Raw genomic sequence first — 64,893 nt, 5'->3', positions numbered from 1 at the left:
CATCTTAACATTCCTATATGTGTGGCAAATACAAACACTAATCACATAGAATTCATATTAAAATCCTATCAAAGGAGAATCCATTTTATCTTATTTAAAGTATGCTCAGCTTTTCTAAGTAAAATATTGAATTCGATTAGTCTTCCTTTTCTTTGAGCCTAGTCTATGAAAAAAAAAAATGTACTAGAGAATTATTAGTTCGTGTACACTAGTTCCTATACACTATTATTTTATGTTCTTATAGGTAAAGAAGTCTTTTCCAACTAAGGATATACTACTAACATTTTTAGCATATATTACCATTATATAAAAGTTAAAAAAGAAAATTGAACGCTTTTTTAAAAGGATACGGGTATAAATTTTTCGTCATCTTTTCTCATTCAGATTCTATGTTTGAGTGGGATATTGGGTGGTTGATGATGATAATATAAAAGTTAAAAATGAATAGATACTTTAATTACCACAATAATAAAATAGTATCTATCAATTTATTTTGCTTGGGTTATGATTTTTTTTTCTAATTTTAAAATTATACATAAATGCCAATTAGATTCGTAGAAAGATTTACATAAAAGCGAGTTCCTTCGTTCTTTTTTGTTCTTCTCATTTATTTTTCCCATAGTTTTCAAAGTAATTTTCGAATCTTAATATATTTAAATGCGCATCATAAAAACTTATAAAAAAATATATGATAAAAAATATACAATAAGATCGAATATAACGAGATATATTTTATTTTGTGTACATCTTTTAAAAACCTTAGTTTAATTTTTTCTCTCACTTAAAGTAAATAAAAAATACGTAATGAGAAGACATTAATAAAAAATAAAGGGAGTATTATTTATGATTTTTGAGATTTAACACATTAATAAGTAATAATCTCCCCTCGAGCCATGACCCATGATGCCTCACAGTGACAACAAAACTCTTGTAAGCGATTGCGTAATTTTAAAATAAAGAATTTATATTCTCATTATTTGTATTAAAAAGATTATTTAAACATATATAAAATACTTCTGACGATAAAACTGTCTTATACAATAATCTCTCTTACATAGTGGTCATAATCTACCGGAAAGTGTATATACATATGTATTTATCATATCATGGCCAACGAAAGACCTATAAGGATGTTGACCCGGTCCAACAATGGAGATGGCTACTCTCTATTTATAACGAGAATCCATAATTTGAAGTCCACTAAGTGCTCTTTCGTATCCTCTACACAATTGTCCTCACTAATTCTCTATTAAGGTCGTCGTAATGTGAGACGACTTTAACTGGGTTAGTCCAAATTATTAAAAAATTGTTAACTGTACAAACGGGAATTCAGTTTTCATTGTTTTTTTATATATTTTTTATCAGCAAATTTCTTGTGAGATGGCCGCATACGTGCGACTACTCACAGGTCCAACCCATAATTTTGAAGTTGCCATTTTAAAGCTTGAATTGAACATTTTAGACTTTAAAATGTGCATTTTAAGTCTTCGATTTGACAAACTTTAAACCATTGAAATAGAAATTATAAGTCTTGAAATGAATATTTTACAAATAAATTAAGTAAGTAAAATATAAAATTAAGGTTGGAGTAGAGGTTTTAAGAGTTAGAAGACGCATTTTAAGTGGTGGAATGCGTGTTTTAAGGGTTGAAGTTGATAGCCAAAAAATTAAATTAAGCCTCTGGAGAAGAAAGATTGAGGCTTGGAGTAGGGGTTTTAAGTGTTAGATTTGACATTTTAAGTCTTAAAATGGGTTTTTTAAGGCTTGAATTCGGCAAGAATAAATTTTTTTTTGAGCACGCGTAAGGCGGCGCATACAAGTATTTGTATTTTTTATTAATGGATTTTTTATATAGAGTTATGTCACGATGAGACAGTTTCATATAAGACTGATAATATCTTCTTTTGTTTATAAAGACTTGTTTTAATATTCCACACACAGAAATAATATAATTATTTTTGTAAGATGTTAATGAATAAACCTATTGTTTCTATTATTCAATTAAAGCGGGCTCAAGAGATATGTTCTTTTAAGGCCATGCTTGATTTGAGTAATTTCCCTTGTTTTTCCTAACGTCACAATCATATTTTTCTATTTGTCACCTTTTCGATTCTTTCATATGTATATCTACTCATTTTCTTTTCTTTAATTGGACTTAATTTTACTTTTAATCTAGACATGACTTAAAAATCTCTTGATGTTCTTTTTGAGAAGATTTTCTATACGTGGATTTAATAGCTTGAGCTATAATTGAGACCTCAGTATATATATATATACTAGGATAGAACTCATTGCAATTAAAAAATTTTTAAATACGTTAATATTTTAATAAATTTTTAGACTAATAAAAATATTAAACTTTAGACTATTTATTTTGTAATTTCTGTTATTAAAGTGTTAATGCATTTTTAAAAAGGAATAATTACATTACAGAAAATTAGCCAATCTTTTAAATTGATTGATTTTTATTGCATTATATTTGATAGTTGAGATAATCTGATTACATACAGACTGATTACAATTGACTACTTTTTTGCATTAATTTATTTGTTGCCAAAATGACATTCAATTCAATATTTTTAACATTTTTCTTAAAATTTAAAATTGTAATTATGGTAGTCTAACAATGTAAATGATTGATTTTAATGATCTATTAAATAAATTTTATGTCATTTCAGTTTTAAAGAACAATTGATGGAAAAAGGGCAATTATGTACTTTCAGTAATTTCCTAAATTGCAGTATAATTGGAATAAATGTAATTTATTATGCAGTATAATTTTCTACATAGTACATATATCATACATTTTGTAATATACTTTTTTAAACAATACATCATATATATTACAGTGTAATTCCAATAATTTATCAGATAATATATAATTTTCTACACTGTACATCATATAATTGCTAGTATAACTTTTTAAATAATACATTTATATATAATAGCGTTATTGAAATAATTGTAATTTATTGCATCCATTAATGTATAAATTTTTCCAAAAACGTAAATTCGTAAATATGGCAAATCTAAGAATAAATGTCAATTAGTCAAGTTCCATTAATAGTCTTGAATGAAAAAAAGACAAATGACATGCTCACAATCAAACTGTCTTATGCTATTATGCAATAAAATTAATGGAATAGTTGTAATTTATTGCATCCACTAATGTATAAATTTCACAAAAATGCAAATTCATAAATATGGTAAATCCAAAAATAAATGTTAATCAGTCAAATTCCATTAATTGTCTTGAATGAAAAAAAGACAAATAACATGCTCACAATCAAACTGCTTTATGCTATTATACAATAAAATTATTAGAATGTATGATACTCTATTAGGACTTTTCTTCTCGATCATTTTAGCGATTTTAATTCCATCGTTAGCTTACTTCTCAAGGCCCAAAGAAAGGCCCAAGGATAAGGTTACCATTAAGGGCGCTACAAGTCTCGTATGAGACTATGTCACCATAAAACAGGTTCATACAATCAATTCTTTTCTTTAATTGATCATTTCAAGATTGTAATTGATCATTTTAAGATTATAAGTAAAAACTTTGATATTATAGATAATGATCAAGTTAAAACTGTACGTGATCACATTAAGGTTATAATCAGTCACTTTAAGATTGTAAATGATCACTTTATTACTATATGTACATATAGTGGCAGCTCATATAAATAATTTCACCATAAAACTGCCTTATTTGAGAATTTGTTTTTAGAAACAGGAAGACAGATTATGTGAAGAATGGAGGAGAAGGCTCAATCACATAAATCAGTCTCGAACTATTGGCCAGCATATTAGTTATGAATAGTGTGACTTGAGTGCAAAATTGATGTGTGCATTGATATGTGTAAGTGATGGGATGGAATCCTATGGATTGGAATTAATTTAGTAACTTAATGATAGTGGTGTTTAAGTGTGATTTATTTGTTGAAGTAATCATGGGAGTTATTGGTTTTAATGGTGTTTAATGAAGAAGTGCAAAAGTTTTCTTGAAGATGCTTTGCTATTTAGTCGAGCAGAATCTGTTCAGAAGGCACCTGAAGGTCGCTCGACCTAGGCGCTCGACCGAGCAAGCTTCTATGTTGGGTCGAGCGGACAGTCAGAATGCTTCCAGTAGCCTCTTGTATCTCACTCGACCAGGTCGCTCGATCGAGCAAGCTCTCTGTTCTGGTCGAGCAGTTTCTCTGATGCGCCTAGGATGCTGTTTTTGTCTCTTTAAGTCCTTGGAGCTGTTACAACTCATTCATTATACAACATTAAGCATGTATTAAGTGAGCAATTATCATTGAATGTACTTAGTACTATAAATAGAGAGCTTTCATACTCATCCAAGACAACATCAAAAAACCCTAAGCCAAATACATAGTCATTTGTTTTATCTCTTACTCAATTGTAATACTTCATTTGTAAGAGTATTTTACTCCATTGAAATAATATAAACAAGAAACTACGCACTACGGAGGACATAGCCATCATTGGGTGAACCTCCTTAAATCATTGTGTTATTTTGCAAATCTTATTTTTTCAAACGTTTGTTTGTTCATTAAAATTGTTATCGTTCATCAAAATTCTTAATATCGTACCGATATGGCAAATTATTACAATATTATTATGTCAATCAATAATATTTGTACGTGTTAAGGAAATATATACATGTATGATAACCTATCGATGATAAAAAAAGGAGGTCATGCACCAATATAGCTTTATAGATCACTCCACGTACCAAAAATTAATTTTAAGATAAAATCTCATTTGGACTATGTATGAGCTTTTAATGATAAACATTTTTGGGTGAAAGTGTACGAGAGTATCCTTACTCTATCTTGTCATTAAATTACTAATTGAATAAACTAATTAAAATGAAAATCAATGAAAATAAGATTAATAAATATGTTTAAAAATAAACTTCCTATATTATTTAACCTCTAGGGATTTGAAAATTTATATTATTAGGAACAAATGAATAATTTTATTTCATCAATCAAATCAATAAAATATAACAAATAGATACATAAATTTTAAAACATCTTAAAATAATATTATAATATCTAGAAACCCTGAAAAAACCTCCTAAATGGGGTTCATGATGACATAAAATTAATACATACTACAAAGTAGTAAGTACTAGCTAGTCTGTCTCTAAATTTGCACCATACTAACTCAAAAAGTTCTCCCATTTATAAGTCATATGGTACTTTTTCATATGAATAATTGCATCAATCATAATAATAACAAAGTATTTTATAAATTATTACACCTTTGTAACATGCCTAGGGGTACGTATAGCATGAAGAACCTTTACATCATCAAGAACAGGCCCACACATAGACCCATCAATAGTCATGGTATAAAATGAGCTCAAAAACCTAATGCTTGTTGTACGTTCCTCGGCCTTAAACACAAGCTTGCCTTTCGTAAACCCGCCTCTGCCTTTCGAGTTGTAGGTGACCTTTGTGGTCGCCTTGGCTGCGAAAACCTCGATAGCCAAGGGACCCACACACCCGTTTTTGGCGTCACCAACAAGGAAAGTTAGGGCATATAATTTTCCTGGTTGGGTTCTAATGGTTTGTGCAATCACACTTTCTTTGCCACCAACAAGCTCAACTGCCCTTTGGCCTTCGGGTACATAGAAATGAAGGGAGTCTATGTATTTGACGGCTTTAAGGGACTCAATCCTCCATGCGGGTAATGGGGAGTGACTATCCTCAATGTTTGGAGGGATTAAGACACCCCATGATGAGGTGTGGAATACATAGGGCCCTTGTCCAAAATCTCCGTTCTTTACCAAATTACCTAAATATATCATCCATACAATCAAAATCAATAAATAATAATATTAATTATTATTATTATATGAACCATGTAACGATTATATTTATAAAGTTTAACTGTTAATTTATGTTTTTATCTAACACATAAGCTTTATGATCTGTTGTAAATGTATTTTGTTTATTTTCGCAAGATATAACATTTATACTTCACACAAAACATTAAAAGTGATAATTTTAAATTAAAATAGATGTATTATGAAGTACTATTTTTTTTTAAAAGAAGTATAAGGTTTTTTTTCTAATAATTTTTTGTATAAGTTGTTTGTAAAATATTTCATTTGATCGAGATATGTATGAGGAAGTTTCCTTCTCACTTGTAGGATGCGCCATGTTCCGGTATATGCATGCATGTGGTTACTATCATCATATCACATTGAAGCTAAGCACATTATAACATGTTTTTGTTAGCTAACTAGCTTTTCATTATTTTCTCTCCTATTAGGAATCACAAGTATTATTTTAGTGCTTTAGAGATGTGGCTAAAAGACGTACGTTCATAGAAGGAGAGTAATATTAATTATGGTCGTCTTTTAGCAAGGACATAATAAGCTTTTGCCTAAAGATTCTAATTTTTTAGAGTCTAAAAAATTAATTTTATGTACAAGGTAAATATTAACATGAATTGAATTTAAATATAATTTATATTTTTTACTAAGTAATATGAGTTACTCGTAATTTAAAACATAAAAAAACAAAAAAAAATATTATGGAGTATTAATTATTACATTTTAAGTTCTTTTTCATCTTTCGCTTTAAGGCCTCAAAATAAACTAGCGGCCCATACCACTTAAATAAATTAACCCATCATGTACAGCGCCAATTGAATTGCATTATTATGAATTAAGACAATAATAATATCCCAACAAAATATCAATTAGTATGCAATATGCATTAAGGGAGAAAACAAAGTACCTCCAGTAGGCTTAACTGATTCCAAAATAGTAAGAGCAATGGTATCAATAAGAGGTCCACAAGCCGGGTCTTCACCGGGCTGGCCCGGGTTGTGGAGGGTAATCTCGACAACATTGGCCTCAGCCCGAAAACCCCAGGCGTACGCATCGAACCCAACACTGGTGTACACAGTCTGTAAGGGTAAAATCCCAGTGTGACCCTTAGAACTAGGGGTGATAATAACATTAAGGACCTCTTCTTGGGCACATGTCCTTGCAAAACTGAAGGTTAGGGCATAAAATTTGCCAGGTTGAGTAGCTACTTTTTGTTTAATTGAAGCATTACTGCCTAGTCTTACTGCATGTTTGCCTTCAGGGACTACTAAAACCATGTCTTGTTGTTTTGTTCCTGTTGTTATGTACTCAACAAATCCAAAGGTTTCCCAATTTGGAATTGCATATTTTCCCTCTACCTTGGTCCCACTCAGTTGTGTTGAGCTTGGACTTTTCTCAAAGTTTCCATTTGGAAGTAATCCTGATCAAAACAAAAGGTTTTATGAATTTTTTGCTTAGAAACATCTTAACATAGGAGCACAATCATTGGGAATAGGGTCGTTTCTCTCCTAAGAAAAGATAGATATTTGTCTATGGTCCAGAGCTAAAAAAAAGTTTAATATCTCAATTTAACAATGTTGTCATGCCGGATATAGAATATTGCTTGTCAAACACTACCCATTAAAAAATCGAAATTGATCCTTTATAGAAAGGGACATGTTCCTTTCATAAAGCTTATAACCTATAAAATGTCAGAAATGACACTAATTAGGGACATCTACAAATAAAAATAGATCTATGTAGGGGCTTGGCCGGTGATCCTAGATCACACAATAGAATGTACATTTTATTTAATTTCTTTTAAAAAATATGTAAATTGTTGAATATCTTAATTAATAGATGTCATTGCCAGTCATAACTTTTAAAAAAATTAAATTATTATAATAAAAATTTCAATTACTCCATAATTAAAATTTAAAAATCAGCAACCGCCATAAAAAAAATTTAAAATTTATACTTGTCTCGTCCACAAACGAATCTTTATTTTTATGTTATAAACACATAATTTTTTATTTACTTATTTTTTCAATCTACTTCATAGATATTTCTATATATAGGAATATGATTGAATATATAGACTAAAGTAAAAGCTTTTTAAATACTCTATAATATAACATATTCAAAAGAACAAAAAGAGTAAAACCTCTTAATAAATAAAAGCCTTGAAATGGGTAAATTGGTGAAAAAATAGAAAAGGATATCCAAAGTACGTAAGTAAGCATGTGAGCATGTGAGTTAAGGTTTAATTCGTCCAGCAAGATCTAAATCTCTGACATCTAACTTCATATAACATGGCCTCAATTAAAATTTCCACCTAATAAGATACATGCCCCAACCACGTTTGTTGGGTTGTTTGCAAGCAAGCATTGCCACAATTTTTATTTTAATTTATCATTTTAATATAATATCTTTATCTTAAGTACTATTTTTATTGTTTTTTTTAGTTTTAATCAACAAATCTTTTTTTTTTTTATCTTTTTCATTTTTACTTGTAAATAGTGATTTATATTATTTTCTTAATATTTGTGTTAATTGTTAAAATTATAACTAAAAAACAGAGAAAGTGCATTATAAAAAGTTTGGGTATTATAATTATAATTTTAAAAGTAGTATAATATCATGTACTCAAAATAGCAAGAAATTATTCATTTTTATAATGATTGAAAATCTCTTAAATAAAGTATACATGAAAAACAATTTTCGTGTCAACCACCTTATTTATATTTATGGGTCAATAGGTGAGCATATATTATTTTAAATTAATGTAGTGAAATTTTTTTTAGAATTAGTTAATATTCAAATGTATTCAAATTTCTACTATTTCTACAAGACAATAGTTTCATTTTTGAAAGAAGCTACTATTACATAAAATTGTTGCATACATACAACAAATTTTTGTCTTCTTTATTGGCATCTTTTACTTATCAACTTTTTATTATTATTATTATTATTATTATTATTATTATTATTATTATTATTATTAATGATAATATACAAGTTATAATCGAAGATATAAAGGTTATATTAAATTTGTAAAAAAATCAAATAGTACAAATAAAAAAACTAAATTGTCTAGATCATCACTATGTTAGGAAAATTACTGGTATTGGGATCAGGATAGGACTATCAAGAAACCGAAAAATAAATAAATTAAAAGCTAAGCAAGTTCTTGTACATAATAGCTCAACAAATAAAATGGTTATCTTGATCAACCACTTTTTTTTTATTACAAGTAGGTTTAAAATCGAACTCATTTACCTTAAAAAAAATGATACTTACTTATGGATTTTCATCTTCAAATAAAAAAGGATTAACAACATTACATATATATATTCTTATGAATTGTAAAGTAAAAATTTTATACTTATATACGAATGCACTTAAATAATAAACGCTTTTTTATATAAAAACTTGTATACTATTTCGATATATAAAATTGTCACCATCATAATCTCAAATTCATAAAAGTTATGAACAGAATTTGAGTAGGGATGAAAAACGAATAGACCCATATCACCATACAGCCCGTTTTGTATGAGACCGTGAGAAGTTCATAAGCTAAAAATTTCTATTAATGGGATATTTAATTCAAGTATGATGCATATCTCACGGTGAGACCGTTTCATACAAGAATTTGTGATCACCATATTCTTATTAAAGGAGAATAAAAGGGATTGCGGCCAAATAAGACACTCAGCTCGAAAAAGATGTGCAAGCAAATGAAGTGATAACAAATTAAACAACATAGAGATTAAGACATGAACAACTTAATTACCTCCGAACGAAAGAGTGAAGCTTGAAGCTAAAAGTAGCACTAAGTATCCAGTGATCTTCAACATAATTATGTAAAGAATAAAAGATTAAAGAAGAAAACGAATAAGTGAAAAATAGAAGTGGAGTGTGGGAAAGAAGAGGGGTGGCAAAGAGTTTTTATGTGTTTGTATTTATAAAACTAACCTTACTTTTCATGGGTATTTACATTCAATGCCATTCATTTTGGACTGACTCATTTCTCAGTTTTCTTAATAAAATATTAGTAATTATTCGTTATGATTATAGATTAAGATTAACTGGTTAATAATCACTGCTGATTAAATCACAATATTGACAGTTACTGTTAGTTGAATGTTAGGGTAACAAATCATTAAACGACATGATCTGGTCAAGTTCCAAGGTTGCTTATTTTAACTTATTCATAATACGTACAGATCCGGTGGATTAAGAAAAAAAAAAAAAAGCGATCTCACAAATAATTCAAAATTATTCTTTCTTTTTTTTAATTGCACCCAAATTAAGTTTTGTACTGTTTATCATGCTATGATATTTTGCATATGTGGCTATTATACAAAAAAAAAATATAGTAATATTATTGTAAGATCTTGTTTTATTCGTCTCGTCACATATTTTTACAATATTAATTTTTTATAATTTTAGCTATGTTAAGTCTAAATATCAACAATTTGATAAACGCAATAGTCTGCTTAGAAAGGTGTTTGAATGTAAGTTTAAATATCAAGGGAGTATTATAAGTCGGATGTAAATTATTACTAATGGTAAGATTGATCACCAGCAGTGTGTGGTTTGATCCCTACCCAAGCAACTCAACAAAAATCATTTTTTTACTCTGTAATATAGTACTATTAGATTTTTAACATCTTTTTAAGTATTATCACTTACTTATTTAGACTATTTATTAAATTCGCCCATATATAGGTCAGACATGGGCGAACCAAAATTTAAAGAAAGAATGGTCTAGAAGACTATATTATAGTTGTTAGAAGGTTTGAAATTCATTTAAAGTTCCTTGTAGCGATTACCATAAAAGGGAAAATTCAATATTAAAGGGCTTTGATTGACATTAACACCCTTAGTTTGGCCTATGATACGCATCAATTATTTGGACTTTTCTTATGGTTTTTTTTACGAGTCCTGTTCCAATTAAAAGACATTTTTTTGTTAATAAGTAATTAGATCATAATTTGCAATATCAACTTTTAGTGACTAATAATTAAAATATTTCTAAATACTACTTCTACATCAAAACTTTTAATACAAATTTCTTAGACAAATGACATATTGGTTGAAATATTAGTTGATTTGACTAGTTAAAAATTTTGAGTTAGCTTATAAGTAATTGCTTAATGAAGTTGTTATATATTCTATTTGTCCATTTTAATTCACCTCATATTATGATTTTACCATTTTAATTCACCCAATCTTACTTTTTAATTTTCGTATTATTTTCGCTTGAGACAAAATTAAAGAGACAGAGAAAAAAATATTTAGTAAAAAGTAAGTGTTTATTATTGAAGGTTTCTTAAAAATAAATATGTTGAAAAGCCAAAAATCAGAATATTTTAAAAAAGGTTTGTTAAAACAGTAGGGGATAGGAATGGCGGTACGAGGAACGAGGAATATAGAGAGCGAAAAACAAGGGTGATATAATGTGGTGATGGACAAAGGCATTAAAAAGAAGCACATGTTAGGTTATTATCCTTATCGATTACTTCATCATGCACCTCACCCGGGCATATCTGTCTCAAGTCTTCTAATTTTGACCTCTGCTCGTTATTTTTTTAAAAAATAAGGTAATATATTATAAAGAAAAGCAGTTAGGATACATCGTAAGTGAAAATATAGTCTTTTACGGCGGAGGAGTAGAGGCTACAGTAATGAATAAAAAGTTTAATATTAAAAAAGCAAACATTAGTTATATACTTATTGTAATACTCCAGATTTAGCTTGAAAACGGATTGATAGACTACTCATACCAACAAGGTATATTTTTTTTTCTAGGGAGCCCATTTGCTAAGAACTCCACAGTTAAGCGTGCTTGGTGGAGAGCAATCTTAGGATGGGTGACCTCCTGGGAAGTTTTCCCGGGTGCGCACGAGTGAGGCCAAAGTGCGCTGGAAAGACTTGTGTTGGTTTGTGGGGCTAGTCTACAGTCTCCAAAAGTAGTCACCAGCAGTCCGAGGGGCCGGGGTGTTACGCTTATATTTAGAAGGTTGTTTATTTTAAAATAAATAATAAGATTTATTTTCAACAGATCAAACATTAGTAAAAAAAGCAAATTAGAAAAAAAGGTAATAAACTCATAGAGAGAAATGGAGTATCTAATTAAAACGAAGGTGACCATGTGAAGTATATAATCTTAGAAAGACTATTGTTTCGTTATGATTTCTTGGCAAACGTTACTTGGATAAATTTAGTTCATTTATGCCTTTTAGTTTATAACTTGTTTTTCAATTCAAAATAAATGAACATAAATTTGTGTTTGATTGATTAAGCCATATATATTTTTTATAATCGAGAATATTAAATTGAATTATAATAGCAAAAAATATATTGAGTCAAATTGAATGGAACTCATTAAAAGTCCTGTAATAAGCCTTATCACTCGTGATTTATCATATTTGAATTTATTTTGAAAAATGAGATGATAAGTTCACCTAGTAAATGATATACGTACACTAATAAGTTATACTTCTTCCGACTATTTCATACTGTTTGTCACAAAATTTTGAGAATTTTTTGGTCAAATATAACAAACAATATAAATTGGAAAATCTAAAGATGTTCAAAACAGACATAATGACTTGATATTGTAAACAAACTTAATATGTACTGGCATAGAAAATGAATTATCAATTATGTAATAACCATTAAACCAAAATGAACACAAAATTCGACTTTAAATCAATCTACAATATCTGACCCAAAATCCACCCAATAATCCGACTGTTATCTATTTGTGTCAAGTTAACGATCTAATATAATTGACGATAAAATAATGAAGATGATCTCTTGGAGTAATATCTAATTAAGTTGCGGCTACTAGTTGGTAAACTTCACCTTTTTGGTTTTTCTCACTGACAATCATATTAAAAATATTTCATTAATAGAAACATTAATTAACCAACTAAATTTGAAGCGATAATGAGATGTCTAAGTAACTAAACAAAAACAAATACATTATAAATCAATGTAATAAATAAATAATCCAATTTGGACTGTTTCACGTGGATGAAGCACATGGAAGTTTAGATTTGCAGAAAGTTCAGATTTTTTTTAAAACATCTCATAAACTCTCAATGATTCAAAACAAGACGGGTGTTCATAAATTTGGATAACTGATAGCTAATTAGAGTGATTAATTTGATTATTTAATTTTGAATATGCTGCTGAGAGCAGTATGTTACAAAGTAATTGTTATATTACTACAAATTGTTTCAATCAGTTAATATGTTAAACACTAACATTAAATGATCTACCAACCAATTATCTTAGTGTACCTAAATAAACTAAAATTATCCAACGAGTTATTTTGCTATTCACCTCTTAACAATTTTTTATTTATTTTTTGTATAATGGTGTCCTTGTTACAAATGAAAATATTACTATTATTGAAACAATTCAAAAAATTTATTGAATTGTATTAAATATTAAAAAATGAGAACTTATATCATTAAAAAAATGAGAATTTATATTAATAACTTCAAAACATTTATTTTAAAGGGATTAAGTGAAAATCAAACTTAAATTTTTACTTGAGAAAAGTGATAAATCCTCCAAATTAAAAAAAAACCAACGTAGAGGAATGAGGTGGTATAATTTATCGTAAAAATAAATTTAAAAAATACAAATATATAGCATAATCATAGGAACCATATAATTAAGAATTTTCATATAATTTGAGTAAATAATGGAGAAATATCAAAATGGGTCAACAAACAGCAGATACGAACGAAACATAAAGCAGGTATTATCTAATATTCAACTCTAAAGTCTAAGAGATCAAATGAAACAATTAAGACCTTAATTATTTAGGCATTCCATGTGCATTGGAGAGCCATTAGATCATGGTTGTATGTAAATCTGTATGCATTGAAGTTTCGTGCAAGTTATGTGTATTATTTATTCAAGTAAAAAGGATTGATCAGGTCTTGTTACAGTTAAAGTAAGTATAATTTTCTTGAGATGAAATTCTGAAGTTAAATTCTCACCTAGTATATATTCTACTTTCCTCGGTCTATTCTTATAATAAAAAAAATTCAAATCTTAAGTTAAATGTCTTTCTTGGTATAATTTAGTTTTTCAAAGATCAATGTTATTATGCTTAATTCATAATTCATATCCTTTCCTGCCGTTTGGTCGGCAATAATGGCTGACCAATAACATGTTATTGAGGTGTGAAGAAACCAGTATTGCTTCATCTTAGTGGCTAGTGGTTGGACAATTGATCATATATTAGATAATAAGACAAATTCAATAGACACCGTAACTGTTTGAGAATATAACATATAATAATAAACTTTAATCATCAGCTTAAGCTTTTGGTTGAGTTAATTCATTCACATGACATCAGAAAATAGCCTGACAAGAGTTCACGAATTCGAATCTCAAATTCAAGTGGAATATTTCACACTAGATATGAGGAGGGTCTATACTGTATTTACACTTCTAGCCCAAAAGCTCTTGTATGAAAGGGCATATTAAAGTATGTATAACATATCCTGAGACCTCCATTATCAGTTTAAACATCCAAAAAATTGTGTAAATAGTCACTATCAATACAGATTTGTATATGTTCTCCCAAATCAATTACCTCCAATGTATTAATTGAGTTTTTCCATGTATTATCTTGCACATCCTAAGACTACTATAAGACACATTCATCATATAGTTTTTTTATAAAATAAGCTTTCTAGAAAAGAAAATAAACTTTGTTGATACTTAATTTGTTACTTGCGATTCAATTATCTTTTTGTTACTTATGTAGTTATGTTTCATTTGAACGGGAGCATTGGCACAATGGTTCACATGTGGTCGTCTGATTGAAATATCACAAATTTGAATCTTCAAAACGACATCTAGCAGAAATGAAAAATTTGAAATTTTTAAGTTAAAAAATTTGAAAAATAAACCAAATAATCTAACTTTCAAACTTATTCTAAATGTAAGCATCAAATTCCCAAACCTGAGGTTTGAGGCTGTTTGCAGTTAGTAACTGCGAACAACTATTTGACCTGTTTTGACTTGTTCGCAGTTACTAACTGCGAACAACATGCTCCACAAAAACAGGTCAAAATAGTTGTTCGCAGTTACTAACTGCGAACAGCCCCAAACTTCAGATTTGAAAATTTCACGCTTACTTTTGGAATAAGTTTGAAAGTTGAATTATTTAATTCATTTTTTTGATTTTTTGACTTAAAAGATTTCAAATTTTTGCAGAAATGCTAGGTAAGACTTACCTTCACGACACCTATGTGAACATGTGATGTAACTCTCTCCTTGCTCTAAAGTGATATTGAGGTGCACCAATTTTTTTTTTTAATGTGTTCACTGAAGAATTAGACGAGAGACGGAAATTAGAGAGAACCAATTCGAATTTATGTAGGAATATCAACCACCGAGGCAATTCATCTTTTGAAGAGACTGATGAAAAAGTATAGAGAGCGAAAGAAGGATTTGCATCTGGTGTTCATTGACCAAGAGAAAACATACGATAGCATACCACAAAGCATTGTTTGGGATAGCCACAAGAATAGAAGTATTTCACGAAGGTACATTGAGGTAATACAGGACATGTATGACAGAGTGTCGACTACATACATACACCGGTGGGTATGACAAAGTCTTTCCCAATTAAAATGGAACTACATCAGGGATCAGCACTAAGTCCTTTTATTTTTACGGTCAGTATGAAAGAAATCTCTAAATCCATCTGAAAAACCGTACCATTGTGCATGCTTTTCGCCGACGATATAGTTTTGGTCTCAGAAACCAAGGAGGAAGCTAATAGTAAATTGGAAGAGCGGAGGAAAGCCTTAGAGGGTAAGGGGTTGCGCATAAGCCGTACGAAGACAGAATACTTACGATATAATTTCAGTGGGACAGAATCAATAGGAGGTGACCGGAGAAGTTGTTGCATGCACGTTCAAATTCAAGTATTTGGGATCGGTGATTCAGAGCAATGGGGAGATTGATGGAGACGTTACTAATCGTATACAAGTGGGTTGGCTTAAGTGGCGAGCAGCAACTGGGGTACTTTGTGATAAAATGCTTCAGAGGAGATTAAAAGGTAAATTTTACCGCGTTGCAATTAGGCCGCCGTTGTTATATGGAACAGAATGTTGGCCCGTAAAGAAGATTTTCGAACAAAGGATGGAAGTAACAGAAATGCGTATGTTGAGGTGGATGTGTAGTAATACTATGATGGATAGGATAAGAAACTAGGAATTCAGGGAGAAGTTAGGAGTTGCACCTTTCTCTACAAAGATGCGGGAGAACAGGTTGAGATGGTTTGAACACGTGCAGAGAAAGACACATGACGTCCTAGTAAGAAGGATCGAATGCATCATAGTGGAGGGCAAGAAAAGTCGAGGAAAACCTAAGAAAACGTGGGAAGAACAGATTAAAAGTGACATGCATGAACTTGTCAAACGTTGAATTTCAAATATAGAAAACATATTTTTTACTATAATAATTAACATATAACCTTTTAGGTCACACAATGACAACTAGGTTGGTACACCAAGGTTCCCTTCATTCATCAAAAAACAGAGAACACAAAATTTGCATCCTACCATCTTCATATATTCCAGTAAAAAATTGTACATTCCGTAATAAATTATAAATCATAACATTGAACTATGATAGAATACATACTTTTCTGCATTTTGCATTCATAAGATAAAGGTGTGTATTCCTATAGGTCTCGCTCGATTTCGGACAAGCATCATAAATAAAGATCAAAATTGTGTACGACTTGTTTAGAGAACAAAAACTAAAGAAGAGATTAAAGATCAAAATTTTGTAGCAACCAACCTTTCCTGGGCATGAACTAAACTTAAAGATGTAGATTAGCAGCTTTAAGAATCATCTATGAGAGAACGCACTTTTTGCCGGAATACTGGCACCTTATCTGCCTCAACAACCATCACCAGTCCCATTAACCGGTAATTTTTTAACTGCAGTGAGCAAATGACGGATAAGAAAGAACAGTCAGCATCATTATCGGATTATCCTACAGACAGACATCTTTCAAGACTAATTATTGATTATCGCAAATCTTGATTGGCCAAGTACGTAAGGATGAAAAAGAGTTATTGACCTGGAATGAATATGAAGAATAAAAAAACAATATTGAGAAAGAGGGAATCATCAAACTGACCTCTTGAGTTGTTGGTGGCTGATTGTGCAAAGGGAAAGTAAAGGACCATGAACAAAGCTGAAAACACATACAGGTAAAGTCAAAACCAGTTTCGAGATAAAAAATTTATACTATCCTCCATTTTTTTGTTCGATAACAACACCTCTCCCTTTTCTGTAACAACTTTTTGACCGAAAAGTAGCTATTAAAAAGAAACAGAGGATAGTATTAACCAAAGGCCAAAGATTGATTGAAACCTCGTAGAAGAGTTCATCTTCTGGTTTTACATAAATTATGTCTTCGTCATTGCTACTAGTGGATCCCTTCTTATTCTGATGAATCTTCTGCGAAAAGAAGTATAGCAAGAGAGCACAAAAAATCAATGAGCACGAAAACAGTGCACTAAAATGAATGCAGAGATGCCAAAGTTACCTTGTATATTCTAGTGATCAGTAAGAAATACTTGAAGCGAAATGATTTGCGGAGATCTTCAGTTGGCTATAATCACAGAAAAACAGTAGTTTTACCAGGATCACCACCCATTTTAAAACAGAAACAAACACAAGGATGTGGTAAGCTACTGAATAGAAATCATAGGTCATCTAACCTCGTCTTCTGTAGCCCATGAAATTTCATCAAAAAGGGCATCATAAAGATGTGGCAAAAGTTGTGGAGGAAGATTCATGACACGCTGAGAAACCATCAGACCGACGTGCTCAGCATGTTCGTTTAGAAGTCTTTTTAGCTGACCGATGAAACTCTTCTGCTCACATACTTTAAGCAAGTAGCCTTTAATTTCAGTGATACATTTATTTTCCTGACATCACAAGAACCAAGGATCACAAATTTGGTCTTTGTTTTTTCACTTGAAAACCTCCCTTTATTTTAACTTAATAATCCTCATTTCACTTATTGTTGTAGTGAATTAAATTTGGATAGCACTTTTATAGAAAAACGTTTTTCATGATATATGATTCCTTACAGGCTCACCTGAACTTTTATCAATGACTAAATCATATCCTGAAAATTTTAAACGGAGAAAGATACAGTTTTAATTAATTCATAGAGTATAATTAGTTTAAATTGGTATCAACTATCAACCATTGAACACAAAGATACAAGTGTAGAAACAATTTGATTGTTATGCAAATCAAATGACACCCTCAATGATATTCTACTGGCATCGTCATCATCATCACCATACCCAGTATATCCAACTCATAGGATATGAGCAATGATAGGGTTTGGGAGGGATGGAAGAATGAATACCATACCCCTATCAAAAAAAGGTACGGAGGTTGCGGCTAATTACACCCTCGGCTCAAGACAGACCTACAAATGAGAACAAAAAACCCAAAACAATAATCATGACAAAGATAACTAACGATGGTCTAAAGGCACAAAGCACAATTAGTTACCTCATATCTTCCCAAGTTCAAAGCCGTTAGAAGCGCAAACAATCCTTCGTCCTCATCATCCTCTATCTTAACCACAGAGCCAACTGTTGTTTGGGCTAATATTAAATCAACAAAACCACTCAAGTCCCATTCCTTGTCATCAAGATAGCTCTGTAGTAATATCTTCACTCCATGAAAATCATCAGGCTTTGGATCAAAAAAGGCAAAATCTGCCTGGATAACTTCCTTCACGAAAAATTTTACATGGGAAACTTAGTTTGTGCAAATACAGCCAATACAAATGTACAATCAAGACTTACACACAGCTATAACAGGAATATAAACATCACACGTGTTTCCTTACTTCAGAAATTTCTTCTTCAGAAGATCCAGACTCAGGATCTTTCTCTTTCAAACAGTGCCTGCTAGTCCCGCTGGCTGAAAATAACAGTAGTAAAGGCATTCATAACACAATAAGACAAGCACGTGAACAGAAAAACAAAGGTTGACAAAATATCATTCTTTCTCTAATAGTAGTATATAACAGAGTTTATACTAAAGAAACACCTAATAATTTTGAAGAAGGCATTCCATCAGATTTTGAATTGGAAACAATGCGCTTTGATGAGCAAGCATTTGCAAATCTGGCAACCGAACGAGCAAATGGAGAGAATGCTAAAGGTCGAGGAAGTAACTGGCCACTTCGGCGTGGTTTTCGAGGCATCACACCAAGTACTGCATCAAACCTAAAACTTGGTTAATTCGCATCCTTCGAAACCATAATTCTCATCCCTTCTTTTCATTCACCAAAAGCAAATTAAATAGCCAAAACATAATTTCATAAATTAAATAGAAAATTAAATAGCAAAGTAACAAAAGTCATTTTATAAGTTAATCTAATACATGTATCTACACATCAAGGAAACACCAAACATGTTATACCTGGCACACCAGGTATCATTGTACTAAACCCATTTTCTATTTGAGATCTATAGTTTAAAAATTCTTACACACACGCACACAGTAAATCCGTCGTCACAAAATTGCTTCCAAAATCAAGATTTCTTAGTTAGTGTCGTGTTGGACATTTCAAAGGCAGGCACTGAGCAAAACCTAAAACTTGGGCTTTCATCAAATTCAATTAAGTTAATATTTGTGAGTAAATATTGATAAAGTTTACTCAGATCGGACGAACCAAATTATGCAAAAAATTAGGTTTTCTTAATGGCTTTGAATTTTACAAAAAACACTTTCTAGCAGTAAATAATTGATTTTACTTTACTAATTCACTATACCACAATACACTTTCTAGCAATACTACTCTACCAATATGCTGCTCCACAATACATTTTACAAATTAAATTTCTAAAAATCCTTTTCTAGCAGTACTTTATAGTTTCTACTAATTCACTACTCCAAAGTAGAAATTAAGAAATACTAGAAGATAAATCAATGATTGTCATTACACTTTTTTTGCGATTAAAAGATAGGTTGATGGATGGGGAAACCCCCAGGACCTTGCAAGGAGAATGCGGTACTTGCTTCAAATGAGATTAGACTCGATTCCAATCCTCCAATTCCCCAGTACACTCTAGAAGATTAAACAATATACAACAGAAGCCAAGCAATAGAAATCCACTCTCATTATTTTACAACCAATGTTTAAAAACATAGGTCTCTGATTAAAGTATAATAACTGAGCTCACCATAGTATTTGGGAAATCAAACAAGAATTCAAATTTAAATTGAGCCACATTATACATACAATAGCTAATCAAAATTCTCAAATTCCACAAAATTTCTAAATTTTATTTTCAAAAAATATAATTAATATAGCAATTAAGAAAACTTAATACCAAACAGAGAAAATAGACGTGTGTTGTGACAAGTTCCAAATCTCACGATGTTGGAGGTGACTTTGATCACCTAGTAGCTTACTCAATGGTATGCACACTTGAGAATGAAGATGTGAATGCAATGGAGTATGGGAGGATTAATTTTGGATCACTTGATGAAGTGATTAAGGTTGATGATTTAGATAGCTTTTATAAAGGCTATAGAGCACTAAGGAAAGGTGTTGAGGTGTGCATCGATCAAGGGAAGGCTCGAGGGAACAAAGTGCAACCAAGACAACACCACAGAATGAGGCAGCAGGCTGCTGGAGGAAGAACAGCAAGTCCATCATTCGTCAGTTTCTGTTTTTTGTTGCGGAAATGTTTGGGCTTCAAGCCCTTTGGTCCAAGGGTTTCTAATATGTCTTAGGCTATATATAAGGGTCTTAGAACATACTTGGAACATATGAGAGAGTTTATTCTAATACAAAATTTGTGGGAGATTGACATCGTTCAACCTTTGCTCATATCTTAATACAAAAAAACCATGCCAAACATTACAAAATCTACTTAATTACCGTTTAAAATGATGATATACTAATAAATATATAGGTCTTTTGTGAAAAATGAAATTAATTTCTGATAAATATCCATTAAGTCAAAAACCAACAAAAATTATAGTTAGTCCTTCTTCCTTAAGCTTAATCAGTCTTCTTTCTATCAGTTTTTCTCATCTTATTTATGTCAGAATTCAAAGCAAAGTTAACTTAGTTATAATCGACAAACAGCAAGTAAAAACATACAGTAACAGAAGTACAAAAAATTGAAAATCACTAAATTATATCCAAAAAGTACATTTAAACATCTAATAATTTACCTGATTAAAATGACCAATCAAATACACTCCAACAATTCTAACCTTATGCAAAGGACAATATTATTAAGAATTCCATTTTCCCTCATTATGCCCTAATTTCATTGAAGAGAACTTCAGGAAATTAAACAGAAGAAACTGAATCAAGAGCGAAATACTGAAAGTATAAGTTATTCTTCAATAATTTCAAATCCCAAATTTCGAGTTCAATTCAATTGTTAGCAAAAATTAAAATTTTCAATCCTAAATTTCTCAATTAATGAGTTACTGGAATTTCTGCATTTGTGAAGAACATGAGATGAAAAGAAATACTTCAAAAGAACACTAACCTCAAACATGGACAAAGTAGGGTTGAATAAAGAGAAAGATTGGCGGCGCTCAGGTGTTCGAAATAGGTGGCAGAACGATGGGGAAGATCGGCGTTCTGAATTCCTGATTAAGGAAACGTTGGATTTGGAAATTATTAGTCACTTTTAAACATTGACTCAAATTTATTATAGGTAAATTGTCAATACTTTCTCCTTTTAAATTAATTGCAACCTTAGAAAAATAACACTATTTATTTATTACTTTTATTTTGTAATTAAATTTTAATATATAGGTTAAAATATAATCAATTAAAATCTTATTTGATTCTTCTTATTGTAAAGATTATTAATATTAAATTTTTATAATTTTTTTTTATATATAATTCGAGATATTAAGGATTGAATTAGTGTATTAGACTGCATGAAATAGCAAACGTTGCAAATAAATTGGAACGGAGGAAGTAATAAACTAATATTTGCTTGATTCCCGGAAAATAAATCCATATGTTATTTATTATTAAATAAACTCACCTATTAGGTAACGTTAAAATTAAACAGACCTATTATTTATAATAATTTTCAAGGCTTCTTTGTAAGTTAAACATTATGAATAAAATATAATTGAATTTATTTTCAGCAATTATAACAATAAATGAGTTTCTTTATTTTCAGTAGATTGAGATGTTGGTTTATTTTTCCCCTTTAAAATATCTAATAAATCAATTCAATAAAAATAATCTTATCGTAAAATTATTTCATTTTAAAATTTGTGTTTAACCATATTATTCCAATATTTGTAAAAATGGGGCCAAATAGAATTATAATTTCTATAGTTCCTCTAACATATGATTTGGGTGGATTCTAGAATTCTGGAATTTTAATCGACCAGTTATTTATTGAATTGTAAAATTCAGTTTTGTTTTATTTTAAATTTTTTATTTGCTTTTTAACCGTTTGTTAATATACTAATTCAAAACTTAATAGTGATAATTGCATATAATTAAAAATTATAAAAATTAGATATTAATAAAACTTATGTTGAAACGAATCAAACAAGCTCCTTTGACTATGTTTTAATGCATAAATTAAGAATAAAATAAAAATTAAGAGTGATTGATGAATAGTAACCAAAAGTAAATAGAACATTTGAAAAGAATGGAGGGAGTATAAAAGTAATTGGATATTGACATATGAATTTTGAATATATAGTACTCAATTACTCATATTTAAATAAGATTGTAGAGTATACAATTAAATTTAAATTTCAATAATTTTTGTGTGACAATCATCAAAAATTTTAATATGACTATTGATATGTAAAAAATAACTAATTAACTATATGAAAACGACAATGCTGAATTCTTTTTAATTCATAATACGGACTTTATTGATAATTGAAACGACAATATTAACTATTACACAAAATAAATATATGAATTTCATCGTCTAATCGTAATTTAATGGAACACCCTACTAAAATGCTAATTACAATGAATAGTAACACATGTATAATCCCTAGATGGCTAAGCAATTAGCCTCTAAAATACTTATATATCGAATTTAAAAATATTACAGAGAGGAAAATGTCATATATTATTAGTTTGAAGATTAAATTATAATTTTATTGTTCGCCTAAGTGTTTAGTAGTGTGAAATACTGAAAAGTCAATAGGTTATGTCTCTTAAGTAAAATTAGTCAAAATATATCATAAATATAATTTATAATATATTTTAATCTAGGTTTTTTTTTTCTTACCATTCTTTTGCGCTCTCGAATTGCATTTAGTTGTATAAAATTAGTTTTACATAACTTTATGATTTGTGACCTTACACTAAAATGAACAGATAAATATCAACGCGTCAAAATTGATTCATCGCTAATTGTTCGTTGCAATATATATATTTTATAGATAATAAATAATTTATTTTACATGAATAAATAAATGAAACAAATGATATATGTGCAAGTATTCATGCGTATTATGTACCAATATATCTACACAGATGATATGTATGTACATGTACATCTAGTCATCTATAACATTAAACAAATGAAATTTAAGATTCTGATCTCGAATTGCATCTTCAACTATGACCATCATATGATTCCATGATTTGTCATCATCATCAGGTTTTCAACTCCATCAATCGCAGATATTGAGCTAAACTATGTCCTCCGGATGGACCTACCCACAATTTTATTGAACAATTTAATTAGTTATACGGAGATTATTTTAAATTGCTATATTTTCATGTTAGCTTTTTAATAAAAATATGTCAATTTGATTAAGTTGAATGGTACGTGAAATATGATACGTACCTTGAAATGTGGTTCGTGTCGAAAGCTCCAAGTTCTAGGGTTCACCTCTTTGGTAGCAGTTGAAGCCCATCTTTCGCTACGAAAGCTCACAGTTCTAATTTTTAATTCTCCTCTATTGGTTGTTAACTTGTCTAACATTTCTGAATCAGAAAATTTGTCTTCCGTCTCTTCTTCTTTTTGAGTAATGTTGAGATAAGGAGTTGCATTTTCCTATATTATAATATATTTAGCTACGTTAATTATATATAAAATGATGTCACGTATGTGTTTTTTACTTTTCATAGTTGTCATCAATAGGTATTAGATGTTATAAATTATTAAGATACTCTATATAGTTGAAATTTTTAAATAAAAACAAAGAGTTGAGATTTTTATAATTGGAGAAATTAAAATTCAAAGTTCTAAATTATTAATTCCTAAAACTTTAATGACGACAAGTTTGAAAAAGAATATAAAGTGACAAAATGTTTAGACTTGTTGTAGAAAATTACTTACTAATATTTTTATTAAAATTTGACATCAAAATTGTTTTTAAATTGTGGTGGGCCCTATAAAAAAGGACCTTGACTCTTGAGTATGGACTCAAAGTGCTCATGTAGGAGAGTTAGCTCTGATGCCATATTATACTACTATTATAATATATGTTGGAGTCTAAAACATCAGTCGATGGTTAATGAAGTTACTAAGTTTCGGAAGATTGATTTATACTAATAAAAAGACAATGAAGGATGAGGCTAAGATACCTTGAAAGAGAAAGACACGCGACGCAAAGAAGGGGTTGAAGCTAGGACTTCTTCATACTCGTGTGCATCGAGTTCATGCAAGTGAAGTGGTTCAAAGAACTTTGGTAGTACAACATGTCTTATGACTATTAGAAGAAAGAATGGCATGGGAAATATTATTCCAACTAAGGGTATCCAAGTCATGCCATAACAAATCAGCAAGTATGTTAGTTGAAATATTGTAAATGCTACTATGCTTTTAAATGGGACTGTTTCAACATATGAAGCATGGTTCCTCTTCAATACCCTGTACATTTACATAAATAATTGCATCAATTTGATAGTAATCTACTTAATATGTGATACATCAATGTCATGAGCTTAATCTTTGAACATTATAAGGGTCGACTATATAAACTAGGGAGGTAAGGAATATATTCAAAACTTTATTGGACTTGTTCTAAATCCAATCCTAATTTTAGGATTTAGGTTCAATATTTTACGTCCGATGGGTTTGGTTCGAATCCAAAAAGGGAGATATGGGTATAGGTCTTTAGACGCATAAACAACCCAGATATAATCAATTGAGATCTTTATGAAATTGCCGAGATCCTACTTACAATCCAACCAATGATCAACTTATACTTATTTTATATTTAGTTGGATCGATTTTACACCTATATGACCTATAGAGCAATTAATTAGACCTATTTCTAATACCGTAAAATGTAAAATGATCAATTGAAAATAATTAGATTAAGATGCATTTAAAATCCATTTAAAACCCTAGATCATTTTGACCTGATGTGTCTGAGATTGGATCCAACATTTTTAGACCTTAAGAGTCTACAAAAGATCCAACATTGGTTACCAAAATAATTAGATCCAACAAATTTAAATGGAGGACTTACTTGTGTAATCTACTCTTATTGACAAGAAGAAGTTGAATTCTTTCCCAAAATTGGTTACCAGGAAGACTATCAATGGCCATGTAAGCAAAATAACCCCAAAGAAGTGAAGATGGCATTCTTTTTAGGGCAGGCATGGCAAAAATTGAGAATGCAAGGAAAAGGGATTGCAAAAGATTGCTCAATCTTTGCTCGTTGACTCGGACTGGTAAGTAGCTTTCAATGTGCTTCTCAGGATCAAATGTTACATTCCCATTTTTTTCATCACTTTCTCCTTTCATCACTACTTGCTTTAAATCTTCTAGCTCCTTAACTAATGCATTTGTCTGCAAAATGAATGTCTTACTATGACTTATCAAGTTATAAAATCAATCCAATTTCAAATCACGAGTTTGAATCTCATTCAACACTGATTTTATGAGGAATATTTAATTAACACCATATATAAACAATCAAAGTTCGTTAATTACATGTGCTGGTCGTGATGGAATATAAAAATAATTTTGCAGCTCAACTATAAGCTTAATCCTTTGCATATCATTTTTCCATCAATTTTAATTTGTGTTTTAGTGAGAGAAAAAATAACTTGCCTTAGGAAGGCCAAAAATCAAATCCCCATCTCTCTTACTTACTCCAAGAGGGTGTATATTGTATATATAGAGAGGTTTTCAGGTTTAACCTAGTGGGCTTTTGTAAGTAAATTTAGCCCATATTCATATTTTTCATCAAACAATATTCAGGCTCATATTTTTCATCAAACAATATTCAGGTAGTCTCTAGAGAGACGATATTCTTAATAACTACTTGTATTGTTTTTAATGCCTACTTACCGTATCCTTAATGCCTACTTTTAATATCTTAAATGTCTACTTACATCATTCTTAATACCCACTTACAATATTTTAAAAAATTTATAATGGGCCGGCCCAAAAGAGATGGTCTCTCAAAGAGACCGTCTCTCACAAGAATTTATGAACAATATTTTATAGTTAGGTGGAATTTCGTTTGATACGTCACATTGTAAATTTCACTATTAACTTTCTATAATTTTCTATTATTATGCACGATTTGAGATGTTAAACATTAAATTTATGCATTATTGGATAATATTGGATTGGATTGTTCCACATCACAAAACCTTTTAAGTCATTGGAGTCTTTCCTCCAATTGCAATATGATTTTGAGATGGTATCTTATTGAGTTATGAAGTGTGCGCATTTCGTATTTGGTCGATTATTATATGCTTACATTGATAATAAGTTTAGTTCAATTTAACAGATAGGGTGCACAACTAAATAAGACATTTATAGAGAAATGGAACTTAATTAATAGTGTAATGTAGCTGAAAAACATACCAATTTGTTCATGTCCATTTCAAGGAAAATAGCTTGCATATTGCCATAAATTTCAGAGTTGCTCGCCCTTTCACGTATACTTGCTTTAGCACTTTCCACCATTTTTCTTCTAAGCAACTCTCTCTTGAGGACAGCAAGGCTCTTGGTGTGCATGGGAGAATGAGGAAGAAGAGCATAAGAAGGAGGAAGTCCAAGCAATCCACAAACCAAAGTCTGTTACATATATTTAAATTATTAAATTTTATCAGTTAGAAATGTTAATTTGATCCTTAATAATAAGATTAAGATTATATATATCCCATCACTTTAAACCTTACTTTAGGTGGAAGCCAGTTAAAGTTATTTGGGTAATAGAATTAATATTGTTGTAATAGTATTAAGCATCAAGACTTTGATATGTTTAACTAGTGTAACATAATTTGAAAGTTAATTTACTTTTAAATTAGTAATTTACTAATAAAGATGTTAGAGTATATAATATATCCCTGTGTTTTAACCATTAACTTAAGTTTTTGTTGAGTTAGTTTTTTAATATGGTATCAGAGCCAGATTAGAATTGCGGGACATGTTGGTTCCTTGAAAAATTACCTAAAAATAGCCCAAAATTGATAATGATTTGTTTTTTCACTTGGTGAATTGTGAGGAGATTAATGAATCAGGTAACATATATCGTGTTGAAAAGTTGAACTAGAAGTAAGAATAATTAGGAAGAGTGACAAACCATAAAGGCAAGAAGAAATATATCATAGTGATAAGCAGAAGGATTCTTGAGATTAAAATCTTTTTGTTGTGCCATTTTTGAAGCCACGTTATGCTCGAAAAAGAATAGTCCTGCTACCATTATTCCTGGTATTAAGCCCCCTAGGATGTATCTTCCTGGCACTTCTCCCATTTTCTGCAATTTTTCATCAATTTTTTTATACTTATTTGACGAATTTCAAATGTAATTATACAAAGTATATACTCAAATTTTATAATAATGATAAGATTCATACTTCTAATCCTTTTAAATTTCACAAGCCACACAAATTAATGGCATTGGGTAATGCAGGAATATTATAATAACTGGTATTTTAGTTTTAACTAGTATATTTAGTACTTGGCTTAAATTTGTTACTTGAGAAAAATTTTATTTGCAATATTATTTAGGAAAAATTACCATGAATAATATAAATTTTGCTTATTACCCAATATTATTACCAACTTTTGATTAATCATGAATAATACCAACTTAAAGAGGTATTTTCCAAGAAAATTTCTAACATGTTATTAATCAAACTATAGGTGATTATGTGACAAAAATTAAATTTATAAATTAGTTAATAAACTAAAATTGGTATTATTCTAGGAAAATGCTCTCCTAAGTTGGTATTATTGATGATTAATTAATAGTTGGTATTATTATAGGGTAATTAACAAAATGTTGTATTATTCATGGTAACTTTTCTTATTATTTAACTTTGTAACTTTCTTATTTTGAAGATAATATTTGTTATCAATGATCAGTTGTAAACAACTTCATTATTATTATTATAAGGATAATATGTATATGACATTTTATTTGATTCGCCTCGATGTTATTATTTACTAACACTCATTGTATCACGCCATATTCGAGATGCTAAATGTTGGTTTTAACTAGGGTATTAATATATACTTCCTCCGTTTTCTAATATTTTTTTGTTTGGAATATTAATAAGAGTATTGTTTTTATTAGGATAAAATCTTTAAATATAATTATTATTCTTATTTAGATTCTTTCATTTCCTCGACTTACCTCATAAACAAAAAAACCAATAAAAAAGATAAGATAAATTACCTTGGCAATAGTCCAAGGATGCAAAGAATCAGAATCCCAAGGATGAGGACTAAATAATCTTCTAGGAACTCCAGAAGGAACTTTGCTTGGTACACCATACGACAACGCTGTCCACACTACTATCATCAATGGAACCCCGAAATTCGCAACAAAATTTCTTATATAGCCTACACACCAAAATATATATTGATTTGATAATAAGGCCTATGAAATGGGTGATAATTAGTCATATTTGTTCATATTAGTTCATTTTTAAAATTTTGAATTGAAAAAAGAGATTTATTTGAATTTATCTTTTAATTAATAAAAAATATACTTTAAATATATATTTATGAGCAACGAATAAGTATATGAGTTTTCATAATTAAACTGATGAGGAAACTTGAAAGTGGGAACTAAGAAATGAGGAAAGTGTGAATCAAGGAATGAAAAAAAGGTAGATTGCTAAAGAATTTTCAATTACTTTAAATAATTATTTATGAGTTGCAAATAAGTAAGTATATGAGTTTTCATAATTATACTAACTATATATTTTAAATTTATATTTATATTTATATGTAAGTAAAAGCCAAAATATATTTACATTAATTTGATAAAAATTAATGTTCAAGTGATTTTATAGGACTACTATTAGGCTATGACAATTTGTCACATGATCACCCCATGAGTCTACTTGTGTGGAAACACCTAAGGGGCACCCGTGAGTTCGGGCCTACAAACCATGAATTATAAGCATGGACTTGGATACAACACTTGATGAGTTTCACTATTTTCCAAAACCATATGGCATTCAAATATTATATTCAAATATACCGATCACTCTTTTTAGCAATGTGAAATCTTCAATGTGAAATCTTCCTCACAGGTGAAACATATCCAACACTAACCTGTTGCATACCACCATGATCTTGCTTTTCTAGTTTTGAAGGCAGTATAGAGAAAGCCTAGACAAAATAGGATGGCAAGCAATCCATTTGAGTAAAGCCACTCGAACTCGTACGCCTTAATGTCTGGATCTTTCCCTTTGGGCACTTGAAACTCACTTAAAATCCCCTATTATTCAAACAACATAATTTTTCTGGATAATTTATGATAGTCACATTAATTATGAGTATGTACGAGCAGTGCTATATTTATATAGGGCACCATAAATAGAAATCATACTAAATCTTTTAAGAAAAACGGTATAAAATTATGATTAAGCATGTGCTATTGCTAGAGTCTTAATTTTTTAGGGTTCAAAAAATTTATTATATATATAAGATAAATAAAAAGCAAAACCTTTAAAAAATAACCACTTTAAAATTATACATTATAAATTGAATTTTCCAAAAAAATGTCAAGCTGAACTGAACTAAAAGAATAACAAAAATATATTGGATAATAATTGAGTTCTTTGATTTAATTGTCTTCAATGTCCCTCTCTCTTTCACTGATTTATTAACTTTGTTGTGATTTTTTTTTTTTTTTTTTTTGATTTGTGGACGTTGTTAATACTTATGATTTTCTATTTTGTTTATCATTAAATTATTGAATAAAAAATAATTACCATTTTATATCTACATACCTTGATACTCTCTTGGATAAAGAGCAGAGCAATTAACATTTCAATAAGTTCTTCTACTATTCTTGTGAACCGATCAATGACTGCACAGGCATTAAAAATCGCTAATAACAGCAGCAAAACAGCTGTCCACACACAAACCCTGCAATATATAATAATAAAAAGAAATTCCAAATCGTGATTTAAATCACTATAAAACGATAAAATAAATATCAATAGAAAAAATAAAATTAAAAAAATAAAATAAAATTCTAAAAAGCCCCATCTTATGAAATTCTTCCACATAAGGGTAATTTACCAATATTATAAAGAAAAACTTACCTAGAATAATCCAATCATTTACTGATTTTTTACAATAATCCAAATTTTTGATTAACCATGAATAATCGCAACAATAAGGTGTGCTTGCTAAGAATGCACCAAGGTAACCTTTTGCCTATACAACAAGTCATTTTTCTTAAAAAAAATAAAAAAATGAATAGAAAATTAAATTAAAAAAATTAAAAAATTAAAAAATTAAAAAAAAAATAATGTAATTTTATTTTTTGATTTTAACTTTTAATTTCTAATATTTTTGATTTTTTTTTTGTCTGGCAATTAACATGCAAAAGCAGGTTATCATTTGGATAACAATGTTTTGGGTAAATGACCCTAAGTTGTGATTATTGTAGGAAAATCAATAAAAAATTAAATTATTCTAAATATATTTTCCTATTATAAATAACTGTTATTTACTTAGACTACCTACAAGACTACAATACAATCCAACACATATAATTATTATTATTATACCCATCTTTATTACTCATGCATACCCATCTTTCGTTTCTTTTTAATAAGTACGCTATTAAAAATAGAATAAAATAGCTATTAAAAACATAGCTATTAAAAACATAAAACTTATATTTCATCATACGCTATTATTATTATTATTATACCCATCTCGATAAGCTTTCACATATAAGGAAAAAAAATAGCTATTAAAAACATAGAATAAAATTCAAATCGACCTCATTGGCTTAATGGCTTAAAATCTTCACCAGAATCATTACCGGAAGCAGTAAGTGTTATCAGTATATAAGTAACGTAAAACTTATATTTCATCATACTCATCACTTTGAGTCTTTGACATACATGTGGCGGCTATAGAATGAACTTAGAAGAATATAATATACTTCCTCGCTCTTATTTGATTTCTATCAAAGAGAAAATTGATTTTTTTTAGAAAAAGATGAATAATAGTAATAAATAAAAAGAGAGAATGAATTTTGTAAATAAAATTCAAAGAGAGTTAAAATGCATGGATGAAACTAAAAGGAAGTGGTAGGCCAGTCCAAAAATAGAAATGATGCAAATTAAATAGAACGGACAAAAATAACAAATGCTGCAAATTCAGTGGGAGAGAAGAAATACTAATTGAGAAACTACTTTGACATGTGGTGGCTGTAAAATGAAAGTTGAGGAATTCTAAGTATTTCTTAATTAAATGTTGTTTTCTTATTTGCTCAATTATCATTTACTCTAGAGTGTGAATGTTGTTTTCTTTTTTGCTTCTACTTTTGTTTAAAGAGCTTTTATTTCAACCTCTATTATTATTTACTCTAGAATTTTCAATACTGATCTCTAAGTTTAGTTAAATTATTATCATTATAAAAAGGCCTTACCTTTACCCCATATTCAACTCATTCTCATCATTTATCATTAAAACATATATAAATATTGATCAATACTAAATGTCTTCAAATCTAAAAAGTAAAATTATAATCTTCATACAAATTTCTACTCATATTTTCTATTCTTTAATAATTTAAGGAATTACCATGCTGTCCAAGCCAAGTAGTGATGCTTTAAATCCTCCCTTTGTTTAGCAAAAGCAAACAAAAAGGTATACATAAGAACAGTTGGTTCAGCAACTCCTTGTATTAGAAGTGGTTGTCCTCCAAATAGTGAGTGCAGCAGCCCACAAATCGCTGCCGAAGATAATGTTTGCACTGAGCTCAGACTCCCACCTATAATTAAGCCCGAAATTTTGTAATGCAAATTAATAAATAGAATTATATGAAAACTTTTAAGAAACAATTTAATTAAAAATTTAAATCGATAAAATTGAAACTAGCTGAAATAGATAAGATTTTAATTTATAACGTTGAGAAAAGATTTTCTGATACTATTTTATAAAACCAACTTAATTAAATAATTATATTTATAGCTAAAGTCCGTGTTAAGTGTTGTAATTGATTTTTGTTGGGTATTATTAGTCGTAGGACAGAACTCAAACCTGTTTTTTTACTTAACAGTTCACCAAATGCTATAGCAGGAAGAGCAGATGCAAAACTGATGGAGGTCGCAGGAGTAAGTATCCTGTAATAACACTATTATTATTCACAATGTCACACATATGCCTAATAGATATGTTATGCACATGCTAGATTCACGTCACATGAAAACCAATTAAATTAATAAAATCTAAAAATTAATTTTAAATACATATTTTCAGTGAAGTTTTGGAAAATATATGCAATTATTTTGAAATATGGGTATATACTAGTCTTGGTACAATTATACGGGACATTAAATGTTGAACTCAAAAAATTGTATACGTACCCCGTACATGAATATACTCCTCTATCGAGATATGTACCTCTTTATTTCTTTTTAAATATTAATTTAATTACGTATTTTCACCTGATTTTGCACCTATATATTTTTATTTAATTGCATTATAAAAAAGATTTTGAAACCAATAATTATATAATTAATTACTAACTATTGAATATGTGTATTAAATAATTAGCTTAATTAATTAAACACGAGTTAATTAGTATAGAGCAGGATTTGCAACAAATTAATGACAAACGTATGTACCCGAATCCATATTGCAAACCGTTAATCCAATCTTGCTTATAACATGAAATTCTTCCTTGAATATCGCTTTTAATTCCTCGGAATGGAGCTCTTATATTCTCCATTATTAGGTATAATAATCTAGTAGAGAATGAAAATTAGAAATTAGTGTAGATGTAGAATATCCTAAAGGCTAACAATAGATAATGATAACAATACGAACAAGTATTTCTATTATTATAAAAATATGATCTTAATTTAATTGGAAATAAGTATTATTTTTTAGAAAAAAAATTTTAAATTTAATTTTCACGTTAAAAGGTATTCTGTTAAAAGGTATTCTATTAATATATAGTAGAATATATATATAGAGAGTAATTGCATGGATATACACCATAGTTATTGTTATAAATACGCAAGGAACAAATGTTTAACCTAATGATTCTCTTTACTAAACATATTAATGTAATCAAAGAACATAAAACTAAGACTTTTGGACACGAATTTCCAATTTAGTGGCAATTTTTTATTTTAAACGTCTAAGCTTCGTTCGGATTCCAAACGTCTCATTTTATACAACTCTAATGATAGGTCAATATATATGTTAGGGAAATTTCATTGCCACTTGTGTAAAGAATAAAGATTTATGTTTTTAGGTTTAATATTTAACCAACTCTTAAATTATGGGGAATTTAACAAATAATATTACGTATCGATATACGTAAAATATTGCAGTGTTTTTAATTTATTCAATTTGATGACTTGATTGGTAAAGTCACACTAAAATAATAACTTATTTGTAATTTGAGATTGGATATCATTTGAAGAATATCTCCATATATATGTTTTTCTATTCTTCAACAAAAATTTTAACATAATTGAAAGTAGGGTAATATGAGGCTTTGGTTGACTAGAGGAGGAAGAATGTTTTAAGGTTAATTAGAAGAAATGGAAAGTGCTAGTGAACATGAAAACGTAGACCTAATGTTCTAATTTGAAGTGTACCTTTGGAAAATGCTAATTTGATCCAATTACTCGAATATGATTTACAAATGACATAAACGCAAAAATAAAATCAAACTAATATGCTGACTAGATATAAAAAATACGATAGAAGTGTACCTTTGGAATTATAAGTTGAGGCAAAAATAAGCCAATATTTTTTTTTGAAAGATAATTGATAAGTTGTAAGAATGAAATAGAAGATACTTGCATACCTAATGTTCTACATTGTTAGCTATATATATAGTGAAGACGAGCACTATTGGACACCAGAAAGATATTCTGTCGTTTGTAAATGAAAACTACTTGAACTTTTATTTTTATTTTTATTTTATTATATTATTATATTATAATATATTTGATAGCCTTATTAATTATTTTTGCAAAGTCAAGCAGCAATTTTTTTTGTTGTTTTCTAAATATTTATCATTTTTTTATTTCTGGATGCTAGTTTGTTGATTGAATGCCACATGGGCGGCAATTTTTTTACAATTATGAAATGGACGACAATGGTAAGCAATGGCGGTATTGAAATTGGAGTAGAATGCATATAGTCATATGGATGTGGATTTAGATAAGGAACCAACTATGATAATAAAATTAAAACTATTATATTTTTTTTAATAATATAGAATTACTTTTTTTATTTTACCTTTTTAATTGCTAATATATTCTTAATGGAAAATGTCAGATATAAAGTTTTGTATATTGTTTAGTTAATTTTAATACAAATTAAATTAAATCAAAACATACTAAAAATGTTAAATTAGGCTGAACTTATTGTAAATACCAACAATTATATATCGGGAAAATACGAGTTGTACAAACTTCATAAGCCAAAGAGTATATAATATCCCAAATCATATGGCAATGGAAAGAAGGAATCCAATAACTTATAAAGTGTGCGCACCATCTTGAATATGTCGATGTTGGATAAACCATCCCAACACCCCACTCACTTTCAAATCCCCGTCAAGTTCGCATGTGGGAGTAATCAATTAGGGTGGGAACGTCATTCTTTTCGGATCTACCATTTTTAGTTTTAATTGAACCATCAACTCTTATACCATGTTAAATTAGGCTGGATTTATTATGAATGCCAGCAATTATCGGAAAAAACACGAAGTGCACACACGTCATAAGCCAAAGAGTATATACTATCCCAAAACCATATTGCAATTGGAAGAAGTAATCCAATAACTTATAAAGTGTGCAGACCATCTTTAATATATATGTCGATGTTCAGATGGTACTATACCAAAAATTGATTTTTCCTTGATCCAAATCCAAATCAAAATTTTACTAAACCAAAACGAATCAAACCAATTACACTATAGAAAATCAAAACAAATATAAAAGAAAATTAGCTCAATCAAATATATCAAAAATTTATAATTATTTACTAAATCTCAAATAAATGATCAAAAGTTTAATATACCAAATATTTCAAAGTTAAAATGATACATTGAAACTCGATCAAATTAATTTAAAGTTTTGATGAATTATATAAGTTACTATAATTTCAAGCATAAATATTTTTTTTCTTTTGAAATATGCTCTTAAGCATAAGTATTCTGGAATTTAGGTTTTGGTTTTTTAATTGAAAACCTATTTTAAACCAAAATTGTAACACCCTGAGATTTTAATAATGAAATTATTTAATATTTTAATAACTTTTAAAGATTATACAATTATATTAAATTATTTCTGAATTAGTTTTAATAAATTTCTTTCATATACGGATTTAAATTGTAACACCCAAACAGCAGCTGCCCAGCAACTAGCACAACCACCTGCTGTGCGTCTGCTGCAGCCACGACCGCTAGCTTGCTCCTCCCCTTCTGCCGTAAAGGGTGCCGCCACCAGCAGCCACGGTTCAGCCGCATGGTGTCCTTCACAACCATCTAGTCTTCATTCCTTTTCTAATTGCCCCATTGTAAGCCTCTCAAGTTTACACTAAGTAATCTTCCTATATCTAATTAGAATTTTATAAAGGCTCATGAGTTTGGTGTTGATTTTTTGTTAAATTCATTGAATCTTGTTATGGGTAAGAATTTGATTGATGATTTGAATGTACTTATGAATTGGGTTTTTGAAATATGAATGAAAAGTGTTGAACCTTGTTTTATTTTCATTGAACCTTATTGTGGGTAAGAGTGTGTTTGATGAGTTTAACATATTTATGGCTTAGAGTTGAAGTATGAATGAAAATAATGGTTGTGTGCTATTTTGATGGTGTCTTAGTACATGAGTAACTTTATTTGTGTTGAATGTGGGAGTTTTGTTAGGCATGGTAGTCTTAATTGGCCTTGTTGAAGTAAACAAAATTATTAATGTTGATTACAAGTACTCTCGTTAGGTTATCGAAGTTATAATTAAATGATATTAGTAAGACCATGAACATAGTGTCAACTTGTTGAGAATTATTAAAGTTACCTGTTATGATGTCTTGATTTTAGCTCTTTCTAACCTTAGAGAATATAATAAATGATATTGCAATGCGATAACCTTAAGATTTGTTCTTGTCGCCATATTAGCACTACACTAACATTGTGAGACTTAAGTGTGAATCGTCGTTTTATTTTAAGATAATGTGAATCGTTATAACTCAAAGTTAGTTGGTGTAATGAAACAATTGACATAATCCTTTTATTCTTTGTCGATGGAAAAACTTGTGTTATTGTTGAATTGACGATTATGCTTGATGTTGAATGAGATGCGTACGTGCTAGAAGTAATTGAAAACTTGTCGTGAATGGATGATAGTGGTTACTTTGGCTTTTAGCTGGTATGAAAAAGTAGTTAAGGGAACTTATTAGTTCTATTCATAGCTTATATAGGTGCCCACTTCATAAGAGGAAAGTAGAACCTTAGTCGGGTGATTTTTGTAACTTGTGATTGCGCAATGACGCTTGCAGGTACGTACACGCAGTAATTAATTATCATATTCATTGTTTCAAAGTATTATCCATATCATGATTATATGCATTGTATTAGAATTATAAAACGCCAGAAAGTAAGCCATGCTAGTGAATAGTCATAATAGTGATATAGGCAAGTAGAATGAAAGCATTAGGAGACTATGAGAACAGATTTCTAAATAGTAGAGAAGGCACCATGGTTGTGTGTGGTATCGAAGTTATTTCCTACTTATTGAGCCTTGATTTATGATTAGTTGGCGTGACTCAACTGGATTATGTCCGGTTGATTTAGTAGTCCCCTAGGTGAGGTCCGACGGGACCACCGTAAGGGGGTATGAGCATGCTTGGGTCATTGGGCGCCCGGTGGCCGATACTGCCTCTTAACCGAGGTATTACCATGCGGGCCTTGCAAACCCCAATATGGTGGCCTCTTCACTGGTTTAGTACCCCAGTGTGTTAGTTTTTTCCGGAGGTAGGACCCGAGAGGGTCAGTTGAAGGGGGCATGAGCTCATACTTTGCCATGGGCACCGGGTTACCGATAACGCCCTTGGCCGTGTCACTATGCCATGAATAGAGAAAAGATCCACTACCTTGAATATACTTCAAGAGATTAGTAGTTTAAAAGAGAAATTATGAGTAAATAGAGGTGTTTAACAAATGAGTAGACTCGTTATTGCCATATTATATCGTTGTCTATAGTTTTGTTCAATGACTTTAATTGTTATAAGTTCATTAATTACTGATGTTTATGTGTTTGTTGTTGTTTGTTCATGACTCTCTATGATGTTCCTGCTATAACACATCTGACTATGGTCATTATGTTGAGCAGCAGGAGGATCATAGCTTGACATGACAGGTATAGGAGCTTCTTTTGCTTTGCATTGGGGGAAAGAGTGGAGTACGGTCGTAACAATTATGTACAAATTGCCTAATGCTTGTAGCTTCTATATTACTTGTAAAGTTATTTTTTGGAATTGTATAATTTCTTTTGTATGGAGCCATGTGACTCCTTTTATGATCCATAGTTCCGCTGCGTAGTTTTTGTATGTATAGTAGTAAGAACACTCCTTTTCCGTCAGATCGATGCGTTAACACTGGAACCACGATCCTCGTTAGAGTTGATGATTTGAGAAGCCGGCGATGATTCTTTCTGTCGTGACGTATTCTTGAAGGCATTAAAGGCCTTAGATTATTTTAGTTATGTTATCCATTTATATATTCTTGTCACATCCTCAGTGTTCAGCAGAAATGCTGCCGAATTTTCCATTTACTCATCTTTTCAATTAAGCTTTAGCGTTTATTTTAATTATTTTCCCTTTTCTTTTTATGTAACACCCGAATCTCCTCCCTTCCTTCACGATTCTGGTTTCGTTAAAAAGGTTGGAAATTCAGGGGTATTACAAAAATTTGACTATTTTTTAAAGCAAACTAAATCGAAATGGGAAAAACACCAAACCAAAATTCAATTTGGTTTAGTTTGGTTTTTTATTTTTCACTATATAACTTACACCCGTAATTGTCATGCACTAATTCAAAATTTAAGTATATGATTATGCAGATGAAAAAATAATTTTTTATCAGAGGAAAAAATTATCATATAATTCATATATGTAAATTGAATCTTGACCTTAGTTTTTGTACAAGATTTTTAATATTTGTTAGTTTCAAATAGTTTGCTACATTTTCTTTTACTATTTTTATTTATTTTATCTACGCATTTACTTTCTTTTTTGATAATATTCACACAATTTTAAATGTTTTAATTTTGTTCTCAAAACAACTAAATTACTCATTAGTACTGTGCTAAATTTTGTGGTATGCAATTAATTAGACCACATATAAATAACTCAAGGTTAAATTTAAATTGATATATATAAGTTGGTAATGCTGGATAGTCCTCTACGGACAAAGAGAGGAGAAATTAATTAAATCTCGAATTGAACCTCTCTCACAAAGGATAAAGAGAAACCCTTATGTATTTAGTCACTGAAAATTAAATCTGAAAAAGTCGTCAACCATTTGATAAAACTATAACTCTATGACATTAATTAATAATAATTAATAAGTCATAAATTATAATTTTTGATTAATCTTTCTTAAAAAGCAATTAATTATTTGTATTCAATTTAAAAACTATAGGATGTTATTATTTTTTCCATATAAGATTCATGATTTTGATTGCCCACCACGTCTAATCCTCTCCTTCTCTTAATCTACTTAGTTTACTTAATAAAAGTAATAACGTAGGATCTTCTAATGGGCCGCCTGGATTGAGGGTAATTATTTATAAGGATAAATAAAAAGTCAAACTAGAAAAACAAAGTTAATTAGATAGATGATTAAAGAAATTTGATTATTAGAAAGGTGGAAGAATTAATTAAAAGGTAATGAAAAATGGAGAAAATATCAATTAGTTCTCCTATTTTGGGTATAAATTTACCTTTGAGGAGGATGGAGAATTTCTTTACCTCCAAACAAGGGACATCAACCTCTTTTTTTATTCACTTTTTTTAATTTATTCTTATTTTACCTTTATCATAATTATTATTTGTATCTTTAAATACCTTTCTTATATTAACTTGATTTTTTCACCCTTTTAAATATTTACTCCATGAAAAATTAAATCCAAAGTAATCCTAGTATTTGATATTATCATCATCACCTCATTTCGAGGAAGTCAACGATGATGAATTATAAGTAGGCGCTGACTTATTTAGATTTAGATACGTGATAGCCACCCGATAATAATATTCAAAGCGCCAGTGTTTCCTCCATTTTTATCTAATTCTACAAGTTACCTAATTAAATCACAAGATTGTAATCAGAACTAATAACCCAATTTGTTTAATTATGTAGCGTCATCTTGATAAGATGAATTAAAAATATGCACTTATATCACCTACCTATTACAAACTACATTGTACACTTTCATTCGAAGGTGTGTTCATCCATAAGAAAATTAAATTTTGTCTTAGTTTAATTAATATTATTTTTTCAGACAAAAGACTTAAATTTGATTATCACCTAATTTTTCTCTTTTCTTAATCTACCATATAATTACATTTTCCCTTTTTTTATGCTCTTACAGTTACAATATATAAAATAATACAAATATCCTAGGAATCTAAATATTAACTAAGTTTTTGTTTGAGTTAGTTTCTTAATAAGGTATTAGAATTTAGCATAACAATAGCTCTAGAACAGTCATTAACTATCGTCAAAAAATAACAAGCTCCGCACGACGAAATATGTCTATACGGGCCCCACAAATCACAATAAATTTTTTTCAAAAATTCTAGATGCTTTATTGTCACTCAAAGGAAACCTATCTCCTGGATGCTTAGCACGCATGCACACTTCACATCCTTTATCTAAATAATCTTTGCTACTTACGGTGGGAAGCAACTTAACTACTTTCTCGAAAGGATGACCCATACGACGATGCCACAACTCCAAGTCAGACTTTGCAGCAATAGCACTCACATGATGCACCGAATTCGATTTGCTGAAATAATACAATTCGTCCTTCCTAGCTCCCGTTCCAATTGATTCCTTCGTTTTGTCCTGTATAACACACATATAAGCATTAAATTGGACAATATAATGAAGGTCATCAATAAGTTGTGAAACTGAAAGTAAATTACTATGCAAATTAGGAACATAGAGCACCCCGGTGAGGGTGATTTTATATGACAAACAAATAGAGCCAACAAGAGAAGTTAACACTGTTTCACCATTAGGAAACCCAACCGGACACTCAAAGTTTTTGGTGTCAAAAAGCCAAGATTTTTCTCCGGTTACGTGATGAGTAGCTCCCGTGTCAATAATGCAAGCGGTATCATCAAACTTACCATTCAAACGATTATCGAAAATTGTAGCGTTACCTATTTTTGGTGGTGGTGGAAGTGATCTTTCACCGCCGATCATGGTGTAAAAAAAAATTAACAAGGCTTTGACACCATGTAGAATTAGTATAAACTTATAGATTTTTTACCTTTATTAATCAATCAACTCCAATATATATATAAAGCTAACTTTAGAATTACCTTAACTTAGGCAACTAGAATTTTAAGAAACAAAATATAAAAGATAACAACCAAAAATATTCCCAAAATATATTATACCCACAAAATATATTATTCCAATAACCCTTAATTTAAAGTGGATTATTTAGCGCCAGGTATGAGGAAAACATGTACTTCATCTACACTTCTAACCTATAAGGTTCTCGTGTAAGGGGTGTGTTACTGTATATAATATATCCTAGGACCGCAATGACCATTAACTTAAACTTTTAGTTGAATTAGTTTTTTGATACATAAGACTCTAACTATCTGCACAATTCATCATCATATCCACTGTCTTGTTGATAGAAACTATTTACACAATTGTCATTAACTTATTACTTTTTTTTCTTTATCACTCCTTCCATGCGAATCCGTGTAGTTCTTTTGTCTTTTTTTCTTAAAATTAATGTATTATCGCAATATTTGATTAAAATAAATGGGGTAAATCCTTATTGGCTTGTTGGTAGTTAAATTCAGAAATTAAGCAAAAGGTCAATGATAATGGAATCATAGTGATGCTGATTTATTGCAAACAATTGTTTAAAGTCAAAAACAATGTATACGGCGCTATATCTTAATATACGATGAATGCGGTACGGACAGGTACATACCGTACATGTCCCTTTTACGTCGTGGGTGCACTTATCACCATTATGATCATGACTTATCATCTACTTATTACAAATATCAACAATATTAAGAGAACATTAATATAATTATTGCCTAACATCAAGTGAGAGAAAGTAAAAAAAAATGCGATCTTAAGTATAAAAAAAATTATTAAAGTGAAAATATTGCGTACTAAAACATAAATTATAATTGGTGCACTCATGTTAATAGTTGAATGATCCTTCGTTTATATTTGTGGTTAGGAATTTATTGAAAAAAATTTTTTTTTTGTTATTTATAGAAAAAATTAACACTAATTTTTTTAATTTATTTCTCATATGCTGAAACTAAACCAAAAATTCTATAATTTGTGAATAATTTCACCCGTTGCACTCATGCTAAATGAAAACCAATATTTCAATGAGAAATTTTGGTGAAGATGAGTGAAGATTTCTGGGTAAAAAAGCTTTAAGGTGCTTTATGGCCAATACAACGTTAATTAATAATTATATAAGATGAATTATCTAGGCTAAATATATTTTTAACAGACAAATCACACATGCAATAAATGAGATTAATATTTATTTTTCTTAATAATAATTGTATAAGATGAGGCTAAATATATGATGAGTTTATTTTTAACAGATGTATAATAATTTAAATTATAATTGATATTCATTTTTCTTAATAAATAAATAATAATGTTAATTATTAGATGCAAGTTGGTACATTTTGGTGTGATATATAATATTTTTTCATGCAATTCAATTTTTTTTGTCAAAAGTTAATTAATTTGACCCAAAGAAAAATTAGTTTATCATTAGTTATGTCAGCCGTACCAAATCCTTAAATTCTTCGTCTTTATAGGAATTTTACTTGTCATTGATTTATAGAGTTGACTACGCAATCAAATAGGGATACACTGCTGCTACTAAATATTCTTTTTGCTGTGATAAAAAGTGAAAAATTGTGATATAAAGAAAAACTAATGTTATCGTATACACTACAAAAAAAGGGGACGATTTCGACAAAAGTTTCGGATTAACTGAAACAGACGAAAATTTCCGATTGATTTTTTTGTCGGAATTCCCGAGTAAATTTCTGCTGAATTAGTTTTTGGTCGCATTTTTAAATTGGAAATGGAAAATTTTAAATTTAATATTTTCGACTGAATTTTAGTCGGAAAAATTTTCTACCGAATTCCGACTAGAATTCAGTCGGAAATGTTTTTTACACTTTTGCAGGTAATTTGGTTTGTAATGATTGTCTGCCAACTTATTTTGTTTGGATTTGTAAATTCATTTGTTTAGTTTATTGGTTATATTAATTTTAATTTGTAATTTTTTTATTTTTTGAGAAATTTGTATTTATTTACTTTCGTTTGTATTAACTTTATTTATTTTGTTTGACTAAAATGCACAACTCTTATTTATTTTGTTTAACTTGTCTTACTAATTTAATTGTTCGGAACTCGAAAAGGATACTTTGTTTGACTAGTTTAATTTGTTTATCTTGTTTGACTGAATCTCCTATTGTTTGTGTATTATTATTTTGTCTCTCGTCATTAATTCACTCAAACTAATAATAATACTACTCTAGTACGACTAATTATTTACTAATACAACTAATAACATACTAATAATGCACCTAATACGACTAACAACATAATATATACTAATACAAATAATAATATATTAATACTACATTATTATGACTAAAAATACATTATTACGACTTATTATAAACTAATACAACTAATAAGATATTAATACTACCCTAATAAGGCTAATAGTATGAGTAATACGGCTAATATTATAAACTAATACAACTAATAAGATACTTATACTATACTAATACGACTAATAATATATCAATAATGCACTAATACGACTAAGAATACATTAATACAACTAATTATATACCAATAAGCTAATCATACACTAATACGACTAATTGCATACTAATACTACACTAAGACTACTAGTTACGACTAATACTACATTTAATAATAATAATAATAATAATCTATTAGTTTTATAATAGAAAATTAAATTTGAAGATTGATGTAAAATATACATATGAAGTATATTTTATAAACTTTATATAAAATTAAAATAACCATTAGTTGTTTATGTCAAAAATATCTTTTCAAATAACTTTTTTGAGGTTTTGAAACACTTTTTTGTGTAAAATAATATTGGTGCACCGACATATTTGACCGGCCTCCTCACATATGAGACATTTTAAACTATTTTTGTTTGTCACTCTACAAATTTGCGATATAAACTGTACATGACTAAAGACAGTCCTAGTGATTCTTCCTCACTCTTATTAATCATCATCACAAAATATAAATAGATAGAAAATTGTCATCTTTAAATAGCAACCGAAAAGTATATGTTTTAAATGTTTTTTCAAATATGAAAAAAAAATAAACGTAAACAACGTGAAAAAATTAATATTAATAATTCACATTTTACTCATCCGCTGTGAATGATTCGACCTTTAGATTATTATTTAATAATCCAACTTATGTCCTTAGTTTGCTATCAGCACACCCTTTTATTTTATAGTAATCCAACCTTTATCCTTATTTTGCTATCAACATACCCTATACTGATAGCAAACTAAAGATAAAGATTAAATTATTAAAAAATAATCAAAAATTAAGATTTTTCACAGCAAATGGATGAATGATCGTATACTTAAACGAATGTATTATCTGAGCAATAGATTCTCGTGATAAGTAATTGTACATCTAAACACTAATTCCATACGAAACGTACTTGAAGTTCTTATCAAATCAAAACGACAATTGAACATTACTTAATATATTTTGAATTATATTTTATATAATATAATCAACAATTAATAAATAGCTGCCGATATTGACACTGTCAAAGAAATTACGCCAATTAAAGATATTAAAATACTTTCATATTTCATAGCCTTTACCAACTAAAAATGATAACATATGTAGTATATTGATAATTCTTTAAAATTAATTTTTTTTGGGTTCATTCATTTGTATTATTTACAAAGACAGACAAAAATGGATGTATCTTCTGAAAAATATTATTAATTAGAACACATGCATTATATAAATTCAAAGTTAATGATTTTGCAACAATTAATGTGCTTGTAGACCTTTGATGGCTATTATGAGATAACGATGGAGCATCGTGTCAATCGTATCAAAGAGTGAAAAAATCTGTTCATGAAAAAACAAATGATTGTTTATATACCAAATTTATAGTGTACGTTAAAGGGATTAATCCAATTAAAAATTTAAATTGATAAGCTACTAAAAGATTTAAATAACTTTTTGATGTAGGAATATGACCTATAGCTAATTAATTTGATTGTCACGAAACTAATTTTTTTTAATCAATTAGTATATGCAATTAGACATTTTTAATAATTGTACAAAATTAATTAAGCTCTCATATAAAAGGACATATTATATTTTGTATAAAAAATTTTAGTTTTTTTTATAAAAGAGTTGGTTGAAGACAGAGAGATAAGTGAGAATCGTACATAAAATTTTACTTAAAAATAATTATTCTCCAATTAAGACAAATTAAACTGATTATATATATATATATATATATATATATATATATATATAAACCTGAAACTATATGGAACAATTTGTTAATATTTATATAAATTATAATTACTAGTACCAAACTCCTTTTTAAGATTACTTGTACCATTTTGTCTCGATGAAATAGGAGTATTTACTCTCATGTGAGAGAATTTTAGAAGTATTATAGCAATTTCATAAACATAGAAGAGTATTATTTACAGGACTATAATTTATATAGAACTATTTGTTACTCAGCCGGTCAGTCCTTTTCTTAAGAATTTTTCCATTGGTGTTTTATTTATTGTTCACTTAAAGAATTTTTCTATTTAAATTATAAATTTTGAAAAAAATAACTTTTGTTTATAAAATATTGTAAATAGACATTAACTTCATTTAATAATGTAAATAAACAATTAAGATATTGAAAGTATTAAAATGAAAAATAAATAAAAGTTATTTTTTTTAGAATATTGTAAGTAGACATTAAAAAATTTTCAATTGTAATTTTTTTTCAAAATAATAGTGGGCCCATAAATATTTATTTTTTAGAATATTGTAAGTAGACATTAAAAATAATGTAAGTAGACATTTAAAATATTGAAAGTAGACATTAAGGATACAGTAAGTAAGCATTAGAAATAATGTAAATAGACATTAAGAATATGATAAGTATACATTAATCTTTAATGGGCTGAACTTGAAATACGTCTCTCAAGAGACTAGCTGGTTACTCATAAGCAAGGTAGATATACAAGTTAGAATAAAACTCTAATACATAAAGCCCATTATTATTATATATAATAGGCCGAAACACATAATAATCCCTAACAAAAGACAACAAACCTGGTGTAATTTAAGAAAAGCAGAAGACTAGTTGAATTTAATTGAAGACTTTTTTTATAAAGTATTTACTCTTCAACTAATACAAACTAATTTTATAGTTTTCTAAATATTAAGCCCCATATTTTTTGTTCAGTACTTGGAAACGGTAGAAGTATTATTTTGCTACCGTCTAACAAAAGTTGGTGGCCCTATTAGAGCCATATTAAGACAGCGGGCCTATGAGGCTTAAACTATCATTTAATGAAAGAAGTATTTTTCTAAAACAACTATTTAACTTTATAATTAGCTAATTGATCACTTTAAATTTATAAGTAATTAATTTAACACACCAAATATATACATATATATATATATATTAGCTCGATAAAGATGGTCTCACTATGAAATCGTCTCATTTAAAAATTTGTGAATAAAGAAATTAAATAGTGAAACATTATAATTAATTGTCTACTAATTTGTTATAGTTCATTCTTTTTGAGTACAACAACATGACAATTGATGATAAATAATTAGATTTAAAAGTACTATATAGATATCAAGTATACTTTTATTATATATGCTTTTATAGCATAATTCTTCATTTTCCTATCAAAAACTTTAACCATGGTTAGCATGCATTATATTGCATGAAGTAACTTCCTCAGCAGTAATCTCTGCTCGCTGCATTATTCTGTTCGTGCGATATCGTCTTTTAGTAGTCCCATCAGAACTTCATTCATACAATATCTCCGGGATGGACTTGGACCTGCGTATTAAATTCAAATCTTATGCCATTTTATTCTTAAATGAGATGAATTTAGGATATTAGTATTATATGGTAAATTGAACACTAATCTCTATCTCTATGTACATATATATATATATATATATATAGTCAAGACGACTATTATTTTTTGTATTATATGTTATACAACTTAATATATATTAATAAAGTTTAAATCAACTTGTTCCATAAACATAATTTGTTTTTGAAATGATTCCCTATACATTGATAAGTATAGCTTATATTGTTAAAATTTTACATTGTTTTCAAATAAATCTTTATGCAATTCTTCTTCTAATTTAATTTAGTTGTCCATTTTATAGCATGTGAATATATTTATTTAAGCCTAATTAATAACATGATCTCAAATTTATTAACATATATTAATAAAAAAAAACTAATATAATAATATTTGCATATAGATAAACCAAACAAAATTTTATTTGACTATATATATTTGAACTTATAATAAATCAAGAATAATTTACAAAATCAAATAAATAATGCTGAAAAACAAAAAAGATGTACGACTAATTAAATTGAATCAGAGGGAGTTTTGTTATATCGAAGTTTATAAATTTAAAAGGTCGATTGGTCGATAAATATTAGGTACCTTGAAGTGTTTGTCATGTCTCATGCTCATAGGTCTAGGAAGAGTGGATTGACATGCACCATTTGGAGTCCATCTTTCGCTATGAAAACTCATAGTTCTAATCTTTATTACTTCTCCTCTATTAGTTGTTAATTCATCTAACAATTCAAAATCTGTAAATTCCTCTTCGGTTTCTTCTTCATTGTCATTATATTGACTAATCACTCCTTCCTGTTCATACATTAAACCCGAAACATATTATAAGTGTACGTTATTAGCACACAGACAATAATCTTTAAATTTAGTTGTCACGTTACAATTTGAATTTTAACGACTTACCCTGAAAGAAAATGATACGCCATGAATAGAACGCCTTGAAGCGCCTAGAACTTCCTCATACTCATGAGCGTCTAGTTCATGCAAGTAACGTGGTTCAAAAAACTTGGGCAATATAAGGTGCCTTATGATTATAAGTAGGACAAATGGTAAAGGGAAGATTATTCCAACTAAGGGTATCCAAGTCATGCCATAGCAAATGAGTAAGTATACTAATTGGAATAGCGTGAACCCCAAAATGTATATGTATGGCACTGTTTCCACAAATGAAGCATGCTTCTGTTCCAAGACTCTGCTCAAAATTAAAAAAAATATTGTAAATATTAAAATTGCTAGTTTGTTCTTATGAGTTTAGGCCATTAATAAAATGAATATAGTTTAAAATCAACTTTAAAAATTTCATTTAGGTGATTAGCTAAATTTTTAATAATCTCGCCATAGAAAAATACGAGATTTGCATTATACTTGAAGTCTTTTAAAACCAAAAATAACAATGTAAAAGTCAATTTTTATAGCTAAGATATACTTCCTCCCTTCTATCATACTTGCTATATTTGAATTTTTACAGAATTCAATATGTTATTTTAATAATTTATATATTGCATTATACGTAACTAAAAATTATAAAAAGTTAATATGATAAAAGTATGCGAATAGACGATATAAATAAGATTTCAGTATACTATATTTTTTCTCATACATTCGATTCACCGCAATATATAAAATTATCTTGAATGATAAATAGTAGCAGTAGCCATAATGTAATGTAGCGAGTATTTCTAATGAAGGAAGTATAAATGAACTATGAGATTTTTAAAAGCTGATCACCTAATGTGAGATTTCTAAATTAATTTTTTTTATGATCCCACTACAATATATTAAACTTTTCGCAACATCATTGGATTTAGTGGCATTAAAAAAATGCCAATAGTTTATATTTTTAGTGTAAAATTGTTGGTTTTTATTTTAAGTTCCACTATAAAGTGATTGAGTGACACTTTATTTTGCCTTTAGTGGCATATCTAATTGTTACTAGTCTATAGTGGCATTTATGAGAAATGTCACTAGATCTTATGTCGAAAAACTTTAGTATTTTTTTTATTATGCTGCTAATATTATATATTGCTAAATGGTTTAATAAGTAGTACTAAATCCATTATATAAACTATTAGAATTTTGAAGTAATGACATTTAAATTAAAATCCGCTAAATATATCGCACTAGAAGCAAATTATGTTGTAGTGTTCGACATAGGTGTATAGGACTTACTTGTAAAATCTACTTTTACTAACAAGGAGAAGTCTCAATCTTTCCCAAAACTGGTTACCAGGAAGACTATCAATGGCCATGTATGCAATATATCCCCAAAGAAGCGAAGATGGAATACGCTTGAGAGCCGGCATGGCGAAAACGGAAGCAGCAAGGAGAAGGGATTGCAGTAAATTGCTCAATCTTTGTTCATTAACTCGAACTGGTAAATAATTTTCAATGTGCTTTTCTGGATCAAATGTTGCATTCCCATCACTTATTCCTTTCATCACTACATCCTTCAAGTTTTCTAGCTCTTTGACAACTCTATGTGTCTACAAAAACAAAAATATTGTCAATGACATTAACTAAGAAATTTTGTCAAGCAACCAACCGTAGCGTTACTGATATATGTTATATACTCTATGACGTTTTCTGACACGAGAAAATTGTGGATGCTATTATGTACATCTTTCTTATTATACTTGACGCTAATAATTTTATTAAAGAAAAGATGGATGATACACGAATATGTGACCCAAACTCTGATACCATATCAAGGAATTACCTCAATCAAAACCTTAAGCTAAGATTGAGCCCCCAATATTTGTTATACATTGGTCTATGATCAAGTTCTCTCATACGAGAGCCTTTTAGGAATTAGGATAGACACTATAACAAAATTAACCTTTTGCGACATAGATTTTAGTGACTTTTTAAAAAATGCCACTAGTTTATATTTTTTGTGTAATAATTGTTGGTTTTATTTTAAGTTTCACTATAAAGTGATTTAGTGACACTATATTTGACTTTTAGTGATATATGTAATTGCTACTATAGTCTATAGTGACATTAATGAGAAATGTTACTAGATCCTATGTCACGAAAAGCTTAGTATGATTTTTTAGTATGCTCCTAAACAATCTAATAAATGTCACTTAATCCAGCATATATACCATTAGAAATTCAAAATAGTGACATTTAAAATAAATGTCACTAAATATATACCACTAAAAGTATATTATGTTGTAACGAAAAGAGTGGATGAGTGGATGTGATACACATCTTCCTCATACTTGAAGCTAATTAAGCTTTGATACCATCTCAAAGAATTAAGTTGATAATTGAGTCCTAATATATGATATATACTCTTTCAAATGTTGATTTTAGGATCACAGCAGGATAGATTGTCCTTATGGACTGTTGGTGTATGACTCTTTTGACATATGATTGAACCACAATTCTTCCTTCCTATGACTTTTTGCCTATGGGATTTTTTATACTGGCAATTGGATTTATTATAATGTTCATATGTCTTTTTATTATAAAATATTTACTAAAAAAATGTTTTGCTTGCAAATTAAGCTGAACTACGTACCGATTTGGTTCGATCCATTTCTAGGAAAACAGCTTGCATGTTGCCGTAAATTTCAATGTTACTAGCATGTTTATGTATGCTTTCTTTGGCACTTTCCACCATTTTTCTTCGGATTAATTGTCTTTTCAGTACTGCCAGGCTTTTGGTGTGCATAGGAGAATGAGGTAGAAGGGCATAAGACGGAGGGAGTCCAAGCAACCCACAAAGCAATGTCTATTAATGTAAATGTTTAAAAATCAATTCTTTCATTTGAAGTATATATATTACAAAAACAAAAATAAAAATTATTTGTGTTAGTAATTAATTAATATTATCTTCTATTCTTTCCGGAGTAAAAGCAACTCTGTCAAATTTTCACTTAAGTCCATCGGTAATTAGAACATTATAACTCGGAAATTTTAACCTGTAATTCGAAATTATCGAAAGAATTAGGTCAAATTTAACCGCAAATTAGTGGGTCAATCACTAAAATTCTGAATCATAACCAGAAAATGGTATGACCAGAAAATACCGAAAAAATAAGGTCAAACTCGGTTGTTTTGACTCATTTTGCTGATGTTGTCTTTTTAATTCTGCACAATAATTGTTGAATCAACAGTCACCACATATCTAGTCAATTTTTATATTTTGAGTCAATATTTATTTGTTAGAGCCTTAATAACAATATATTATAGTGATGATAATAAAAATATTTATATATTTATGAAAAGTTTTTATAATAACTAAATTTATAAAAATAATTCTTAACTTATTGTGTTAATCTGAATCCGACTTAATAAGATTCAACTCAAAAATGACTTTACTTAAAAAATAATCCAACCTTAACTGGTCCGACCCAAAAATCACGGTTTTGACAGGTATAAGTAATAGTAGCAAGTATCAGGGTAGATTATTAGTTCTTAAGGTTAAAAAAATATTATAATTAGGTAATTAAGAAAAAGTACAATTAATATAAGTACTAACCATAAAAGCAAGAAGAAAGATGTCATAATGGTATGCAGAAGGATTCTTAAGGTTGAAATCCTTTTGTTGTGCCATCTTTGAAGCCACATTATGCTCGAAAAAGAAAAGTATTGCCATCATTAAACCTGGTATGAATGCACCAAATATGTATTTTGTTGGCACTTCACCCATTTCCTGTTAATTGTCAACATATTTGTTATATACGTATTGTAAAATATTTTACCACATTAGCGACATTAGTATTATTTATTATTTAAGTATATTTTAAATATACTAATTTTTAAATGAAACGGTCTCACAGTGAAACCCTTTTTATTGGGCTGGTTCAATAAAATTTTTTGTTTTAAGATGATCACTTATAATGTTAAAGTAATTACTTATAATTTTAATATAATTATTTTTTATAGTCTTAAAATGATTGCTTATAACCTTAAAACGATTACTTATGATCTTAAAGTAATCAATTGAAGAAATAGTCTATTATATGGATCCGTCTAATGGTAAGACGGTCTCATACAAGACGAGCCATTTTATATATTGCACCTAATGTGTAATACTCCTTATTCCTTATTATTGTCTCATTTTGTTTTGACACGTTAACCAATACACTACTCCCTCCGTCCCATTTAATTTGCAAAATTTTCCATTTTGGTTTGTAACACTTAATTTGCATCATTTTTATTTTTGGACTATGGCCCACTACATCTTTTTAATCTCATCAACACATTTTAACTCTCTTTTATTTTTATCCAAATAATTCATTCTCTCTCTTTATTTATTACCATTATCCACCTTTTTCTTAAAAAACAATAATTTATCTTTGATTCATTCTATATGGGACAGAGGGAGTATTTCAATCCAGAATATCTCTATTTGTGTTTTAGTAAAAATTATAACAAGTTGATGTTAATAAAATTTACATCAAGACAAATTATATAAAATCTCACTTGACTATATAACTTTTAAATAAAAAAACTGAGGTAAGATTTTAACTTGAAATATCTTATCTTTTTTTTATAATTTTTTTTTTACATAATAAAAGATATAAATAATCAAAATAAGCAATAAAATTGCATAAAAACTGAAATGTATTAGGTCTTTAATTATAATGGAACATTGAAAGTATGAGGCTAAGTCAAAATAATCAGCCAGCGTAACTTAACGTAACAAGGAATTAAATGTGTGAGACAAGTCTTCTCAGTTTAAAATTCTTTGCTCAGTACAAAATTAATTTTAACCTTGCTTTAACCATCTCATTTTGAAACTATTGTAGAGGGTGAATCTAGTAAGCCAATATATGATATACCGATCATTTATTTTTGTACGTGTGCTAAATTAATTCAATTAATATTTTTTTTATTATATATTACACAACTCAATATTAATATGTACACGTCTTTTATAGATTTCCACTTATACTTCCAACTAATGATTTAGTATACGTACAATCATACCTTTATGATGACAAATATTTTGAGCAATTCAAATTTGATATTATTAACTAAAAAACAAACATAAATTGATGAGGTACAATTTTAGGTTTATTACAGTCCATTATTTGAATTGTTTTTGTACTTAGCTAGCCAACGAGTTAGTTGAGGATAATTCAAAAATTGACTTATTATTTAGCAAGGTTGTTATTTTTATACCAGCTTGATCTCTACATAGTACGATTAATTTTTACTTTTTTTATTACAGTAAGTTAGACTAAGGAAAGGAAAAGACTAAATGAGAATCAAACCCATAACATTGTTTAGGAAAAATGGTATTTAATTATTCCAATTGAAATAAGACTCAATTCTAGATACTTAATTGTTTTTGATATTTACAAATATAAATTTGTTAATAATTTTTAAAAAAATGCAAGATATATAATAAAAGTTGAAGTAAGGAGAGAATAACATACAGTAGCAATAGTCCAAGATTCGCCAGAATGCCAAGGATGAGGACTAAACAACCTTCTAGGAACTCCAGATGGAACTTTGCTAGGAACTGCATATGACAATCCTGCCCAAACTACTACTAACATAGGAACTCCAAAATTCGCTATAAAATTCCTCATCCAACCTATACAAGAAAAATATAAAATAATAATTATGGAGTATTTAATGATAATAATCATATATAAAATGTAAAATATTAAGTATATTTGATTTGATAATACCCTTTTGGTTTTAAATGTTATTTCTATTTAATTTTTTCATCTCAATGTAAACTTTAAAATCAAATAATTGTAATTGTGATTTTTTAAAAAAAATTTTCATCTCAATCTAACTAGATCTCACATGGATATGTTTTTTTGTTATAAATTAATAATAAATCGTAATTAAAGTTTGACATTAAAATTCGTAACTTCTATTTGAGAAGAATATATGAAAACGAAACGAATAATACATAAAATGTAAAACATTGGTGAACCAACCTGGTCCATACCACCATGATCTAGCCTTTCTAGTCTTGAAAGCAGTATAAATAAGGCCGAGAGAGAATAATATTGCAAGTACTCCATTTGAGTAAAGCCACTCACTTTGGTAGGCCTTATTGTTTGGATCATCCTTCCCTTTTGGTACATGAAATTCACTTATAATTCCCTGTCGGGATATTTAGTTTTATCAATAACTAAATTCATATGCGCAATTAATGTGTAAAAGTTTTTTAAAAGTATACCTCTTCTAAATTTTATTAGTTGCTACAGTTTTTCTAGCAATTACTATTCATCAACTGATCTTATTTAATATGCATTTCTCCATGTATAATGCAAAACATAATCAAGTGAAATCTTGTTTAATTCGTTTTAATGCGTATTTTCATAACATTAACTTTTTAAAATTTTCCTATCTCATGAAATTAAAGATACTAAATATTAAAATCTTGCATTGGATACCATGAAAAACAAAAGTATAGCAACTATTAACAACTAGAGGAAGTATAACATATCATCAATTTCAACCTTCAACTTAAAATTTAGGTTGAGTTAAAAACTTAACATAGTATCAGAAATCAACATAACAAGAGTCGTCGCTGATTTTAAATCTCATAGCCCTACATTTGATGTGGGATACCAACTCAACCAAAAGGTTTAACTGATGGTTGAGACATTATCTAACAAAATTAAACAATGTTAAATTTTTATTGTTGTTTATTATTTATTAGTATCTTTTTATAAGAAGTTTATTTATTAATCCATATTTAAATAATTAGCCTATCTTTTAGTTCATGTATGTAAATTAATCAATATACTACATTTGGCTCAAATTAATTGATATACTTCTTATTTTTTATGTTAACCAATGAATTATTATAATTAATTTGACCTCTTACATATATAATTGTTCATAACTTTAATTAAATTATAACAAAATTATTGTATAGTGTATTTATATTAGATGATAAAAAAATATAGATATATACCTTGATAGCCTCTTGGATGAAGAGAACAGCAATTAGCATTTCAATAAGTTCTTCAGCTATTCTAGTGAATAGATCAATGAGTGTACATGCATTAAATATTGCTAATAGTAGTAGCAATAGAGCTGTCCATACGCATACCCTGCAATTACATGCATAGTTATCACACAATAAAATAAATCCCCAAGCTTCAACAAAAAATTATTTAAAATAGAATATTATATATTATATCGCGTACACATCTGATTAATATTATATTAATTAGTAATTTTCATAATCTTTTTAATATGATAATATATAAATTGAATACTTTATAATGTACCCTAGCTAAAATAGACATAACTAATTAAGATTGATTAGTAATCATTTTATGAAAAAAAATTACCTATAATAATTCAACTTTTTAATGATCTTTTTACAATAATCTCATATATTGATTAACCATAAATAATTCAAATTTAGGAGGCATTTGACTGGAGTAAATATGGTAACCAGATGACTTGCTATAGCAAGTTTTATTTTTTTATAAAAAAAGATAAATTAAAACAAAATGTCTAAAAAAATGTAAAATAAAAATGTTAAAATATTTTCTGACTTTTTGTTATTTAGAATTGTTTATGTAAATTTTTAAAATTTTTCACTAATTTAAAATCAATTTTCAGTTTAATTTTTTAGTAAATTACCTACTATAGCAAGTTATTCGGTTACTCGAGTTTACTCAAGGAAAATATCCCTTAAAGTTGAAATTATTTATGATTAATCAATAGTTGAGCTTATATAGGAAATCCATTAAAAGACGATTGAATTATTCTAGATAAATTTTTCTTATTTAAAGCTTATTTATTAAATTAAAATGTAAAATAAATATATATAAGGTAAATAATTACCACCCAATCCAAGGCATGAAGAGAGGTTTAAGATCGTCTTTTCCTTTTGAAAAATTATACAAAAAGGTATACATAAGAACAGTTGGCTCCGCAACTCCTTGTATTAGAAGTGGTTGTCCTCCCAATATTGTATGTATCAACCCACATATTGCGGCCGAACAAAATGTTTGTACTGAATTCACTTTTCCCCCTATTCAATCAACACATAATACTTCATACATTAATAATAAAAGATATAAGTTAATCACTTTAATTTGTAAATCACCATAAAAGAAAAAACTCATAAAATAATCAAAATAATAAAAGAAAAATAAAATCATTATAGTCATATACTTATAGATAGTTGCCACCTACATGTAATTTACCAAATTAGTAAGTCACGGTTATTTAATTAGCAAACCTCCTCTAATAATGTTTGTGTCAAGTTTCTCTAAGTAGTTTTTCTTTCATTTTTTTACTTATAAGAAATAGATAAATAATTTTTACCTTATATATTTTAAATAGATGACAGAAAAATCAACATCAGCAGAAGGTCAAACAAGCCAATTGATAAGTCCACCAAAACAATCAATGATATAATCGGTGTTAGATTTTCTTATTGATTTTTGAGTGATTTTTAGGTTAGTTTGAAAGTATTAAATAGAAGTGTTTGTGAAGAGCATAGTATGCTAGAAGTAAAATATAATGATATCATACTTATTGACCTGTAATATATATTACATTTAACAAAATAAAATAATATTGTAAATTAAAGAGATTAATAAGCTAAGAGAAAGGAAACCTGTTTTCTTGTTCAATAACTCTCCAAAAGCAATAGCAGGAAGAGCAGAAGCAAAAAAGATAGATATGGCAGGAGTAAGTATCCTGAAGTAAGCAAGTAAAAATTTATCTTCGTTAAACTAAATTGGATTTATCATGAACTATTATTATATTATCGAAAAATACAAAGGGCACACTCTATAAGTTAAGAAGATATCTTTCGAAAATCGTTTGAGTATGGAGGAAAGGTCACTAATAACTAATAATAAATGTACACCATTTTTAATTCATTAATATGGGTCAAACAACTCAACACCCTCTCACATGGCGAGCCCTTGTTAAGTTCACATGTGGGAGTAATCGATTAGGGTAGGAATGACATTCTTTTCAAACTTATATTTAATTTTTAATGAACATTCAGCTCTAATACCATGTTAAATTGGATTGAACTTATTGTGAATGTCAACGAATAATAGGAAAAATACGTGTATACACACTCAATAAGCCAAAGAGATATCATCCCAAAACGATATAACTATGGAAGGAAGGGCTCCAATAGCTTATAAAGTTTATCCACTATCTTTAATTAATTGATGTAGGACAAAATATCCGAGCAGAAGCGAAAATAATACAAGATATATAGTTACAAACTAAGATGATATATTACTAGATATTATCAAAATGTATATACAAAATATATGCAAAAAACAAAAATATTCCTTAAGAAATTAAATTTTGACTTGGTCATTTCTTTGATCTTATATTTTTTTTTAAAATCTTTTAACGAATATTTAGACCTTAAAAACCAAATTGAAACAAAAGTACTTACGCAACCCCATTTTTGAAACCATTTATCCAATCTTCCTTATAGCATGCAAGTCTTCCTTGAATATCACTCTTAATTCCCCTAAATGGAGATAATGTATTCTCCATCTCTTTCACCTAAAAATATTAATGGAAAAAACCTTTATTAGAAGTTCTATAATATTTTGAAAAATAATTAGTTAGTTAACATGAATACATAACAAATTAAATTCAAAAATTAACAATTATAAATTAATAATAGTTGTAGCCTAGAAACAAAACAATATATTTAAACATGGCTCACACTCTAAATAAATTGTTACCAACACAATTTTAGGCTTGTTAGAGCTTATAACTAGACCAACTTGTATTGTAGTGCTTAGTGTTATGTATGGAATGGAATCGTGGAATAAGAATAATTATTTTTATTTTTCTTTATTCTATTTACAAATGTAATATTTTTTACAAAGTAATTATTATATTTTTAACTGTTTAATATAAAAGATTTAATATGGTAATAAATTTACACATATAATAAGAAACATTATATACATAAGTGATACTCCCTCCTATACACCCTAAGAGTCCCATTTGACTTTTTAAGAATTTTAAGGAAAGTCAAAAGTGGGACCCTAAGGCTAGGAAAGAGAGTGATATTATGGGTTTTTAATGTAAGGGAGGAAAATTAGTATGGGTAATGGAGAGTATAATTAAAAATAGGATAAAGCTACGAAGGGCATAAAAGTCAAAAACACATACCAAAAATAAAAATGAGACAATTAAGGTGACTTGACTATAAAAGGAAATGGAACACATAAGCTGAATAGGAGGGAGTATTATTTTTATTTTTTTATAACTTTCATAAAGTCACACAATATAAGTGATAGAGAAATTAATAGAAATTGTGATAATACAAATGAAAGTGAAGAAACCAAATAAAGTAGAATGGTTAATTAATACTTAATAGGCATTCATACAAATATTTTAAATTCTAGTGAGAAGAAAAACCTAACCTTTGAAGAGACTTAGCTTGTGATTTTTTTTAGAATGCAAATATTACTTTATTTTAGGGTATATATATATATATATATATATATATATATATATATATATAGAATGGTGAACTTACAAGGCTAGATTAACGATCAATAAGACGATGAGTATATGAGAATTTGTCAACGTACCATAACTATTTAGATTTCAAAATTGACTATCCTCTTGGAGAGGACATATTGTCAAGTTGTTATCATAAATGTGGCAACATTAACTTTTAGTTTTCATTATTCTTAGTAAAAGGAGTAGTCGTTTAAAATTTTTCTATTTAATAGATGTAATTATGTAAAGAAATAACTATATTCTTATAATATAATTTATATATGTCTCAGTCATTTAGTTTTATTTGACTTTGGTACATAATGAGTTAAAATAAATAGTGCTGTTTTGAAATTAGAGAGAATATAAAGTGTAACATCTAAAAATAAAAATAAAAGAATTTTTTAGGACTAAATGTAAAATGAGGTAAATTGAGTGAACAGATAAGTACTTGTATTATGAATTTTTATATCAAACTTGTTCTCATTAAAAATATAAAAATTTATTTTTAAGTCATATCAATTTGAATTTTTTGATATTTAACATTAAATTTAAAATAGTTAATTTAAATAAGATATTTTTTATTTGCTTAGTAAATTCATAAATTCAAAGTAGTACTACTACTACTACAACTACTACTACTACTACTACTAATAATAATAATAATAATAATAATAATAATAATAATAATAAAAAATTCAAAATGGTCTGAAAGGGATGATTTTTGGAAGTTATTCAGCATGTTTGGAATACTCCTATTCAGATATATTGTAGGTTTCAAATATCTCAAAAATTAAAGATCCTTAAAAAGAGGCTCAAAGTCAAAGACAAATATGGTAGAGATCAACTTCAGATAGATATTTACTCCATTTACAAAGTAGGATGCATGATCACCCTAAGCTCACTGAGCTAGCTGCTAAGGAGTGCAAACTCAATAAACACTTGCGATGGTTACAAGCTGATATTGAGGGTTCTCTGCAACAGAAGGCTAAACTTCATTGGCACAAATTGGGGGATGATAATACCACTTTCATTCATCGTATAGTATTAATCATCGTGTTCGAGACAACAAAATTAATTTCTTGCATTTGAATGGAGAGGACATTTATGATCCTGATAGGATTCAGGTTGCTTTTTTTTTTTATCATTTCTCGATTATCTTTTCTACAGTTCCTCAGTCTAAACTTCAATGAACATTATATTGCTCAAAATGGTCCAATTTTATCTATCCAGCAAGGTAAACTTTTGGATCTCACTTTTTTTGATGACAAGATCAAAAATGCATTGTGGAGTATTCCGGATGAGAAGACTCCTAGTCTGGATGGTTTTAATAGTAAATTTTATAACGCCTCTTGGAGTGGTGTTGGTAAAGATGTTATTTCAGCCATCAAGTTTTTTTTTCTTCACTGGTAGAATGCTTAAGAGCTAAAACACAACCACTATAACTTTGAATCCTAAGGTTCAATGTCCATCACATCTTAGGGATTTCATGTCGATATCGTGTTGCCATGTTCTTTATTTATGCATTTCAAAGCTTATCTATTCTAGGCTTAAATTAGTGCGGGGTGACCTTATTGATCAGGCTTAAGGTGCGTTTGTGGCGGGTAGAAATATCATGCACAATATTTTACTATGCCAAGATCTTGTAAAGCATTATACCAGAAAGAATTGTGCCCCCAGTTGTCTTTAGAAGATTGATCTTTGTAAGGCGTATGATACTATGAATTGGCAGTTTAGTAAGGAGATGCTGGTTGTTTTGAACTTCCCTCATACATTTATCAAGATCATTATGACGTGTATAACTTCGACAAGTTATGTGCTCATGCTTAATTATACTCCTACACCTGTTTTCAGTGCAAAGAGAGGCCTTCGCCAAGGAGATCCACTATCCCCTTTTCTTTTTGTTATTGGCATGGAGTATCTGTTCAGAATTTTGAGGAATGCAGAAGGTACCTTTGATTTTCATCCTAGATTCAAAATTATTAAACTCTCTCACCTTTGTTTTGCAGATGATTTGATGTTGTTCTGTAAAGAAAATATTTCCTCTGTTAGAGCCTTATGTAACTGTATTCTTTTATTTTTCCAATCATCTGGATTGCAAGCTAATTAGCTAAGTCAGCTACTTACACTGCTGGAGTTCCTACTGATATACGGGATGAGATTAAGACTATATCCTAGTTTGCTTATGGTTCTCTCCCTTTCAAGTATCTTGGGGTTCCTCTTTCTTCCAAACTACTCAGCATGGTTGATTGTGAGCAAATAGCTGATAAGATGACTTGGAGGATTAGAGCCTGGAGTGCGAAGAACCCTTCTTATGCTGCTCGTCTTCAACTAATAAATTCTGTCTTGATGGGAATCTTCACCTACTGGTGCCAGATGTTTATTCTCCCTCGTCGTGTTATTAAGACTGTTAATTCCATTTGCCGCTCTTTTTTGTGGTTTGGTGTCCATGATTCACAAAAGCCTAGGCATGTTAGTTGGGCTACTGTTTGTAAGCTGAAAAAAGCTGGTGGTCTTGGCATCCGAAATTTGCAAGCTTGGAATATTGCAGCTATAGAGAAAATAGCTTGGCATATCTCTCATCTTAGGGAGTCTGTATGGGTTAGATGGGTGCATGGTGTCTATACTAAGGGGTGGTCATTGGGAGATCTTCAATGCCCCTATCACCGCTAGTTGGACATTGAAGAAAATTTATGGTGTCAAAGATCATCTTTTGACCTAGATTAGTAAGGATAAATATTCGATCAAGAAAACATACATCGCTCGGGTGGAGCCTCATTTGAGGTTTAGATGGATTAACGTCATTTGGAATAGGTTTTCAATTCCAAAGACTCGTTTTATCTATTGGATGGCTGTTATTCAGAAGCTTAAGACAAGGGACAAACTGAAGCTTATTCGAGTGGTTGATAATGATCTCTGCCCTCTTTGTGGTATTCACTCTAAATCTAATGCTCATTTGTTCTTTGAGTGTATCTTCAGTCAGAGATGTCTGCAGGAAGTTCGCAGATGGTCAAGCCTCAAATTTAAACCAATTGCACACATGGAATTCCGAAAGCCCAAAGGTAATACAATGCAACGGAATACACTCTGTGCTATTTATACATCTACTGTCTACCACATTTGGCGATCCAGAAATGATGCAATTTGAAATGACTTTGTGAGGTCACCTTCTTATATTAATGTCATGGTGCGAGCTGATGTGCGACATAGATTTCTTAGTCTACTCTCGGTGATACTTGATGATTCTATTTGTCGTTGGCTTTTATAGTTTCTTGTATGTTTTGTTTTTTTTTCCTAAGCTCCACTTTTGGTTTGTCTTGTACTGTACAGTTTTGGTTAGTTGTTGGCTCTTCTTGTGATGCATATGAAGAGTGGACTTGAGAAACCCTTCCTAGAAGGTGTGGGCCCTTGTTCCATACTGATGCAATTCTCAGTTGGTGTTGTTCCTTCAGCTTTTGTATCTTTTGTTTTGGTAAATATTAAAATCTTTATTTTCCAAAAAAAATAAATAAATAATAATAATAGTAATATATTATTGTTATTATTATTATTATTATTATTATTATTATTATTATTATTATTATTATTATGATATTTCTGTAGAATAGAATATTAATGAAATTGAAAGCCTTAGATCACCCAAATGAAAATAAAATAGAAGATAAATAAATTTCAAGATATGACAACAATTATATGATATCATTAATGAGCATAATTATCCTATTGACATATATATAAGCCATGTTAAAAACACAAATTGTTTATTAATCGTAAAAGCACCACTTGACCTTCATCAGTTTATGAACGCACTCCAATCTTTTTCAACGTAGTCATACGTGCCAACAGTAATTACGTATGCCAATTTCTAATTACATTTAAAACCACCATTTTTCAATATTAAAACAGTCATGACTTGATGATATAAACACGATAGAGTAGTCGTATTGTCTCATCCAGGGTTTGGAGTCTCAGGGGTACTAATTAGTAGTTGAAATTTTGATAGAATTTCGTTTGTAAAAATAACAAATATTTTACCCTTACTTGCTAAAATTTTAAATACGATATATTGTATAAGAAAATAGAACAAAATAAATTAAATGATCTAATTAAAAAAATGAAATAAAATATATAAATAAGACAAAATTACTAAAATGAGGGACTATTTATCATTAAAAGACTTCAATATTTAATTTTATACTTTTACTCTTACCAATAAAAAATTTTAATTTGAATTTTTTTAAAAAAAACCTCCTAGGGACATGTGACCCCATGGGCTCTAATATAGATCCGCCACTGGTCTCATCAAAAGTCTTGCATGTTTTTGAGCTACTACACGAATTATTATTATTATTATTATTATTATTATTATTATTATTATTTGTTATTATTATTATTATTATTATTATTATTATTGTTATTATTATTATTAATGACTTAATCTTTGTTTAAATAAACTAATGAGTAAATCAAATTTTATAATATATAGTAATATTTTATCGAAAATAAAAAGGATAAGAACCATTCTACATCCTTGTTTTCAGTAAGATAAAAAAATCTAAGGTCACGAATACGATCAAGTCAAAAAACACTAAATTGTAAAAGTCACTACATTATAGAGAAAATACTATATCACGATATGACAAATATTCTTAATTTATAACATATTATTCTTTTTTGTATATATAGTGACTAAAAAAATTCTTCTCATCATTTTTATTTTAAATACTTTTTTTATATGATCACACACCCCTTCACACACCTGTGAATTCCACTGGCATCTATACTAGTTATTACTATTAAAATTTAAACGTAGTAGGTATAAATATACGTAAAGGAAAATGAAATATTATGATTTGTTATAGTCGATAGCCACCAATATAGAAAAAGCATTTTTCTTTTTTTTTTCTCCATGCTAACAAAGATACAAATTTTCAATATAATTGATTGCTAAAAATAATAACTGTTAAAGATGATAATAGGATAATGAGGTATTATCTCAATTGAAAGTATCATTTAAAAAGAATTTTAAATTCAATTTTTACTCTATTTTTCCTTTTCTTTAGCCTAACTTAATATAAAAAAAATATGACATTTATTGTTGGTCAAAGCAAGCTAAATCAGGTTAATTTATAGCAACGATTTTATTTCTCAAAGTGGTTGCAACTTGCAATCAATTACTCATAAAGTGGTTTTTTTAGGTATGATTATCCATTGTTTCTTACTTTCTTTTGCCTTTTTAATATTTATATTTCTCTGAAAAGAATGACAAAAAATTCTTACATTTATATTGTTACATTTTAATTAATAAATTCTTACATTCTAATGATATTAAATTACAAAAACCTAGTAAAAGTATGTGATTAAACAATAGCGGATCACGGCCCCAACCTTTAGTTATTCTTTATTAATTTAAATTATTATTTGGCCCCTATTAATTTTTAATTATTCTGCCAATTCACAATAATTTCACCGTAAATATATTACTTAATATCTGCTATTGAAATTAACATAATTGTTTTTGATAAGGTTTTAGGTTCAATTTTCACCTAATCTTATCATTTTCTTAGCTTATCCTAAAATCTAAAGAAAATTAAATATATTTGAGACAATTTTAGTATTTATTTCAAATTTATACGGTACTCAATCTAATAAAATCTCACTTGGACTAATATACTTAAACGAAATTTAACTTAATTAAAATGCAATAAAAAAGTAAAAGCTGAATAATAAGTTGAATACTTGATTGAGTACATAGTTTTTATTTTTGAAAAATTATCCAAAACATACTCATTTATTGAGTTCTATCGTAAACTTCGGATTATATGGTGAATCATCTAAGGCAACTTGATGAATCTCTTAGATAAGCAAAGGACGTAACAATAAATATTGTACCACTTGTTTAATTTATTAGGTCAAAACAAAAATACATAATAAGTTGTATAATTTATAGAAATTGAAATTTTGGGGTCTCAAATTAAACAATTAAACAATAAAACAAGACATTTTTTTGCAATGAACAAATGAAAAATTAATTCAATTAAGTTAAACTGATAAGTGAGACCCTTTACTTAGAGGCTTAATTAAACGATTCAGTTCCTTATGCATACTCAAAATTACTAGCTTCTTTGTGTAATGACATAAGGATGGATTATGGATCAAACTTCAAATTTGTTACTGTAAACTAAAAGTTTAAGCTAATGGTCGTAACATACCCTCTGATACGAGAGTCTTTTGTGTTAGAAGCGTGGATATAGCATAGGCTCTCCTCATATGTGGTGTTAAATATTCCACTTTAAATGAGATGTGATTGAAATTCAGATTCTTAACCTCTTATAATGCTAGCTCTAATACTATATAAGGAACCAACTCAACAAAAAACTTAAGTAACTTAATTGAGGCCTTATAATCAATACTCCAATATTATATACTCTAAGAGCTATATTTTAAACAATGCTTAAAGTACTTCCTCTAACAGGTATTGATGTAAAATTCGTTAATTGTTATCATGTTATGTTAAATAAGTACTCCCATGGTCTTTATAAATAATCGTGGCCAAGTATTAATTCCTAAATCAAGTTTTCTTATTTCACTAAAAAAAAGACAAATTTTCGAGAATCCAAAACAATCGGAAATTAGTTGGTATAGTTTTATACTGATCGAATTCCGACTGTTTTGGGATAGTCG

At 28.7% G+C, this 64,893-nt stretch overlaps 4 protein-coding genes and 1 pseudogene across 9 annotated transcripts; 1 reads left to right on the top strand and 4 right to left on the bottom strand.

The window, feature by feature from the left end:
* Positions 1-4,961: 4,961 nt before the first annotated feature.
* Positions 4,962-9,765, bottom strand: LOC130826873 (protein DUF642 L-GALACTONO-1,4-LACTONE-RESPONSIVE GENE 1-like). Its single transcript, XM_057692487.1, has 3 exons — positions 9,627-9,765; positions 6,759-7,271; positions 4,962-5,808 (listed from the first exon to the last, which is right to left on the bottom strand). Exons 1-3 carry the CDS (start codon positions 9,688-9,690, stop codon positions 5,267-5,269), a joined length of 1,119 nt encoding a protein of 372 aa, XP_057548470.1. The 5' UTR covers positions 9,691-9,765; the 3' UTR covers positions 4,962-5,266.
* A 5,835-nt stretch (positions 9,766-15,600) lies between these two features.
* On the top strand, positions 15,601-16,048 carry LOC130818117 (uncharacterized; annotated as a pseudogene).
* Positions 16,049-16,402: 354 nt separating this feature from the next.
* On the bottom strand, positions 16,403-21,588 carry LOC130823803 (protein BCCIP homolog). Of its 3 annotated transcripts, none has more exons than XM_057688594.1 (9): positions 21,439-21,588; positions 18,971-19,149; positions 18,768-18,841; positions 18,425-18,649; positions 17,614-17,823; positions 17,439-17,504; positions 17,264-17,350; positions 17,028-17,084; positions 16,403-16,824 (listed from the first exon to the last, which is right to left on the bottom strand). In XM_057688594.1, exons 2-9 carry the CDS (start codon positions 19,125-19,127, stop codon positions 16,726-16,728), a joined length of 975 nt encoding a protein of 324 aa, XP_057544577.1. In that variant the 5' UTR covers positions 19,128-19,149; positions 21,439-21,588; the 3' UTR covers positions 16,403-16,725. The 3 variants fall into 3 exon arrangements, with proteins under 3 accessions (XP_057544577.1, XP_057544568.1, XP_057544585.1); XM_057688585.1 differs by having other exon boundaries at positions 18,971-19,138; XM_057688602.1 differs by having other exon boundaries at positions 17,264-17,347; positions 18,971-19,138; positions 21,439-21,574.
* A 1,809-nt stretch (positions 21,589-23,397) lies between these two features.
* Positions 23,398-33,073, bottom strand: LOC130821308 (boron transporter 4-like). Of its 3 annotated transcripts, XM_057687018.1 has the most exons (12): positions 32,970-33,073; positions 32,383-32,465; positions 31,924-32,113; positions 30,108-30,246; positions 29,428-29,593; positions 28,541-28,707; positions 27,443-27,616; positions 26,722-26,934; positions 25,370-25,692; positions 24,480-24,765; positions 23,737-23,946; positions 23,398-23,602 (listed from the first exon to the last, which is right to left on the bottom strand). In XM_057687018.1, exons 1-12 carry the CDS (start codon positions 33,071-33,073, stop codon positions 23,579-23,581), a joined length of 2,079 nt encoding a protein of 692 aa, XP_057543001.1. In that variant the 3' UTR covers positions 23,398-23,578. The 3 variants fall into 3 exon arrangements, with proteins under 3 accessions (XP_057543001.1, XP_057542992.1, XP_057543007.1); XM_057687009.1 differs by lacking the exon at positions 23,398-23,602 and having other exon boundaries at positions 23,646-23,946; XM_057687024.1 differs by lacking the exon at positions 23,398-23,602 and having other exon boundaries at positions 23,646-23,909; positions 24,500-24,765.
* Positions 33,074-46,387: 13,314 nt separating this feature from the next.
* LOC130820424 (boron transporter 4-like) lies at positions 46,388-58,183 on the bottom strand. Of its 2 annotated transcripts, none has more exons than XM_057685789.1 (13): positions 58,131-58,183; positions 57,143-57,255; positions 56,336-56,418; positions 55,555-55,744; positions 54,671-54,809; positions 53,682-53,850; positions 53,166-53,326; positions 51,260-51,433; positions 50,297-50,509; positions 48,940-49,253; positions 47,674-47,962; positions 47,356-47,565; positions 46,388-46,724 (listed from the first exon to the last, which is right to left on the bottom strand). In XM_057685789.1, exons 2-13 carry the CDS (start codon positions 57,244-57,246, stop codon positions 46,695-46,697), a joined length of 2,076 nt encoding a protein of 691 aa, XP_057541772.1. In that variant the 5' UTR covers positions 57,247-57,255; positions 58,131-58,183; the 3' UTR covers positions 46,388-46,694. The 2 variants fall into 2 exon arrangements, with proteins under 2 accessions (XP_057541772.1, XP_057541780.1); XM_057685797.1 differs by having other exon boundaries at positions 55,558-55,744.
* Positions 58,184-64,893: the final 6,710 nt, after the last annotated feature.

This window comes from Amaranthus tricolor, chromosome 1 (genome assembly GCF_026212465.1).
Source record: "Amaranthus tricolor cultivar Red isolate AtriRed21 chromosome 1, ASM2621246v1, whole genome shotgun sequence".
Lineage (NCBI taxonomy): Eukaryota > Viridiplantae > Streptophyta > Magnoliopsida > Caryophyllales > Amaranthaceae > Amaranthus > Amaranthus tricolor.
This window is presented reverse-complemented; position numbering and strand designations above follow the sequence as displayed.

Bases quoted from the DNA above. Each gene is read 5' to 3' on its own strand.
- LOC130826873 (XM_057692487.1), bottom strand. From the start codon at position 9,690: ATGTTGAAGATCACTGGATACTTAGTGCTACTTTTAGCTTCAAGCTTC. The intron at 7,272-9,626 runs GTAATTAAGTTG...TGTTTTGATCAG, and splicing joins CTTCACTCTTTCGTTCGGAG to GATTACTTCCAAATGGAAAC. The intron at 5,809-6,758 runs GTACTTTGTTTT...TGATATATTTAG, and splicing joins ATCAGTTAAGCCTACTGGAG to GTAATTTGGTAAAGAACGGA.
- LOC130823803 (XM_057688594.1), bottom strand. From the start codon at position 19,127: ATGCCTCGAAAACCACGCCGAAGTGGCCAGTTACTTCCTCGACCTTTA. The intron at 18,842-18,970 runs GTGTTTCTTTAG...TGTTATTTTCAG, and splicing joins GCCTTCTTCAAAATTATTAG to CCAGCGGGACTAGCAGGCAC. The intron at 16,825-17,027 runs GTCAGTTTGATG...TGCTCACTGCAG, and splicing joins AGCCACCAACAACTCAAGAG to TTAAAAAATTACCGGTTAAT.
- LOC130821308 (XM_057687009.1), bottom strand. From the start codon at position 33,073: ATGGAGAATATAAGAGCTCCATTCCGAGGAATTAAAAGCGATATTCAA. The intron at 27,617-28,540 runs GTAATTTATCTT...GAAAAATTGCAG, and splicing joins ATCCTTGGACTATTGCCAAG to AAAATGGGAGAAGTGCCAGG. The intron at 25,693-26,721 runs GTATGTTTTTCA...TTCATTTTGCAG, and splicing joins AAATGGACATGAACAAATTG to ACAAATGCATTAGTTAAGGA.
- LOC130820424 (XM_057685789.1), bottom strand. From the start codon at position 57,246: ATGGAGAATACATTATCTCCATTTAGGGGAATTAAGAGTGATATTCAA. The intron at 51,434-53,165 runs GTATGTTATTCT...GACAATTAACAG, and splicing joins AATCTTGGACTATTGCTACT to GAAATGGGTGAAGTGCCAAC. The intron at 47,963-48,939 runs GTAAGTCCTATA...AATTTTGAGCAG, and splicing joins AGTAAAAGTAGATTTTACAA to AGTCTTGGAACAGAAGCATG.